Source organism: Armigeres subalbatus, chromosome 2 (assembly GCF_024139115.2).
Source record: "Armigeres subalbatus isolate Guangzhou_Male chromosome 2, GZ_Asu_2, whole genome shotgun sequence".
NCBI classification, from domain to species: Eukaryota; Metazoa; Arthropoda; class Insecta; order Diptera; family Culicidae; genus Armigeres; species Armigeres subalbatus.
In genome coordinates this window covers 321,107,935-321,180,023 of record NC_085140.1, presented here as the reverse complement: position 1 = coordinate 321,180,023, position 72,089 = coordinate 321,107,935, and the positions used below count along the sequence as shown (strand labels likewise).

At 43.3% G+C, this 72,089-nt stretch overlaps 3 protein-coding genes across 3 annotated transcripts; 2 read left to right on the top strand and 1 right to left on the bottom strand.

The window, feature by feature from the left end:
• Positions 1 to 15,709: 15,709 nt before the first annotated feature.
• LOC134216817 (general odorant-binding protein 45-like) lies at positions 15,710 to 16,804 on the bottom strand. The gene has a single exon (XM_062695614.1). The coding sequence runs from the start codon at positions 16,600 to 16,602 to the stop codon at positions 15,760 to 15,762; it is 843 nt and encodes a 280-aa protein (XP_062551598.1). The 5' UTR covers positions 16,603 to 16,804; the 3' UTR covers positions 15,710 to 15,759.
• Positions 16,805 to 27,719: 10,915 nt separating this feature from the next.
• LOC134209903 (general odorant-binding protein 69-like) lies at positions 27,720 to 28,418 on the top strand. Its single transcript, XM_062685923.1, has one exon. It carries the CDS (start codon positions 27,720 to 27,722, stop codon positions 28,416 to 28,418), a length of 699 nt encoding a protein of 232 aa, XP_062541907.1.
• A 16,779-nt stretch (positions 28,419 to 45,197) lies between these two features.
• LOC134209901 (general odorant-binding protein 69-like) lies at positions 45,198 to 66,835 on the top strand. The gene is made up of 2 exons (XM_062685922.1): positions 45,198 to 45,359; positions 65,960 to 66,835. Exons 1-2 carry the CDS (start codon positions 45,198 to 45,200, stop codon positions 66,833 to 66,835), a joined length of 1,038 nt encoding a protein of 345 aa, XP_062541906.1.
• Positions 66,836 to 72,089: the final 5,254 nt, after the last annotated feature.

The following is a 72,089-nucleotide window of genomic DNA, read 5'->3' as shown; positions in this document are numbered from 1 at the left end:
TAGAAGATACAAGAAGGGAGAAAAAAGAAGGGGTAAGATGAAGAAAGAACTTCTCATTTTCACTTTTTGCTAATTCGGCTTTATGGCCATTCGGCCAAATGACCTTCGGCCAAATGGCCTTCGGCCTAATGGCCTGACACCTGCTTATCTGTGGGTCACCAGTTCTTACACATTGAAAATGATGTTAGTCCCAAGCTTCATCTGTTGGGTCTCTGTGTAATTGCAGCTGACCTGGCAATAACGGAGTAGCAACTGTGGGCGGTCAATCATGCTCATGCAGAATGGCTATTTTTTTTAAAGGGAACGCTAAACGCGATATTATTGCGTTTGAATAATCTTTTTTGTGGGCTTATTTGCTTTTTCTTTCAACGTACACAGGACATGGAATTGTTTGATTCTTTTCAATACTCGACGCATATTGATTTCACAATCGGTGATCATATTTTGCAAGCAGATAATGAAGATCAACAATTACTTTTTACTATGATCTGGAAATGCTAATATCATCTTCCAAACTTAGACGTACATGTTCATGATAGAATTAGAAGCGAAAGTATAGAATTGATAGTTCCGTTAGGATACGGCAGGCATGAAGAATATTTTTGTAGAAGTCGATTTGAAAGCGAGCGGAGGGCAAAAATTTGTGATGGCACATATCACACGACCTTCCTTCTGCCAATCTCCCGTATGAAGGGGGAGGGAAGAGTATCAGTGTAAAAGCTGATATATCTCCACTGGCAAAAGGAAGGTGCGGAAGGATTTTCTGAGATAATTGAGTGCGGAAGGATTTTCTATCGAAGAGTACTGTCTCCAAATTTCTAATATGACATCAGCATTTAGTCGAATAGGATTTTTATTGCACAGTTCTGTTTTCCCATTGCGTCCGTCTCGTCGCCACCAACTTAGCTGCCTCGGAGGGAACAAAGCAGAGAAAGGCACTGCTGCTGTACCGTCGACCAATAACAGCTGAATTGATGGATGCCCCCACCAAGGATAGTACACTAATTAATGATTTGAGTGTGTTACTTCTACGTGAAGTTAAACGATTTACAATGATATGGAAATGCTAATATCATTTTCCAAACTTAGACGTACATGTTCATGATAGAATTAGAGGCGAAAGTATAGAATTGATAGTTCCGTTAGGATACGGCAGGCATGAAGAAATCGACTTCTACAAAAACATTCTTCATGCCTCAACTCAAACAATTAATTAGTACTTTTTACTGTTTTATTCTTGATAAGAGTTGTTCACACAGATATGTACTTCTGAAGAGAGTAAATATCTTACAAGAGATGTGAAGACGCAGCTACATGTGTCTTGTTTTTTACATTAAGTTCTTTCATCGATTACGAGCAGGTAGAATCAGAAGAAGGTGGATCTTAAACGTAACGTAATTTTTAAATCTCCTGTTAGAACTTTCTAGAATTTTCTATAGAGCACACGATATTGCCAACAGCCGATATTCATTCCCTAACAAGTTCTCATTAACAACAAAACTGGCCCGTGTTGGATTATTCGACTCCGTGCTAGCACAGATTTAATTTTTAATCAGTAATAACATAAAGTATTTATTAAAAAGGAGCTTCTTGAGCCAGATAGAAAAACTTTCGGGCCGGTTATAGAGTATATTTTGTTACACGCCGCGGGACACAAACAAATGGATCCAAGAACCGCATCCGGCCCGCGGGACGTACATTGGGCAGCCCTGGCCTAGGTCGTCCGAAACAAATATTCAAATTGTAAAAAACCCCAAATTAGTACGTTGAATCGACGTAAAAAAAGTCGCCCTGAAAGGGTAAGCTCGCTCCACATAATTCACCGCCCTAAGATTAAGTACCATTCCTTGACCATTTTGATAGAAAAAAGGATCTTAGTAGTCAGAGACATTGGACGGCTTTATTTAAGTGCGATGATGTCACTTTCCAATATATTTTTTTTTTTTTGAATTAATAAAATGAAAAGTTACAAAAAAAGGATCAAGGTGGTGAGCCCGGTGCTGGTCGTCATCACTGCCGCCATTTAACAGAAGCATTGAAGACATTTATCGATGGAAGGAAGTTCTTGGTCAAGATTATGCTTCAGCTTCCAAGTCCCCACACTGCTGATCGACACAAGATCGTTGGTATTCGATTCGAAGTCGTAACATGAAAGCGATGGGAGGAATTGGAGCATTCCGGTGGAGCATTCCGACGAGCAGAACATTGCACGCGATGATGGCAAGGGTCGTTGCGCCAGCGGCAGAGAGATGCACTTCTTTTCGGTATCCGGACGGAATGATTGGATAAGGAATGGTAATTGTTGTAAGTCCATTCTCGATTTGGTGAGTACTTTTTTTTTCTATCACCGTCCTTTCTTTCACCATATTTTGTTAAGAAAATTATTTTTGAGCTTTTTAGTGGAATGCCTTCACTTGTCATAAGACGAGTTTATACCATCCCATTGAATTCCACCACTTAATTGTATCTTGACAGATACGTATTTCGACCTCAACAGTAAGGCCGTCTTCAGTGTCTCGTACTTGACTCGACTTTTTGTGTTATACAGTCCTAATATTCATTACGTTAGATCTACCATAGTTCGGTGTTCAGTATTACAGCACGGACGCGCTCAATTCATGTTTCATGTTTTTGTTTGTTTTTGGCTTTTATATTTGTTTCTTTACGGGAAATTGAGAAAAATCATAATGTAGGTGCTTGGAGGTCTGTGGGAGATGTGTTAGAACGAGAAATTGATAAGATCTAGCCGCGTAGAGGGCGAGCCTGATAAATTCGAGGATTTATGTATACAAACGTTCCAAAATCTTCAAATTTTAATATTAGCATGACTACTATTTTCCGTGCTTTGCCATCAAAATGTCAGAAGCCAAAATACTTTAGTTGTTCCACACTGTGCCACCAAAGTACTATTTGATGGGTAAAATAGAACCATCATTTCATTTCATTTATTTAGTTAACATCTAAACAGATAACACTGAATCAACAATTTGACGCCACAATGTACGGTTCGAGGCCGCATCTCTCCATCCTCGGATACTCCCCACGCTCGCCAAGTCGTTCTGCACCTGGTCTGCCCATCTCGCTCGCTGCGCTCCACGCAGAACCTATTATGAACTTAAATAGTTCAACTCATTAAAGAGTAAACACCGTTTACTCATTAATGGGCAAACCGCTCGTACGTCAAATTACCGAGTGATTTTTACACATTATTTCAAAAACGTTTTTCAAGAAAATGTGTAAAAATCACTCTTTATTATTTATTTGTTGACAAAAATTATGATTTTTATCTTTGTCGAAGTTTCTTCTGTAACCAATAAGAAAAGTGACTATTGACATGTATTGGGAGGTAGGTGGGGCAATTATTTTCTTTTCTTTCTCGTTTCATACAGCGAGTTTTGGCGCTTAAACCTAGGCTAATTAGCCAGGGCAAGTCTAATACCTTGTCCCACCCCAAGCAGAAGCAACACTATGGAGAACGGAGTGACGTAAATTTCTTAGCATTGTCACTCCCAACGTCTGTACAAACTAATATCATTTGCTTATGATGATATCCCTAAACTATATTCCCTACCAACCATCCTTGACATCTATGAGGGCGTCGGTGAGCCGCTGGCATCTCGTTAATTAGATGTCATATCATAATTTCCTTCCCTTTCCCAGTAACGGAAACGATGGGCGTAGCCGGCTATGGTAGCTTTCATGCTTTATCATGTTGGACCTCCAATTGGGTTGCGATTATATCCAAAATTGTAATCCATAAGCAGTTGGGGTAGAAAAGTTAAAGAATATACATGACAGCTATCAGTATGCAATCTACGAAATACTCCGTTACCACGCAACGCAACGCAACGCAACGCATTCCTTGACCATTTTGATAATCAATATCTGTGCTCCACTCATTCACTAGTTGGTAATCATTTTCATGAATACGATTATTTATCAGCTATGAAACCAAAACATTTCGCACTTTTGCAAAATAAGGAGCGTCCTAATGTGTATGCTTTTGATTGATGATTGGTATTCACTAAATATACGAGCTATCACCGGAGCCCTCCTTTGCGGTGCGGTTAAATGCGCAGCTACAAAGCAAGATCATGCTGAAGGTGGCTGATGGTGGATTCCCGCGTGGTCAAGGAAATTTTCAGGTTGGTTTTTTTCTCAATGGGGGACTGACTGTTTACTTCGATGACATTTACTTCCAGGGTGCAGCGGCCGTAAAAAGTGTAGACAACAACCTTCCGTGCACCATGTTTACGGTACTCGTCACTGAGTGGCGATACCGGCGTTTCTATCTGTGATGTTAAGCCTGCTACTCTATGTTCTGAGATTTTCACATTTTCCACCATGAGCTCATGGAAGAATGGTAGTTGGAAATCGATAAAATGTATGGGAAAATCAAGTATTTTGCAAATTTATGGAAAATGGTGGTGTTTTTGAATAAAGTAGTGATAAGGAATGAAGTATGGGGTAAAAAGATTGTCTCCTTAGTTTGCACTAATTAGTAGTCTAATAGTGATGAAATTTCGATTTTACTACCATTGAAAAAACGCCATCTCTTGCATTAATCGTTTTGACTGGTACCACTCTGTGCTGGTACCTTATTGTCGGTTTTGATTTTTTTAAAGTTTGTTTACTTGGTAGGCTCAGGCGTGTATAACACTTTACAGAGCCACGGTCCATGGTGATATATACGATCGATATCATCTTGTTATTAAGATAGTAAGAGAAGGACATAAGCTATTTGTCAAATAGTGACGGCTTTCCGAAGTGATTAAAGTTATTACATTTCTTAACGTGATGCGAAGAACAAAATTAGGACAACTTAAAGTTAGATCTAAACTACAAATGACAAAAAACAGTTATCTATGATCCCTAGAAGGCAAAACACATTGCGCCTAAAAATAGAAAATCTCTGTTTCCCTCTAATGTAATGACTGCATGCCAAACCAAATCCCGCAATAACACCGAACAGTCGATAAATTGAACTATATGTTTATAATTTTCAGTAGAAGAAATCACCCATATCAAAGTGCTGCTCGCTTATCTGGATCTACTTAAATGTCAGTTTTCTAAATAATAAAAACTGGCTCAAGACAAAATTGAGTTTTCTATTTTACTAGTTTGTCATTATTTATACTTGTACAAAGGTCGTGGGTTCAATCCCAGGTCCGTTCTATTCTTCTACTTTGAAGTTCAGTAGGCTTGTAGGATCTAAGCTTTCCGAGAACCCTAATGGTGGCATCTCAGAGTTGCCCATATAATAAAGTATCAATCCCGTGCTCCCCTCGTCTCAATATTTTGTATAGGCTACATTGAATAAAATTAATATATTATTGAACCGTACAGTAAGTCAATCACGTTGAAATGAATCCCATTACATCGGAAATCCATTTCAATATATTCCCGAAAGCAATAATTCTCGCCATTATCCCAAGCCCCATCCACTATCCCCGGTTTGAACACCTCATCTGGTATTGAGGAAATCTATGCACAACAGATAAAAGTATCAACAAATCGCACCACGAATCAAGGCCAAAGAAATACATTTCAAACAATAACGGCGCCTTAAATCACCCGCCGTTACAGTGACCATGAAAATCCGGCCATATTTTCCATTCTCTTCTTTTGCCCTACTTGGTGGACGGTACGGTTCCTTCTCAGTAAATCCAAAACGGACATATATCGGTCTCCCATTCCGCGGGCCATTCATCTCGGCAACCATCCTATTTTCCCCGTGGGTTGTCTGCCGCTTGGCACATGAGCTGTTGACTGTCCTCCGAGGAACACTTATCTGATTCCTCGTAAATAAATTAGCGCAAATTGAGTTACTAGACCAAGCGCCGACACCGATAAATCTCTGTCGGCTTCTCTGCCACCTATAGGGTAGCGCGTGCAAACTAGGAAATCAGTGGCTACAAACATATGTAATGGGACTGGAACTATTGGAGGAGCAAACCACAGTGGATTTTTGAAGCTGCCTCTCTTATGTGCCCTTTCCGATGTCTATAGTGGCACTGCTAGAGGCTAGCATGAAAACGGAAATCAAATTCTCTTCACGCCCTGTTCCAGGAATCACGAAGACGGGGATTTCTAGGCATCGACAATGGTATCCTACCAATGAATGGAAAACCGTGGCGCCGAGCATGCTCCCGTTCCTCATTTTCTTCGTATTACTTTCTTAAGAAATTTTATTTCATTACTTGTGCAATCAAGGGTTGTAATCTTGTATACTCAGGCTAAAAATGCTCGATACAGGGTGAATTACCAAATTGTTACCACAGGTGTGTAAGTACTCGAGTTGTTAAAAGTATCGATTTTGCTATAAGGTACACTGGGGGAAGTGGAAAAGGAAAAATCGATAGTGCATGTTTGAATTAGTGTAAAACCAGTTTAAATGATCTAAATGGGTTCAATCAAAATGGGCTATCAAAAACAGTCAATTTTGCACCAACTATGAGGTAATTCATACCATTTTGGTCGCTTGAAATTTGTGGAAAGAGATTTAAAAATAAGGAGTTGTTTTTCCACTTAACCCAGTGGGATGGTGTAAGTGGAAAACCCATTTTACCTTGATCTTCAATTGTGATGAGTAGTTACATATAACTAAAATCAATACAATAATTGCTCTGAATATCTTTTGTGACATGATTTCATTACCTTAACGGAATAGATACTCAAGGAATTCTCGTAATAGCTAGGGAGGGCTGGTTTTGCCTTCTCGAACACTAAGTGAACGTAAAATCTATATGTTCGCCCCAAAGATGAACTTTTTATAGGAAAAATGGGACTTACAGGGTTATAAACTAATCAACTTAGTTTAACGAATTGAGATGATGTCTGTATGTGCGTATTTGTATGTTTGTGTGCGCAAAGCACGTTCAAAATTACAAGCTACTCTTAAGCATTCAACGGCGATACTTGTTATGAATAAAAATTAATGTGAATTATAGAATATATTTACCTATCAGTGCTATTTTTAACTTTTTTATACATTTTTTTTTTCATATGTAAAACATGTGAAAGGCATCAATACCGATAGGTGGATTAATCAGGCATTTTCTCATTTATATTAGTCCAATCACCACTGGAATCACAATGATAACAAAGAAGGAACATATTAAGATTCATAGCTATCGAAATAAACCCTGGAGGGAAGAAAAAATTTGCGTTATTAGAGCATTATCCACTTCCCCCACAGTGTGTGATACCAGGGGAAAGTGTAAAATCTTTGAATTATTTGCTTTCATGGTACAAACCACTACAAATTGAATGGGATTAGTTTAATTGTATTGTAATAGTAACCTGTGATATAAATTCACTTGAAAAAGGGACAATTGGTGCAAATAAGAATGGATTTTATGAATGCAAAAATCAACTTTTCGCGAAACCTTAAATTACAGTTCAAGCGTTAATCGTGTTAGTGTATTCATTCATTTCATTTTCATTTATTTAGTTAACATCTAAACAGATAACACTGAATCAACAATTTGACGCCACAATGCACGGTTCGAGGCCGCATCTCTCCATCCTCGGATACGCCCCACGCTCGCCAAGTCGTTCTGCACCTGGTCTGCCCATCTCGCTCGCTGCGCTCCACGCCGTCTCGTACCTGCCGGATCGGAAGCGAACACCATCTTTGCAGGGTTGCTGTCCGGCATTCTTGCAACATATCCTGCCCATCGTACCCTTCCGGCTTTAGCTACCTTCTGGATACTGGGTTCGCCGTAGAGTTGGGCGAGCTCATGGTTCATTCTTCGCCGCCACACACCGTCTTCTTGCACACCGCCAAAGATGGTCCTAAGCACCCGTCTCTCGAATACTCCGAGTGCTTGCAAGTCCTCCTCGAGCATTGTCCATGTTTCATGTCCGTAGAGGACAACCGGTCTTATTAGCGTCTTGTACATGACACATTTGATGCGGTGGCGAATCTTTTTCGACCGCAGTTTCTTCTGGAGCCCGTAGTAGGCCCGACTTCCACAGATGATGCGCCTTCGTATTTCACGACTAACGTTGTTGTCAGCCGTTAGCAAGGATCCGAGGTAGACGAATTCCTCGACCACCTCGAAGGTATCCCCGTCTATCGTAACACTGCTTCCCAGGCGGGCCCTGTCGCGCTCGGTTCCGCCCACAAGCATGTACTTTGTCTTTGACGCATTCACCACCAGTCCAACTTTTGTTGCTTCACGTTTCAGGCGGGTGTACAGTTCTGCCACCTTTGCAAATGGTCGGCCGACAATGTCCATGTCATCCGCGAAGCAAATAAATTGACTGGATCTGTTGAAAATCGTACCCCGGCTGTTACATCCGGCTCTCCGCATGACACCTTCTAGCACAATGTTGAACAACAGGCACGAAAGTCCATCACCTTGTCTTAGTCCCCGGCGCGATTCGAACGAACTGGAGTGTTCGCCCGAAATCTTCACACAGTTTTGCACACCATCCACCGTTGCTTTGATCAGTCTGGTAATCTTCCCAGGGAAGCTGTTCTCGTCCATAATTCTCCATAGCTCTACGCGGTCTATACTGTCGTATGCCGCCTTGAAATCAACGAACAGATGGTGCGTTGGGACCTGGTATTCACGGCATTTTTGAAGGATTTGCCGTACAGTAAAGATCTGGTCCGTTGTCGAGCGGCCGTCAACGAAGCCGGCTTGATAACTTCCCACGAACTCGTTCACTAATGGTGACAGACGACGGAAGATGATCTGGGATATCACTTTGTAGGCGGCATTAAGGATGGTGATCGCTCGAAAGTTCTCACACTCCAGTTTGTCGCCTTTCTTGTAGATGGGGCATATAACCCTTCCTTCCACTCCTCCAGTAGCTGTTCGGTTTCCCAGATTCTGACTATCAGTTTGTGCAGGCAAGTGGCCAGCTTTTCCGGGCCCATCTTGATGAGCTCAGCTCCGATACCATCCTTACCAGCTGCTTTATTGGTCTTTAGCTGTAGAATGGCATCCTTAACTTCCCTCAAGGTGGGGCTGGTTGGCTTCCATCGTCCGCTGAACTGACGTAGTCATCTCCTCCGCTGCCTTGACTTTCACTGCCTGTACTCTCAGCGCCATTCAGATGTTCCTCGTAGTGCTGCTTCCACCTTTCGATCACCACACGTTCGTCCGTCAAGATGCTCCCATCCTTATCCCGGCACATTTCGGCTCGCGGCACGAAGCCTTTGCGGGATGCGTTGAGCTTCTGATAGAACTTGCGTGTATCTTGAGAACGGCACAGCTGTTCCATCGCCTCGCACTCCGCTTCTTCCAGGCGGCGTTTCTTCTCCTGAAAAAGGCGGGTCTGCTGCCTCCGCTTCCGTCTATAACGTTCCACGTTCTGCCGGGTACCTTGCTGCAGCGCGACCGCCCGCGCTGCGTCCTTCTCCTCCAGAATCTGTCTGCACTCTTCGTCGAACCAATCGTTCCGTCGACTTCGACCCATATACCCGACGTTGTTCTCCGCTGCGTCGTTAATGGCTGCTTTAACTGTACTCCAACAATCCTCAAGAGGGGCCCCATCGAGCTCACCTCTTCCGGCAACGCTGCCTCGAGATGCTGCGCGTATGCAGTGGCGACATCAGGTTGCTTCAGTCGCTCTAGGTCGTACCGCGGTGGTCGTCGGTACCGAACATTGTTGATGACGGATAGTTTTGGGCGCAGTTTAACCATCACCAGATAGTGGTCAGAGTCGATGTTAGCGCCACGATATGTCCTGACGTCGATAATGTCGGAGAAGTGCCGTCCATCAATCAGAACGTGGTCGATTTGTGATTCTGTCTGCAGTGGTGATCTCCAGGTGTACCGATACGGGAGGCTGTGTTGGAAGTAGGTGCTACGAATGGCCATATTCTTGGAGGCGGCGAAATCAATTAGTCGTAGGCCGTTTTCGTTCGTCAGCCGGTGAGCGCTGAACTTTCCAATAGTCGGTCTAAACTCCTCCTCTTGGCCAACCTGAGCGTTCAAATCTCCTATGATTATTTTGACGTCGTGGCTTGGGCAGCTCCTTATCATCATCAGTGCTTCCGGAGTGTGGGCTATGGACGTTGATTATGCTGAAGTTGAAGAACCGGCCTTTGATCCTCAACCTGCACATTCTTTCATTGATCGGCCACCACCCGATCACGCGCCTTTGCATATCGCCCATCACATCACGTGTTAGTGTATGTATTATACAAATTTCAACAGAGTATTAGTGTGAGTATCAAAGTATATTCTTGCATAATGTTATGATGTGGTAAAAACTGTAAAGTATGTACAATTCCAATTTTTCGAGTCGATTTTTACACTTACCCCCTTTTTCCACTTCCCCCAGTGTACCTTACCACGCTCATTCAATTGCAACTAATATTTGGAGTATCCTCCGAAAATTTGAGCTGATTTGTACAAAAATTGGCTGAGCACAAACATGGGAATTAGTATTTGAAAATTAAAACTTCCAAAATAGAATGATGGCAAGTCCACAAAGCTTTACCCAGCAAACATTGGGAGCTCATAGAGCGCTTATTCAACCAAAAATAGTCTTCTTTAACTAAAAAACTAGCTTATTAAGCGTAAATTGTTTGTTGGGTATCTATTAGAAAAACCCTGATCAATCCACCCGGTGGTGTTGATAACATTCTCGTGCCAAAAAATACTAAAAAGAGTAAGCGCTATTTTTTTCAAGTTCGTTTATTTGGTAGGCTCAAGCGTGTACAACACTTTACGCAGCTACTGTTCATTGTGATATGTACAATCGACATCATCTTATTATTAAGTTGGTAAGATAGGGACATAAGCCAACGTACTCGTGATCAGAGCATAAAATATTCACTTTCATGAAGCACATTCACTCCGACTTTTGACATTCGTGTTTTGATTATTCAGAACATAGAATGACTTACTCAGTTTACTTCTTCATAAATTCATTTAATTGATTACCACTGAGTACGGTAACTGCGCGCGAAAAAAAACAAAATTAGCCTTGATTATATTGACATTTGACGCTAAAAATGCCCCTTAATTGAAAGTCGGGATTAGATCCATGCGTGTATTTATTTAAATTATCAAAAATGTGTTCAGTTTTACGATTATTTAAGGACATAGTTGGAAGAGTACCAAGATGGCAGTCAATATGGCACCGGACCTTCCACGGGTCAACCCCACACCTCCCGCACTCCTCTCCCACCAACATTCGAATGCATCGAACAGCATCGAACAAAAGTTTAATATTCAGATTACTAACCTGATCACAGTATATTTATGTACTTCCCGTGATAATTAACATGTTTCTTCAAAAAGTCCTATGCATTTCGGCTCGAAATATAGCCTAAACCAGCAGTTTCGTGCCAATTTAACTGCCGTCCGCGATTTTTTTGGTTTATCACTGCACTTCACTTCTTCTCAAAGGGCATTGAAAAAATCATTTTTCACACACTTCTCCGCACATGAGCACCCCTGAAATGTTGATGGAATGCAAATGAAACATCACTTTATGAAATCAGTCACTTGTTTGACGCGAAAACTTAATATAAACTGCTATTTTTGTTCGAAAAAAACGACTAAAAACTGATCGCGGAGCGAATGTCAACAACGGCACCGGCAGCAGCAAACTAATAAACAGGGTGGCTCAAAACTGATTTTGCTCCGCCGCGCTAAGTCGATTATGTTTCATATTTTGGGTGTCGTTCGCTGGTTTCGGTTGGTTTGAATAGGGGCTTACCGTGCTCGAGTCGTTTCAGGTTTGTATGGCAGTTGATATGGCGAGGTTGAATTTTACATTATTCTGATTGTGGCACTCCGTGATTGGGCGCTGGTGAGGGGAAGACCATATGACTGGATGAAATTCAAGAGCTTTAACTCCTTAGACAATGCATATTAAATGGACGTTCCAATAGTTGGGAGTCGATTTTTTTCGAGGTTGCAAATCTTTAGCATGATAATAAAGCCCCAAATACAATGTCGGCGGAACAGAAACGGAAACGGCAAATTTGACAGTTAGCCCATATATTTTCCGTCAAATTTGCCGTTTCCGTTCCATGACATTGTGTTTGTGTAATTCAACAAAATAGCAAGATTTTTCTGTGATACATATCTATCTCACCAGGAGCAGATACTTCATACAAAAAGTGTGACATGGGGGTGAGCGGAGTATAAAATGCTATTTCAACGGATTTTTTCCAAGGTGCGTTCAGTGAAGTTTCTGGAATGTTGCTTTCAGCTATGTGGGTTCTCTTTTCGTCAGCGTTTGGAGGGGAGAAGCTGTAGCCAGTGTAAATTATGGTTTAGTTTCCCATAATAGTTTTCATACAGACTTAAATCGTTCAAACTTGTTCTCAATCAGTTTTTGTTCAAATCGGCTTTTGGAGGACACTCGGAGCATGGGACAGAATCAAGTGAGCGTGGTGGAGCTGGGTCGTTTTTTGAACCACCCTACTAATATTCTTTGTTTTTTCATAAATACGACACCAATACTACTACAGTATATGACAGTTTGTATTGTACCAATACTTTCAAAGCTTTGTTTTGGTACTCAACCCACCTTCACCTTAATAATTTGTGATATTCAAGTAAATACTCACAGATCCATATTCATTCTGAAAATTGACGGTGCAGAGCCGAATATGAATATGTTTAGAAGTGAAGTGACAAAGAAGGCCGATGGGCTTCATAAAAAATAATCGAATATTTACAGCTCTGCTCGTGATGACTCACTCAGATTTACAATATATAAGGAAGAACGGATCTTAGGATTCGGAATCAGAAAACAGCGGCTGCTCATCCGGGCATTAAGCGTCAAGGACGAAATGGCGGGTCGTCGTGCTCGAGGAATGGTTCAACTTGGAGCATCTTCTGGATAGTGGGCGTTGTTTAGCGAATTTTACGTATACGAAATAATATTTTGGCCAGAACTTCTGATCCCATAGTTCGATCTGACCAATTTTCAATAGCATACAATAGGCCAGGATTCCTCGTCGAAACTGTGCGAGTAATGCGGCAAATGCCAAGTTCCAAAAAGAGGCTTTTTGCTGTGTAACTAACGCTCATCTGGAATCTGTGCCAAAAGGTCGAAGGTCAAAAGGTCAAAGGACAAAAGGTCGAAAGAACAAAAAGACAAGAAATGAAATGGGAGTTGTTAGTAGTGAAAAGTGAGAAGCAAGATGGAAGTAGTGATCATAGATAAATGAGAAGTGAAAAGTAAAAATGAGAAGTGAAAAGTGGAGAGGAAGAAATAAGAAGTAAAAAGTGACAAGTGAGGATTGTGATGTGAGAAGTGAGGAACGGAGAAGTAAGAAGTGAGATGTAAATAAGAAGTGAAAAGGAAGAAACAAGAAAGGAGGAAACATATATAGTAAGAAAAAATAAGAACAGAAGAGGAAAAAAGAACAGAGAAAAAATAAGAAGGAAGATGGAAGAAGGAAAATAGAAGGAAGAAGGAAAAAAGAAAGAAGAAAAACAGAAGGAAGAAAAAAAGAAAGAAGAAAAAGGAGAGAAGACACAATGAAGCAAAACAAAGGAATGAAGGAGGATACAAGTAACAGGAAGAAAGATGGAAGAAATGAGGTACAAAGAAAAAAAAGAAATAAGGAAGTAAGAAGAAATAGAGAAGAAAGATGGAAAAAAGGTGGACTAAATAAGGAAATAAGAAAAAAAGGAAGATAGACGAAAGAAAGACGAAAGAAAGAAGCATGAAAGAAGGAAGTAATGAAGAAAGAAAGAAGATAGAAGGATGAAAGAAGGAAGAAAGAAAAAAAGAAAAAAAAAAAAAGTAGGAAGAAAAACAGGAAACAAGAAAGAAGAAGAAAGAAAGAAGGGAGAAAGGAGGAAGAGAGAAGAAAGAAGGAAAAAAGAAGGAAAAAAAAGAAAGAAAGTAGGAAAAAAGGAGGAAAAAAGAAAGTGGAAAAAAGGAATAAAGACGGAAGAAAGTAAGAAGAAAAACGGAAGAAAGGAAGAACGAAGAAAGAAAGAAGGAAGGAAGAAAGATAAAAGAAAGATAAAAAAATGATGAAAGAAGGAAGAAAAAAGAAAAAAAAGGAAGAGTGAAGCAAAAAAGAAATAGTAAAGAAAGTAAAAAGGAAGAAAGTAAAAAGAAATAAGAAAGAAAAACAGGAAACAAAAAGGAAGAAAATAAGGGAGAGAGAAAGAAGAAAGAGAGAAGAAATAAGGAAGAAAGGGGAAAAAAAGAAGAAAAAAAAGAAGAAAGAAAGAAGAAAACAAGTAGGAATAAAGAAGGGAAGAAAGGAAGAAATAAGGAAGAAAAAAGTGTAAAGATGAAGGAAAAAAAAAACAAGTAGGAAAAAAGACGGAAGAAATAAGGAAGAAAAAGGTGGAAAGAAGGATGAAAGATGAAGGAAAGAAGAAAGGAGGAAAAAAATTGAAGGAAGGGAACATACAGGGTCCGGCAATTGAACTGCCACATAAGTGAGTAAAAGCAAAATAATACAAAATACGTATTGGGAATTAGTTCAAAAAAACATAGTCAAACCGTGGACACGTCATTATTTTGATACCAGGGGTTGGTTCTAACGACAGGATTAGACGCCGGCTCAAAAAGTGAAAAAATCCCAACTAAGGGGTTTTCATGGGTTATTTCGAGCTATGAGCGGCCAGCGAATTCGCCGGACACAAACCGGAAATGAATTTTACTGTCAGGAGTATGTTGGAGGCCGCGGCTGCTCTAAAACATCATGTTTTTTTGTGAAAGTACTGAAGTGACACCTGGTGGCCTCTGGTAAAATAACACAAGAGCACCCGCGGGACTTGTACGATGCGTTCCTCAGTCGTCTGCGACGAATGGTTCAGCTCAAGAACGAAAAAGATGAACTTTACCCATGAACTTTCAAAAAGTGACATGTTTCTAATGAAATCTAATGAAATTGAAATGAAATATTTTTGTATTGATCAATTTATCTGTTTATTCCTATGAAGCACTTCAATAGCTAGATCCTGTATGAAGTAAGAAGGAAAAGGGAAGATAGAAGAGAATAGAAGGAAAAAGAAAGAAGAAATAAGGAAGAAAAAGAAAGGCCTTTCGTCCTTTCGACCTTTTGTCCTTCGACCTTTCGACCTTCGACCTTTTGTCCTACAACCCTCATCTGTGTGTTGTTCTAGAAGAGGCCCGTTTTGTGTGAATGGAACATAAAATTGTGTAAATTATTTTAGGCGCGCGCTTTCTTTCCTCCACACTCCCTCTCTCTCCTGCACACACTCCCGCTCAATATCTCTCACTCTCACACTTTGTCGCATTCACACACTCTCTCTCAGTCTCACACACACTCATACTCTCTTTCCTCCCTCTGTCTCCTTCCTCTTCAATAGCTTCAACTCGAGTGGGAGTAAAAATTGCAGGCTAATGCTGATGAATTTCCCATGAAGATTCGGGTAAAATTAGAATGAAATTTGAAAAGATGTTATTCAGTGGATTGTTCCGCGGATATTCCGTAGAATTCCCCTTTGAAAAAATCTAAAAAATATCCAATGGAAATATTTATGAGGAGTTGATTATAAGATGATTATTTGTAGTTACAGAAGGTTGGCACCAAATGTGAATAAATTTTCGAACCGGGAATATTGACTTTTCAATACCAATGTGTTTCCGGAAATGTGAATAATTATTTGGGTATTGTTTTATGATAGAAAAAAATACGTATAGATTTTTTTATTACATATGTATGTATTTTAACATTACCAAGACTTTTTCTTGGTTAGATGCTCTGTATTAGTCTACACTGGCACTTTACATATGCTAACATCTATAAATTTAATCAACATCACATCACATCACATATTCGGTTTATAGTGTGAATCCTACTTGAACACAAGGTGAATCACTCAACATTGCCTGGAACGCTGTTTGGAGAGACGAATCTAAAAGCGTGTGCAAACACTGTTTGTAGACTTGATAAACCAGCTCTTGCTTATCGACAGTGCAGTATCGAGCGGATACGTCCGCAACGCACTTCTTCGTACACGGCGAGATCAGCTTTGAAACGCCAAATTGTTGATAGAAAACATCGAGCAATAATCCATTTTCCCAGCTGAATCCTCCAAATCGCAGAGACACGATGAAAAGTACGGGTTTGAACAACGGATCGTCCAGAAAATCTCCTCGAGCAAATTGAGCTAGCTTTTCAGGGCAAATATCCAGAGCCAGCTTTATAAAACTGAACAACTGAATGAACTCCAAAGACTCCAGAGGAACGAAAACTTCATCTTTGATCAGGCGGCCATACTGACGGTAGTAACAGCTGAATGTTTCGAACGCTCGATTATTCTGATCGCACGATTCAGCCACGCAAATCTTATCCAAACAGCACTGCGTTCGTTCAACATATTCGGAATCCATCGCGTTCGGTTTGAAGTAGTAGCTGATCACGTTCTGCCGCACGCCAATATTATCGTTCCAAGCGCCAACGTTCACCATCGCACAGTGGACTAGACGTTTCATTTCCGGAACGCTGGGATAGCCGTAGTAGATGTACTGATCCAGAGTGACGTTGTCGGTCTCGAGGTATTCGCCACATTCGTACAAGGCTGTGATAAAGCTTTTAGCCTTGGCATAATGCGGAAGGTCACATCGTACCACTGCCGTGAGACTTAGAATGATGAAAACGATCGACGAAGTTGTTAAGCCCATTGTGAATTATGCGTTCAAGCAAAAGTTGGTTGCGACACTGAGCGGTGTGGATGGTGGTGAAATATTTATATGGATTCATTAATCTTCCCAAGATGTCCGCGAACGTGTCTTCCATATGTACGGTCTTTCCTGATGCATTGAGCTGTGTTGGGATCAAATAAACGCAAACAGATAGAAAGGACGTTCAATTTAGTCATATGTACAGCCGCCGTCGATTTTATGCGCCGCTTTTGCTGCTAAATACCATCAATCAATACCATCTAAAATGAGAATAATCGACTTCGTTGAAATTAAACTTACAAAAATAAATCAATTTATACACATTAAATAACTCATTAATCTCCCTAGTGGTTAGGGTTTCCGTGCTTTAACAAATGTTTTAAGAAAACTACATATAATAGGTCAGGAATATAGATCTTATCTTTTCCATAAATTCCCATTTGTTTGCATTCATTGCCATACATTTACCCTCTTAATATTTTTTTCCTAGCGGAAAAAAACCTATTCTTGGTAGTATAAGACATTCGCCAAATTGAAAGATAAAAATAATGAATAATTACATTAAAACATAGGTACAGCTCAACTGGTATGCATTTGTATGCTCTTTCTTTGATGATTGGTGTTCACTAAATATAACAGCTTTAACCACAAACTCAGTAAATTTAATATTAAAGTAATAGGTCAAGCTTCCGACATAGCAATTTCTATCATCAGCAATGAGTTTGTTCCATTTAGCAGCTAGATATGGAAGTACGAAGCGGGTAGTGTAGTGGTGCCAAATGCTGGTTGTTAATATCCTCCAGTAGAAAAATTCATTCATATTATTCGGCCGCACGTTCATCTCGCTTCACTCAAATTTCAAACGAATTTTAATAATTATCAAAACTGGCTTAAAACAAAACATGAATGTTTAGCATTGACATCAATTTTAGGTCATGTAGATAGATAGGCAAAAGCATTTTAGGCAAAAGAAACCTTTACTCAGCCAACAAAAATCAGACGTGAATTGTAGATAGGGTAACCGTGTACCCAGATATTGACATTTTCATAACTTTTACAATTTTCAACCTCTTTGAATAATTTTGGACATTTTGGAGAAGGGCACTTACATACTTTCTGTTCGCTGCCGAGATTTACAGCTTTTGTCTATGGTTATTCAAGAAATCCTTAAGGTATGTAAATAATCCCTTAGAGTCTACACGCGTAACCAAAAGTCGTTCAAATATACAACTTGCTCTTTGCGGTCCTTAGAATTGAAAATGCTTACATGATATGTTTGTTTCATAAAAAAAAACAAAGAATTGTGTACAGGACACGACCGCTCGATGTAAACTACGTAGAACCAAATCTATACACATAAGAATGATTTTTTGTCTGTCTGCCCTTATAGACTCGAAAACTATTGAACCGATCGACATGAACATTAAATGTATTAAATTTTGTATGTAGAGGTTTTTGGAAGCGCTGAAGGTTCTTATGATTGTTTTAGGCCCCTCCTTCTTCTGGAAGGGGGACTCCCATACAAATGAAGTATAAATTTCTGCTTTAATCGAGAATTAATTTAGAAAATATAATCCAAATTTTCAAATTTCGAATACTTAACCTTAACTTAATCTTAAAAATTTGATTTTTTTTGTCTTGATTTTTTTTAAATTGGAGACCTTTGAGAAAAACAGTAATTTGGTCATAGCTCCGAAACGCAATGACCGATTCCCAGTTTCCTAATAATTTTCGCCTACTTTCAAAGATCACATCCCCTATTGCCTTAATCCAGGAAAATGCTTACTTTTCAAGAAGGGATTACTTCCACCATTGGCCTAATTTGGGCAAACGCTTACGAAAATCCTGTCATCCGCGGTACAATAGCCTCTAGCCAACATCGGTTTTGGTAATTCTATTTTGGTATCCAGTGTCTGGATGATATACCCTAATTCAGTTGCTCATTTTGGGTGATCGGCTCATACCTATAGTTAGTGCTAATTATCGGCAATTAACTTTTCCTGACGAAAACTTGCAATTAGTTGAGGTTTATCGAGGCTTTGTGTTTATAAACCTCCAAAGCTTTATTATCATGAATTTAAATGAAATTAAAACAAAACATAGTAAGCCATATTAAATTATTGATGGGAAGGCGAATTGGCCATCTCTTCAGTCTTCTGTATAAAAAGATCACATCCACCAATTCCTTAATTCGGGCAAGCGCATATAAGAGATCACATTCACCATCGTTTATTCCAGGCAAACACCTATTTTCAATCCCATCCATCACTGTCATAATCCGAACAAACGTCTACCTATAAAGAAGGAATCACATCCACGCTGCCTTATTTCCGATGGATGCGTTATTTTTTTAAGTAAACCCATTAATTATTGTTTTTCCCTGAGCCCAATGGAGGGATAACAATTATCATTGCCGGCTAATGCATGCTTTCTACAAAGGGACTACGATTTTTTAAAATTAGTATCCACTGGTGTTATATTTACCATTCCTTTTTTTCAGTTCCAATCTCACGCTTCCACGGGTCTTCCGATGACAATCGACCGCCAGCTAAGGGTTTTGTACTTAGCTGGTAGTGCAGCCTGGGCACTGTTGTCCTTCTAACATCAGCTAGAGTGAGGGGTGCGACCAAGGGGACCATCGTCCCTAACCCCTAATCCCAAGGCGTTAAGCGACCCGTGCCGAGGGGATGCATGGCCAGGGGGTGAAATAATGAGCTAGGCCTTTAACGGAGCCTGTGAGATACCGGGGCACCCTCCACAGTAATTGTCCATTACCGCGTCATGCTGGGCTCTGGCGTGGTAGACCTCTTTTTCCGAGCAACTCGTGGGATCAAAATGGAAAACCAAGCCAATTCTTCAATTAGTGGTAGTAGTGAGGTGACAACCCCTTCGCAAGAGGTGGGTTGTCCAGGTCTCCGCCTAGGAGGCCAGAGGCAATAGTCGGCAGCTTGGTGCGCAGCGCTTGCGTGGCTTAGTTAACCTTCTCCCCGGCTACGCCGGTAGAGGTTATAGACGACCCATGGCTTGTGAGGGCGATGAACCGCAAACGCGATGGGCTTTCGGCCTTCGAGGTGGCGACGGAACAGCTGCGTCATCGAAGCATAATATCAGTAAGGTCCTCAAGGGGAGCTTGCTGCACGAAAGTCGATGTTGGACGCCAAGCTGGAGAGGGAGGTCATGACGGCCAATTGAAAACCCGTGAAATCCTTGGAGTCGACTGAGGCTCAAGTATTCGCGGGCACGTCGGGGGTGACTGCTCCAACGGAGCAGACACAAAAAACGGGGGAGACAGTCTCCAGGGGATGAGCTCCCAGGGGGCCGCTCCAAAACGCGGAGGGTTACTACCCCGAACAAGCTGAACCCCGGCCAGGTACCTCCAAAACCGGGGGATGAAGGACTTGCAAAGGTCCGTCCACCCAGGAAAGACGGTGGTAAGGGGTTACGGCAGGCTGAGAGCTCTCAGCCGCACCACACCAGGGAAATAGAGAGGGATGACGCCACCTGGACCCTGGTCAAGAACAAGAGGAAACCGAAGACGTCAAGGACCGAAAAGAAGGCCCAGGCGAATGAAGATAGCAAGAAGTCTAGGGTAGGCGCCAATCGCTCCAGAGGCGATGCCCTAGTCATCACGACGGACGAGGCTAAGTATTCGGACGTCTTGAAGGCGATGAGGAGTGACGTCAAGCTCGGTGAACTCGGCACCGGCGTACGTCGAATAAGACGTACCCGAAGTCGAAGAGCTCGTTACGGCACTGCGGCGACAGTGTAAAGTGGAGACGCCCACCGCACCCGTTCGGCTACAGAAAGGTCGTCCGGCAGGGACGCAGGTAGCATTGGTACGGCTATCTGCAGCGGACGCCTCCAAGGTAATCAAGTTAGGAAGCGTCAGGGTGGGATGGTCGTTGTGCCCTGTGAGCATATACGAGCAACCCGAAGTTTGCTTCAAGTGCCTGGAACCGGGGCACAAGCAATGGGACTGCAAAGGCCCAGGCAGAAGCAAGCTCTGCTGACGCTACGGATTGGAGGGACGTAAGGCACAATGCTGCACAAACCCTCCCAATTGTTTGATTTGTCCCAGCAAAGCTGTGAACAGCAAGCACCCCATGGGGGGTTCGAAGTGCCCGGCGTTTAAGCGTGCTGCAAATTTACAGTGCAGGTAACGCAGCTGGCTTGCTCGGCTTCGTCCGTGTGTTTGGTGTGCGCAGGTTTAGAGGAAACGGCGGAACACTTGTTGTTCGTGTGCCCACGTTTTCGCGCAATGCGTGACCACATGCTTGCCACATGTGGTCTGGAAACTACCCCGGACAACCTAGTCCGGAGGATGTGTAAAGATAAAGTTGGCTGGAACGCCGTTTTATCGGCTATCGTCCAAATTGTCTCGGAGCTACGCAAAAGGTAGTGCGTGGACTAGAGAAATGGCTAGTTCAGGCGCAAATAAGAGGTGGTTGGCGAATAGGCCCTATCGCAGAGAGGTCAATTTGCACGTGGCATCATCATTCTTAATACCAGCCGTGCAGAGGGAAGCACGCGCGAAGTCGACCCTTCCCACCTTCCGAGGACATAAGGCGTGGTAAGGCCACCTGGAAAGCCGGCAACGCGCTGGCACGCATTCCCAAGGAGCACAAGTCAAACGAAACTGCTTGCAGCAACCTTATTGTGACTGAATCTGGTAACACATAAGTTAATGTTAGCTATGTGTAACACGTGTGCTGCTCGGGTGGTATCGTCTGTTGAAGTCTGTTGAGCAGATTCCCCTCCATTGCTTAGTAAAAAACACACACACAGACATCACCTCAATTCGTCGAACTGAGTAGATTGGTATATAACACTATGGGTCTCCGGGCCGCCTATAAAAAGTTCATTTTTGGAGCGAACATATAGCATTTAGGTATACTTAGTATACGCGAAAGGCAAAAAAGATATCAAACAATAACATCTAATTTAGTAAAAACAAAAAAAGCCGAATGTACGTTAGGCCAAATGATCCTAACATTTGATACTGTTGACAAATGGCCTCAACCCGTAAAAGGCCGGAATGGCACTCACCTCACCGAACGATTTTCACGACCTCAGGCTTTTCTCAAAGGGGATTAGTAGGACATGCTTTAAGCCTTTGACCGCACCGCAAATGTCTATGTTTTTTCGTCACAAAAACAAAGTAGATACATGAAATATATTGCGCGGCAGCAGGGACTATGTCCAAGGGCTTGACGATCCCTCCCCAGGCCATCTGCGAGTTGTGGCGCCTGCCTAGGATGTGGTGGGGTTTGACAGTGGGCCCTGTTAAACCTCTATAAAAAAGCTGCATGTATCCGCAAGTAGGCTCCGCCAAAGCGACCGTGTGCCGCTCAAAGCGCACAAGCCCAAGTCCTGGTGTTAGGTGGGACGCTAAACAGCCCTGACACGTAGCCCTCCGACGTGATACAGGAGGTTTGCGCAGGCCCAATAAGCCGCCTTTAAAAACAACTGTACGAACGACATAGAAGATAATATTGACTCGATACAATCGGCAACGACCCTAGGGCGACGAATAAAGGATCACGATTAGAAGCTTGGAACATGGAACTGCAAGTCGCTAGGCTTTCGCAGGTTGCGATAGGATAATCTACGATGAATTACATATCCCCGCAACTTCGATGTCGTAGCGCTGCAGGAAATCTGCTGGACATGACAGAAAGTGTGGAAAAGCGGGCATCGAGCGGCTACATTCTACCAAAGCTGTGGCACCACCAACGAGCTGGGGAACCGGCTTCATATTGCTGGGAAAGATGCGCCAACGCGTGATTGGGTGGCAGCCAATCAACGCAAGGATAATGTGCAAGCTGAGGATAAAAGGCCGTTTCTTCAACTATAGCATCATCAACGTGCACTGCCCACACGAAGGGAGATCCGACGACGAGAAAGAAGCGTTCTATGCGCAGCTGGAGCAGACATACGATGGATGCCCACTGCGGGACATCAAAATCGTCATCGGTGACATGAACGCTCAGGTAGGAAGGGAGGAAATGTATAGACCGGTCATCGGACCGGATAGTCTGCACACCGTATCGAATGACAACGGCCAACGATGCATAAACTTCGCAGCCTCCCGCGGAATGGTAGTCCGAAGCACCTTCTTTCCCGCAAAAAATATCCACAAGGCCACATGGAGATCACCTAACCAAGAAACGGAAAACCAAATCGACCACGTTCTAATCGACGGTAAATTCTTCTCCGACATCACGAACGTCCGCACTTACCGCAGTGCGAATATTGAATCCGACCACTACCTCGTTGCAGTATGTCTGCGCTCAAAACTCTCGACGGTGATCAACACGCGTCGGAGTCGTCCGCCGCGGCTTAACATTGGGCGGCTACAAGACGGTAGACTAGCCCAAGACTACGCGCAGCAGCTGGAAGTGGCACTCCCAACGGAAGAGCTAGGCGCAGCATCTCTTGAAGATGGCTGGAGAGATATTCGATCCGCCATTGGAAGCACCGCAACCGCTGCACTAGGCACGGTGGCTCCGGATCAGAGAAACGACTGGTATGACGGCGAATGCGTGAGCAGTTAGTTGAGGAGAAGAATGCAGCATGGGCGAGATTGCTGCAACACCGCACGAGGGCGAACGATGCACGATACAAACGGGCGCGGAACAGACAAAACTCGATTTTCCGGAGGAAAAAGCGCCAGCAGGAAGATCGAGACCGCGAAGAGACGGAGGAACTGTACCCGCGCTAATAACGCACGAAAAGTTCTATGAGAAGTTGAACCGTTCACGTAAAGGGCCGTGCCACAGCCCGATATGTGTAACGACATAAACGGGAACCTTCTTACAGAACGAGCGTGAGGTGATCCAAAAGGTGGCGGCAGCACTACGAAGAAGCACCTGAATGGCGATATGGCAGACAACGGTGGCGGTATGGTAATGAACCTAGGAGCACGCGCGCGCAGGACATGCGACTTCCGGCTCCGAATCTCCAGGAAATCCAGGAGGAGATCAGCCGGCTGAAAAACAACACGGCCCCTGGAGTTGACCAACTACCAGGTGGAGAGCTGTTTAAACACGGTGGTGAAGCACTGGCTAGAGCGCTGCACTGGGTGATTACCAAGGTTTGGGAGGATGAGGTTCTGCCGCAGGAGTGGATGGAAGGTGTCGTGTGTCCCATCTACAAAAAGGGCGATAAGCTGGATTGTAGCAACTACCGCGCAATCACATTGCTGAACGCCGCCTACAAGGTACTTCTCCCAAATTTTGCGCCGTCGACTAACACCAATTGCAAGAGAGTTCGTGGGGCAGTACCAGGCGGGATTTATGGGTGAACGCTCTACCACAGACCAGGTGTTCGCCATACGTCAGGTATTGCAGAAATGCCGCGAATACAACGTGCCCACATCATCTATTTATCGACTTCAAAGCCGCATATGATACAATCGATCAGGACCAGCTATGGCAGCTAATGCACGAAAACGGATTTCCGAATAAACTGATACAGTTGATCAAGGCGACGATGGATCGGGTGGTGTGCGTAGTTCGAGTTTGTGGGCATTCTCGAGTCCCTTCGAAACACGTAGAGGGTTATGGCAAGGTAATGGTCTTTCGTGTCTGCTATACAACATCGCTTTGGAGGGAGTAATACGAAGGGCAGGGATTGACACGAGTGGTACGATGATTTTCACGAAGTCCGTCCAGTTATTTGGTTTCGCCGACGACATTGATATACATGGCACGTAACTTTGAGAGGATGGAGGAAGCCTACATCAGACTGAAAAGCGAAGCTAAACGGATTGGACTAGTCATCAACACGTCGAAGACAGAAGTACATGATAGGAAGAGGCTCAAGAGAGGTCAATGTGAGCCACCCACCACGAGTTTCTATCGGTGGTGACGAAATCGAGGTGGTTGAAGAATTGTGTACTTGGGCTCACTGGTGACCGCCGATAACGATACCAACAGAGAAATTCGGAGACGCATAGTGGCTGGAAATCGTACGTACTTTGTACTTCGCAAAACGCTTCAATTGAATAGAGTTCGCCGCCGTACCAAACTGACTCTCTACAAAACGCTTTTTAGACCGGTAGTTCTCAACGGACACGAGACCTGGACGATGCTCGTGGAGGACCAAAGCGCATTAGGAGTTATCGAAAGGAAAGTGCTGCGTACCATCTATGGTGGGGTGCAGATGGCGGACGGTACGTGGAGAGGCAGGAATGACCCACGAGTTGCATCAGCTGTTGGGAGAACCATCCATCGTTCACACCGCGAAAATCGGAAGACTGCGTTGGGCCGGGCACGTAACCAGAATATCGGACAGTAATCCGGTGAAATGGTTCTCGACAACGATCCGACGCGAACAAGAAGGCGAGGTGCACAGCGGGCAAAGGTGGATCGATCAGGTGGAGGACGACTTGCGGACCCTCCGCAGACTGCGTGGTTGGCGAAGTGCAGCCACATGAACCGAGCTGAATGGAGAAGTCTTTTATGTGCAGCACAGGCCACTCCGGCCTTAGTCTGATGATAAATAAATACATGAAATATATCAAGTGGAAGAAAATTTGAATTTTTCCTATTTATCTTATTACCGTAGTTACCGATGTTGAAACCATATATTCCTTATTTATTATTGACCATACCTCTGGTCATATTTCTTGAAATCTTGTCACGTAATATACCAAATCGTGTCAGACAGGAGAGTAAAACATCACAAACAAATGTGGAGATGGAATTTATTTGCAGAGAATACTATTGGGGACATTCTAATTCATCCAAAACATTCATGAGTTCAGGTCTTGAAATCTACCATACAAGAGAAAGCTAATACGCACATCAAAATACGCTCAGTACACCTTACGCCCCTAGATATGTTAGATTTATTATCCTACATTTCAATGCATGCAAGGTCATCCAAAACGTTCTTGAGTTCAGGTCGTCAGATCTACAATCATGTAGAAGCGTGATGCGTGTTTCAAACCAAACTCAAGTCAAGATATCAAGTGATCAGATCAAAGATATCAGGCGATTTATATGGAAAAATTTGGCTTGTCCCCAAGTAATATTCTAGAATTCGCGAATCGTTCTGAAATGTAGGTCGTAAGGCCTATGCGGTAAAATCCTTCAAAAAGTTTATGGCATCCATCAAAACTCTTCCCAATTAATCCTTGTATTCCCACACACCGAAGGCCATCCAATACGTTTTTGAGATCATGTCGTCAAATCTACAACCATATAGAAGCGTATGCTGTGTGTCAAACCAAGCTCTGTTCATTCTGTTGAATTCAAAGATTCTAGCATTCTAGAATTCACAAAACATTCTAAAGTTTAGGTTTTAAGGTCTAAGCAGTCATGGCATCCAAAATGTCTTCTGCTTCAATCAAAATTTTCCTATACAGACCCTTAAACCCCTGTCAAGATATGCAAGATCTGTTTTCCTACAATACAGCACCTGCAAGACCATCCATAACTTTTTCGATTTCAGGTCGTCAGATCTACCATTATAAAGAAACGTAATGCGTGTTCCAAACCAAATTCAGGTTTTCTGCTCAGTTCAATGATTTCTGTGGATCTGCACATTATGGTTTTACTCATAGTGACGTTCTGGAACATGACTTAGCCCGGACGAGAGTCCACTTTTAAAGAAGTGATCGCATCCACCATTGTTTTATTCAGCAAACAACACATATTTTCAAAGAAGGGTCCATCCATCATTGCCATAACCCGAACAAACGCCTACCTAGAGAAGGAATCACATCCACGCTGCCTTATTTCCGATGGATATGTTTTTCTAACACATTAATTATTGATTTTCACTTTTCAACCATGAGCAATGGAGGGATAACAATTAAGATTGCCGGCTAATGCATGCTTTCTACAGAGGGATTATGTCTTTTTAAAATTAGTATCAACTGGTGTTATATTTACCATTCCGTTTTTCCACCACCACTAAGGCCGTTCCAACACCTAATTCAATTTATGTTCTACTGGTAACCGAAAGGTCAAGGGAGGTGGGGATAATAAAAATTAACATTAAAATGAAAAATAAAACTTCCCGGATTTGTTGAAGAATGCTTTGAAAATCCTCAAAATTATCCGATTTTTTTGTTACCCACTCAAAATATTATTTTTGTGCAAAAAATCCGAAGGAGGGGGGACATAACTGTTTTTAAATATTTGAATATCTGCCTTAAAAAGAAAAAAAATAATGAAAAATAAAACTTAAATTGCGTAAATTTACTCTGTTCTACGCTGGAATGGTCCTCTGGCTTACAACTTGCATGAAATATTGACGATTCACCAAGAATATTCTATACATTTAGTCTATATCCCGCGCGGAGTTACGCTAATATTGGCGTACCATTTATGTGCATGATTTTTAGCGTAAATTTCGGCGATTTTTTCTATCTGCGTCAATGTCTATCAATATCAAACATCTCAAACATCAATTTAGTATAAACAAAAAAAGCCGAATGTACGTTATGTCAAATGATCCTAACTTTTGACACTGTTGACAAATGCTCTTGAAGGCCTTATGTCAAATGGTCCGCTCCCATCCTGCATAATCAATTTTATCAGAACATTCAACATAAGAATTTCTAAAAAAAAGTCGTTGGAATTCAAAATACTTTCATAGACGAACCGACTAGAATGATCGGGAATACCAAAATATTGTCCAACATCTAATAAGTACTATGAATACACTATGCCCAGAAATGCTTCCCACCCGAGAATATCCTAGTTAGGACCGAGAAACGAACTCGTCATCTCCGGGAATTTTACACTTTTGTTTGCCAGACAACTTGTTGTAGAATAAGGGGAAAAAATAAACAGCAGAAAACTCTCAATTCGACCATCGAGACTACATATGTGGAACGTGCGTAAGTAGCAACATGCCGGCTATTGCGGAGTCAGTTTCTGATACTGTTCTCACGTTGTCCTTCAGATGAGGATCTACCTACCCTACATGCACTTTTTGTTTAGAAAAACAATCAGAATAACATCAAATCAATACTAATAAGCATGAGAACTATTTAATTTGAAAAATGCTCTACGATCACGTATTTCCTATTCAACAACTACATTTAAATATCAGTCATTGATGCATTCCCAGCTCAGTTTGAACATTCCATTCACCCGCCAAGCATGGGCCGTCGCATACCGTTTCTCCTGATAGTTTTTCAGGCTGTGGCAACTGTGTTGACCGACGATTTGCTACATTATATAACTGATAAAAGCTTCGACACTGCGCTTCGTGAATGTGCCCAATACTTCCTGATTTCGAACGAGACCCTTGCAAGATACTACCAACAACGTTTCCCGTGTGTAGACGAAGTCAAACAGCTGGTGCGATGTACAATGATTAATTTGAACGCCTATGACGATAATACTGGACCCCTGGAAAACGTCCTTGGGAATTTCTTCAAACCTCATGTATGGGATACTAAACATACCGAAAGGACCAAAAATTGTGTAGCAAGAGCCTTGAATCGCACGAGCCCTAGCGATGTTTTTCAACGAGCTTACGATACCTTCATATGTTACTACCATCAACTAGGCACCTTAGTTTCTGATGACCAACTCGTCCCATGTACGCCATTGGAATTTAAACAGGTGATGACGTTTGTTGAAAGCGCTCTAAATATGCCTGCTGAAGTACTGCTGCAGTACAGTCAAGGCAACGTGTTGAACGAGCCGAGCTACCCCAATGCGTTGTATATTTTTGCCGTGCGAGCTGGCTACTACTCGGTCAGTGATGGAATTCAACTCGGTAATCTGTACACTCAGTTTGGTGTGCCGGAAATTTCAATGACTTTGCGTCATCGAAGATGCGCAAATTCATAAGGTCCCAAGGGAGCTTGCTGCACGAAAGTCGATGTTGACGCCTGGCTGAGAGGGAGGTCATGACGGCCAATTGAAACCCGTGAAATCCTTGAGTCGACTGAGGCTCAAGTATTCGCGGGCACGTCGAGTGACTGCTCCAGCGAGGAACAAAACGGGGGAGAGAAGTTCCAGGGGGTGAGGCTCAGGGGCCGCTCCAAAACGCGGAGGGTTACACCCGAAAAGCTGAACCCCGGCCAGGTACCTCCAAAACCGGGGATGAAGGATCTGGAAAGGTCCGTCCACCCAGGAAAGACGGTGGGGTTACGGCAGGCTGAGAGCTCTCAGCGCACCACACCAGGAAATAGGGGATGACGCCACCTGGACCCTGGTCAAGAACAAGAGGAAACCGAAGACGTCAAGGGCCGAAAAGAAAGCCCAGGAATGAAGATAGCAAGAAGTCTAGGGTAGGCGCCAATCGCTCCAGAGGCGATACCTAGTCATCACGACGGACGAGGCTAAGACTCGGACGTCTAAGGCGAAAGGAGTGACGCGTGGCTCGGTGAATCCGGCCGACGTACGTCGAATAAGACGCACCGAAGTCGAAGAGCTCGTCACGGCACTGCGGCGACAGGTGAAGTGGAGCCCATCGCAGCCGTTCGGCTACAGAAAGGTCCGGCAGGGACGCAGGTAGATTCTGGCTATCTGCAGCGGACGCCTCCAAGGTAATCAAGTTAGGAGCGTCAGGGTGGGATGGTCGTTGTGTCGTGAGCATATAGAGCAACCGAAGTTTGTCAAGTGCCTGGAACCGGGGCACAAGCAATGGGACTGCAAAGGCCCAGGCAGAAGCAAGCTCTGCTGAGCCATTACATGAGGGACGAAGGCAAATGCTGCACAAACCCTCCCACTATTGATTTGTCCAGCAAGCAACAGCAAGCACCCCAGGTTCGAAGTGCCCACGTTTGCTGCGCGCAAATTACAGTGCAGGTAACGCAGCTGGCTTGCTCGGCTTCGTCCGTGTTTGGTGTGCGCAGGTTTGAGAAACGGCGGAACACTTGTTGTTCGTGCCCATTTTCGCGGCGTGACCACATGCTTGCACATGTGGTCTGAAACCCCGACAACCTAGCCGGAGGATTGTAAAGATAAGTTGGCGGAACGCTCTTTATCGGCTATCGTCCAAATTGTCTCGGAGCTACGCAAGGTAGTGCGTGGACCAGAGAAATGGCCAGTTCAGGCGCAAATAAGAGGTGGTTGAATAGGCCCATCGCAGAGAGGTCAATGCACGTGGCATCATCATTCTTAATACCAGCCGTGCAGAGGAAGACGCGCGAAGTCGACCTTCCTCCGGGACATAAGGCGTGGTAAGGCCACTGAAAGCCGGCAACGCGCTGGCACGCATTCCCGGAGCACAAGTCAACGAAACTGCTTGCAGCAACCTTGTGACTGAATCTGGTAACATCAGTTAATGTTAGCGTAACACGTGTGCCTGGGTGGTATCGTCTGTTGAAGTCTGTTGAGCAGATTCCCTCCATTGCTTAGGAAAAACACACACACAGACATCACCTCAATTCAGTCTGAACTTGAGATTGGACACTATGGGTCTCGGGCCGCCTATAAAAAGTCTTCATTTTGAGCGAACATATAGCATTTAGGTATACTGTATACGCGAAAGCAAAAAGATATCAAACAATAACATCTAATTTAGTAAAAACAAAAAGCTGAAATGTAGGTAGGCCAAAGATCCAACATTTGAAACTGTGACAAATGGCCTCAACCTGCAAAAGGCCGAATGGCACTCACCTCACCGAACGATTTTCACGACCTCAGACTTTTCTCAAAGGATTAGTAGGACATGCTTTAAGCCTTGAGCGCACTGCAAATGTCTATGTTTTTCCGCCAAAAAACAGTAGATAATGAAATATATGGCAGCAGGGACTATGTCCAAGGGCTTGACGATCCTCCCCAGGCCATCTGCGAGTTGTGGCGCCGCCTAGGATGTGGTGGGGTTTGACAGTGGCCCTGTTAAACCTCTATAAAAAGCCGCCGTATCGCAAGTAGTCGCCAAAGCGACCGGCCGCCCAAGCGCACGCCAAGTCCTGGTGTTAGGTGGGACGCTTGCCCTGACACGACGCCCGAGACAGGAGGTTTGCGCAGGCCAATAAGCCGCCTTTAAAAACAACTATTAGAACGACATAGAAGATAATACGACTCGATACAATCGGCAACGACCTAGGGCGAGAATAAAGGATCACGATTAGAAGCTGGAACATGGAACCTAAGTCGCTAGGCTTCGCAGGTTGCGATAGGATAACTCACGATGAATTACATCCCCGCAACTTCGATGTCGTAGCGCCGCAGGAAATCTGCTGGACATGGCAGAAAGTGTGGAAAAGCGGGCATCGAGCGAGCATTCTACCAAAGCTGTGGCACCACCAACGAGCGGGGAACCGGCTCCAATTGCTGGGAAGATAGCCAACGCGTGATTGGTGGCAGCCAATCAACGCGAGATGCGGTGAGGATAAAAGGCCGTTTCTTCAACTAGCATCATCAACGTGTACCGCCCACCGAAGGGAGATCCGACGACGAGAAAGAAGCGTTCTGCGCAGCTGGAGCAGACATACGATGGATGCCCACTGCGGGACATCAAAATCGTCATCGGTGACATGAACGCCAGGAGGGAAGGGAGAATGTAGACCGGTCATCGGACCGGATAGTCTGCACACCGTATCGAATGACAACGGCCAACGATGAAAACTCGCAGCCCGCGAATGGTAGTCCGAAGCACCCTTTCCCCGCAAAATATCCACAAGGTCACATGGAGATCACCAAGAAACGGAAAACCAAATCGACCACGTTCAATCGACGGTAAATTCTTCTCCGACATCACGAACGTCCGCACTTACGCAGTGCGAATATAATCGACCACTACCTCGTCGCAGTATGTCTGCGCTCAAAACTCTCGACGGTGATCAACACGCGTCGGAGTCGTCCGTCGGCTTAACATTGGCGGCTACAAAACGGTAGACTAGACCAAGACTACGCGCAGCAGCTGAAGTGGCACTCCCAACGGAAGAGCAGCTAGGCGCAGCTTCTCTTGAAGATGGCTGGAGAGATATTCGATCCGCCATTGAAGCTACTCGCAACCGCTGCACTAGGCACGGTGGTCTGGATCAGAGAAACCACTGGTATGACGGCGAATGAGCAGTTAGGAGAAGAATGAGGACGGCGAGATTGCTGCAACACCGCACGAGGCGAACGAGGACGATACAAACGGGCGCGGAACAGACAAAACTGATTTTCCGGAGGGAGCGCCAGCAGGAAGATCGAGACCGCGAAGAGAGAGGAACTGTACCGCGCTAATAACGCACGAAAGTTCTAGAAGTGAACGTTCACGTAAGGGCATCGTGCCACAGCCCGGTATGTGTAACGACATAAACGGGAACCTTCAGAACGAGCGGAGGTGATCCAAAGGTGGCGGCAGCACTACGAAGAGCACCTGAATGGTGATAGGCAGACAACGGTGGCGGTATGGTAATGAACCCAGGAGCACGCGCGCAGGACATGCGACTTCCGGCTCCGAATCTCCAGGAAATCCAGGAGGAGATCGCGGCTGAAAAAACACGGCCTGGAGTTGACCAACTACCAGGGAGAGCTGTTTAAACACGTGGTGAAGCACTGCTAGAGCGCTGCACTGGGTGATTACCAGTTTGGGAGGATGAGGTTCTGCGAGTGGATGGAAGGTGTCTGTGTCCCATCTACAAAAAGGGCGATAAGCGGATTGTAGCAACTACCGCGCAATCAACTGCTGAACGCCCCGCCTACAAGGTACTCTCCCAAATTTTATGCCGTCGACTAACACCAATTGCAAGAGAGTTCGGGCAGTACCAGGCGGGATTTGGGTGAACGCTCTACCACAGACCAGGTGTTCCATACGTCAGGATTGCAGAAATGCCGAAACAACGTGCCCCACATCATCTATTTATCGACTTCAAAGCCGCATATGTACAATCGATCGGGACCAGCTATGAGCTAATGCACGAAAACGGATTTCCGAATAAACTGATACGGTTGATCAAGGCGACGATGGATCGGGTGATGCGTAGTCTGAGTTTCAGGGCATTCTCGAGTCCCTTCGAAACCCGTAGAGGGTTCGCGCAAGGTAATGGTCTCGCGTTCGCTATTCAACATCGCTTTGAGGGAGATACGAAGGGCAGGATTGACACGAGGGCGATTTTCACGAAGTCCGTCCAGTTATCGGTTTCGCTCGACGACATTGATATCATGGCACGTAACTTTGAGAGGATGGAGGAAGCCTACATCAGACTGAAAAGCGAAGCTAAACGGATTGGACTAGTCAACACGTCGAAGACGAAGTACAGATAGGAAGAGGCTCAAGAGAGGTATCAATGGAGCCACCCACCACGAGTTTCTATCGGTGGTGACGAAATCGAGGTGGTTGAAGAATTGTCTTGGGCTCACTTGGCTCGCCGATAACGATACCAACAGAGAAATTCGGAGACGCAAGTGGCTGGAAATCGTACGTACTTGAACTCCGCAGACGCCTGATCGAATAGAGTTCGCGTCGCCACCAAACTGACTATCTACAAAACGCTTATAAGACCGGTGTTCTCTACGGACACGAGACCTGGACGATGCTCGTGGAGGACCAAAGCGACTGAGTTTTCGAAAGGAAAGTGTTGCGTACCATCTATGGTGGGCTGCAGATGGCGGACGGTACGTGGAGGAGGCGAATGAACCACGAGTGCATCAGCTGTTGGAGAACCATCCATCGTTCACACCGCGAAAATCGGAAGACTGCGTTGCGGGCAGCCAGAATGTCGGACAGTAATCCGGTGATGGTTCTCGACAACGATCCACGCGCGAACAAGAAGGCGAGTGCAGCGGGCAGGTGGATCGATCAGGTGGAGGACGACTTGCGGACCCTCCGCAGACTGCGTGGTTGCGAAGTGCAGCCATGAACCGAGCTGAATGAGTTTTATGTGCGCACAGGCCACTCGCCTTAGTCTGATGATAAAAATACATGAAATATATCAATGGAAGAAAATTTGATTTTCCTATTTATCTTATTACCGTAGTTACCGATGTTGAAACCATATACCTTATTTATTATTGACTCCTCGTCATATTTGCAAATCTATGTCACGTAACATACCAAATCGTGTCAGACAGGAGGGTAAAACATCCAAACAAATGTGAAGATGGAATTTATTTGCAGAGAATACTATTGGGGACATTACAATTCATCTCAAACATTCATGAGTTCAGATCTTGAATTCTACCATACAAGATAAAGCTAATACGCACATTAAAATACGCTCAGACGCTCCCTACGCCCCAAGATATGTTAGATTATTATCCTACATTTCAATGCATGCAAGGTCATCCAAAACGTTCTTGAGTTCAGATCGTCAGATCTACAATCATGTAGAAGCGTGATGCGTTTCAAACCAAATCAAGTCAAGATATCATGGATCAGATCAAAGATATCAGGCGATTTATATGGAAAATTTGGCTTGTCCCCAAGTAATATTCTAGAATTCGCGAATCTTCTGAAATGTAGGTCAAGGCCATGCGGTAAAATCCTTCAAAAAGTTTATGGCATCCATCAAAACTCTTCCCAATTATCCTTGTATTCCCACACACCGAAGGCCATCCAATACGTTTTTGAGATCATGTCGTCAAATCTACAACATATAGAAGCGTATGTGTGTGTCAAACAAGCTCTGTTCATTCTGTTGAATTCAAAAGATTCCAGCATCGATGATTGGTGTTCACTAAATATAACAGCTTTAACCACAAACTCAGGTAAATTTAATATTAAAGTAATAGGTCAAGCTTCCGAACATAGCAATTTCTATCATCAGCAATGAGTTTGTTCCATTTAGCAACTAGATATGGATTACGAAGCGGGTAGTGTAGTGGTGCCAAATGCTGGTTGTTAATATCCTCCAGTAGAAAAATTCATTCATATTATTCGGCCGCACGTTCATCTCAAGGCTTCACTTAAATTTCAAACGAATTTTTGAATAATTATCAAATCATGGCTTAAAACAAAACATGAATGTTTTAGCATTGACATCAATTTTAGGTCATGTAGATAGATAGGCAAAAGCATTTTAGGCAAAAAAGAAACTACTCAGCCAACAAAATCAGACGTGAATTGTAGATACGGTAACCGTGTACCCAGATATTGACATTTTCATAACTTTACAATTTTCAACCTCTTTGAATAATTTTGGACATTTTGGAGAAGGGCACTTACATACTTTTCTGTTCGCTGCCGAGATTTACAGCTTTTGTCTATGGTTATTCAAGAAATCCTTAAGGTATGTAAATAATCCCTTAGAGTCTACACGCGTAACCAAAAGTCGTTCAAATATACAACTTGCTCTTTGCGGTCCTTAGAATTGAAAATGCTTACATGATATGTTTGTTTCATAAAAAAAAACAAAGAATTGTGTACAGGACACGACCGCTCGATGTAAACTACGTAGAACTAAATCTATACACATAAGAATGATTTTTTGTCTGTCTGCCCTTATAGACTCGAAAACTATTGAACCGATCGACATGAACATTAAATGTATTAAATTTTGTATGTAGAGTTTTTGGTTTTTGGAAGCGCTGAAAGTTCTTATGATTGTTTTAGGCCCTCCTTCTTCTGGAAGGGGGACTCCCATACAAATGAAGTATAAATTTCTGCTTTAATCGAGAATTAATTTAGAAAATATAATCCAAATTTTCAAATTTCGAATACTTAACCTTAACCGTAAAACTTAATCTTAAAAATTTGATTTTTTTTTGTCTGGATTTTTTTTTAAATTGGAGACCTTTGAGAAAAAACAGTAATTTGGTCATAGCTCCGAAACGCAATGACCGATTCCCAGTTTCCTAATAATTTTCGCCAACTTTGAAAGATCACATCCCCTATTGCCTTAATCCAGGAAAATGCTTACTTTCAAGAAGGGATTACTTCCACCATTGGCATAATTTGGGCAAACGCTTACGAAAATCCTGTCATCCGCGGTACAATAGCCTATAGCCAACATCGGTTTTGGTAATTCTATTTTGGTATCCAGTGTCTGGATGATATACCCTAATTCAGCTGCTCATTTTGGGTGATCGGCTCATACGTAGTTAGTGCTAATTATCGGCAATTAACTTTTCCTGACGAAAACTTGCAATTAGTTGAGGTTTATCGAGGCTTTGTGTTTATAAACCTCCAAAGCTTTATTATCATGAATTTAAATGAAATTAAAACAAAACATAGTAAGCCATATTAAATTATTGATGGGAAGGCGAATTGGCCATCTCTTCAGTCTTCTGTATAAAAAGATCACATCCACCAGTTCCTTAATTCGGGCAAGCGCATATAAGAGATCACATTCACCATCGTTTATTCCAGGCAAACACCTATTTTTAATCCCATCCATCACTGTCATAATCCGAACGAACGTCTACCTATAAAGAAGGAATCACATCCACGCTGCCTTATTTCCGATGGATGCGTTATTTTTTTAAGTAAACCAATTAATTATTGTTTTTCCCTGAGCCCAATGGAGGATAACAATTATCATTGCCGGCTAATGCATGCTTTCTACAAAGGGACTACGATTTTTTAAAATTAGTATCCACTGGTGTTATATTTACCATTCCTTTTTTTTCAGTTTCAATCTCACGCTTCCACGGGTCTTCCGATGACAATCGACCGCCAGCTAAGGGTTTTGTACTTAGCTGGTAGTGCAGCCTGGGCACTGTTGTCCTTCTAACATCAGCTAGAGTGAGCAGGTGCGACCAAAGGGACCATCGTCCCTAACCCTAATCCCAAGGCGTTAAGCGACCCGTGCCGAGGGGATGCATGGCCAGGGGGTGAAATAATGAGCTAGGCCTTTAACGGAGCCTGTGAGATACCGGGGCACCCTCCACAGTAATTGTCCCTTACCGCGTCATGCTGGGCTCTGGCGTGGTAGACCTCTTTTTCCGAGCAACTCGTTGGGATCAAATGGAAAACCAAGCCAATTCTTCAATTAGTGGTAGTAGTGAGGTGACAACCCCTTCGCAAGAGGTGGGTTGTCCAGGTCTCCGCCTAGGAGGCCAGAGGCAATAGTCGCCAGCTTGGTGCGCAGCGCTTGCGTGGCTTAGATTAACCTTCTCCCGGCTACGCCGGTAAAGGTTATAGACGACCCATGGCTTGTGAGGGCGATGAACCGCAAACGCGATGGGCTTTTCGGCCTCGAGGTGGCGACGGAACAGCTGGACATTATCATCGACTTTGCGTCATCGAAGCATAATATCAGTAAGGTCCTCAAGGAGCTTGCTGCACGAAAGTCGATGTTGGACGCCAAGCTGGAGAGGGAGGTCATGACGGCCAATTGAAAACCCGTGAAATCCTTGGAGTCGACTGAGGCTCAAGTATTCGCGGGCACGTCGAGGGTGACTGCTCCAACGAACAGACACACAAAAACGGGAGAGACAGTCTCCAGGGGATGAGCTCCCTGGGGGCCGCTCCAAAACGCGGAGGGTTACTACCCCGAACAAGCTGAACCCCGGCCAGGTACCTCCAAAACCGGGGGATGAAGGACTTGGAAAGGTCCGTCCACCCAGGAAAGACGGTGGTAAGGGGTTACGGCAGGCTGAGAGCTCTCAGCCGCACCACACCAGGGAAATAGAGGGGGATGACGCCACCTGGACCCTGGTCAAGAACAAGAGGAAACCGAAGACGTCAAGGGCCGAAAAGAAGGCCCAGGCGAATGAAGATAGCAAGAAGTCTAGGGTAGGCGCCAATCGCTCCAGAGGCGATGCCCTAGTCATCACGACGGACGAGGCTAAGTACTCGGACGTCTTGAAGGCGATAAGGAGTGACGTCAAGCTCGGTGAACTCGGCGCCGACGTACGTCGAATAAGACGTACCCGAAGTCGAAGAGCTCGTCACGGCACTGCGGCGACAGTGTGAAGTGGAGACGCCCACCGCAGCCGTTCGGCTACAGAAAGGTCCGGCAGGGACGCAGGTAGCATTGGTTCGGCTATCTGCAGCGGACGCCTCCAAGGTAATCAAGTTAGGGAGCGTCAGGGTGGGATGGTCGTTGTGCCCTGTGAGCATATACGAGCAACCCGAAGTTTGCTTCAAGTGCCTGGAACCGGGGCACAAGCAATGGGACTGCAAAGGCCCAGGCAGAAGCAAGCTCTGCTGACGCTACGGATTGGAGGGACGTAAGGCACAATGCTGCACAAACCCTCCCAATTGTTTGATTTGTCCCAGCAAAGCTGTGAACAGCAAGCACCCCATGGGGGGTTCGAAGTGCCCGGCGTTTAAGCGTGCTGCAAATTTACAGTGCAGGTAACGCAGCTGGCTTGCTCGGCTTCGTCCGTGTGTTTGGTGTGCGCAGGTTTAGAGGAAACGGCGGAACACTTGTTGTTCGTGTGCCCCGTTTTCGCGCAATGCGTGACCACATGCTTGCCACATGTGGTCTGGACACTACCCCGGACAACCTAGTCCGGAAGATGTGTAAAGATAAAGTTGGCTGGAACGCCGTTTTATCGGCTATCGTCCAAATCGTCTCGGAGCTACACAGAAGGTGGTGCGTGGACTAGAGAAATGGCTAGTTCAGGCGCAAATAAGAGGTGGTTGGCGAATAGGCCCTATCGCAGAGAGGTCAATTTGGGGTGCACGCGGCATCATCATTCTTAATACCAGCCGTGCAGACGGAAGCAGGCGCAAAGTCGACCCTTCCCACCTTCCGAGGACATAGGGCGTCGTAAGGCCACCTGGAAAGCCGGCAATGCGCTGGCACACATGCCCAAGGAGCACAAGTCAAACAAAACTGGTTGCAGCAACCTTATTGTGACTGAATCTGGTCACACATAAGTTAGTGTTACCTATGTGTAACATGTGTGCTGCTCGGGTGGTATCGTCTGTTGAAGTCTGTTGAGCAGATTCCCCTCCATTGCTTAGGAAAAAACACACACACAGACATCACCTCAATTCGTCGAACTGAGTAGATTGGTATATAACACTATGGGTCTCCGGGCCGCCTATAAAAAGTTCATTTTTGGAGCGAACATATAGCATTTAGGTATACTTAGTATACGCGAAAGGCAAAAAAGATATCAAACAATAACATCTAATTTAGTAAAAACAAAAAAGCCGAATGTACGGTAGGCCAAATGATCCTAACATTTGAAACTGTTGACAAATGGCCTCAACCCGTAAAAGGCCGGAATGGCACTCACCTCACCGAACGATTTTCACGACCTCAGACTTTTCTCAAAGGGGATTAGTAGGACATGCTTTAAGCCTTTGAGCGCACCGCAAATGTCTATGTTTTTTCGTCACAAAAACAAAGTAGATACATGAAATATATTGCGGGCAGCAGGGACTATGTCCAAGGGCTTGACGATCCCTCCCCAGGCCATCTGCGAGTTGTGGCGCCTGCCTAGGATGTGGTGGGGTTTGACAGTGGGCCCTGTTAAACCTCTATATAAAAAGCTGCATGTATCCGCAAGTAGGCTCCGCCAAAGCGACCGTGTGCCGCTCAAAGCGCACAAGCCCAAGTCCTGGTGTTAGGTGGGACGCTAAACAGCCCTGACACGACGGCCCTCCGACGAGACAGGAGGTTTGCGCAGGCCCAATAAGCCGCCTTTAAAAACAACTATTACGAACGACATAGAAGATAATACGACTCGATACAATCGGCAACGACCTAGGCGACGAATAAAGGATCACGATTAGAAGCTTGGAACATGGAACTGCAAGTCGCTAGGCTTCGCAGGTTGCGATAGGATAATCTACGATGAATTACATCCCCGCAACTTCGATGTCGTAGCGCTGCAGGAAATCTGCTGGACATGACAGAAAGTGTGGAAAAGCGGGCATCGAGCGGCTACATTCTACCAAAGCTGTGGCACCACCAACGAGCTGGGAACCGGCTTCATATTGCTGGGAAAGATGCGCCAACGCGTGATTGGGTGGCAGCCAATCAACGCAAGGATGTGCAAGCTGAGGATAAAAGGCCGTTTCTTCAACTATAGCATCATCAACGTGCACTGCCCACACGAAGGGAGATCCGACGACGAGAAAGAAGCGTTCTATGCGCAGCTGGAGCAGACATACGATGGATGCCCACTGCGGGACATCAAAATCGTCATCGGTGACATAAATGCTCAGGTAGAAAGGGAAGGGAGGAAATGTATAGACCGGTCATCGGACCGGATAGTCTGCACACCGTATCGAATGACAACGGCCAACGATGCATAAACTTCGCAGCCTCCCGCGGAATGGTAGTCCGAAGCACCTTCTTTCCCCGCAAAAATATCCACAAGGCCACATGGAGATCACCTAACCAAGAAACGGAAAACCAAATCGACCACGTTCTAATCGACGGTAAATTCTTCTCCGACATCACGAACGTCCGCACTTACCGCAGTGCGAATATTGAATCCGACCACTACCTCGTCGCAGTATGTCTGCGCTCAAAACTCTCGACGGTGATCAACACGCGTCGGAGTCGTCCGCCGCGGCTTAACATTGGGCGGCTACAAGACGGTAGACTAGCCCAAGACTACGCGCAGCAGCTGGAAGTGGCACTCCCAACGGAAGAGCAGCTAGGCGCAGCATCTCTTGAAGATGGCTGGAGAGATATTCGATCCGCCATTGGAAGCACCGCAACCGCTGCACTAGGCACGGTGGCTCCGGATCAGAGAAACCACTGGTATGACGGCGAATGTGAGCAGTTAGTTGAGGAGAAGAATGCAGCATGGGCGAGATTGCTGCAACACCGCACGAGGGCGAACGAGGCACGATACAAACGGGCGCGGAACAGACAAAACTCGATTTTCCGGAGGAAAAAGCGCCAGCAGGAAGATCGAGACCGCGAAGAGACGGAGGAACTGTACCGCGCTAATAACGCACGAAAGTTCTATGAGAAGTTGAACCGTTCACGTAAGGGCCACGTGCCACAGCCCGATATGTGTAACGACATAAACGGGAACCTTCTTACGAACGAGCGTGAGGTGATCCAAAGGTGGCGGCAGCACTACGAAGAGCACCTGAATGGCGATATGGCAGACAACGGTGGCGGTATGGTAATGAACCTAGGAGCACGCGCGCAGGACATGCGACTTCCGGCTCCGAATCTCCAGGAAATCAGGAGGAGATCGGCCGGCTGAAAACAACACGGCCCCTGGAGTTGACCAACTACCAGGAGAGCTGTTTAAACACGGTGGTGAAGCACTGGCTAGAGCGCTGCACTGGGTGATTACCAAGGTTTGGGAGGATGAGGTTCTGCCGCAGGAGTGGATGGAAGGTGTCGTGTGTCCCATCTACAAAAGGGCGATAAGCTGGATTGTAGCAACTACCGCGCAATCACATTGCTGAACGCCGCCTACAAGGTACTCTCCCAAATTTTATGCCGTCGACTAACACCAATTGCAAGAGAGTTCGTGGGGCAGTACCAGGCGGGATTTATGGGTGAACGCTCTACCACAGACCAGGTGTTCGCCATACGTCAGGTATTGCAGAAATGCCGCGAATACAACGTGCCCACACATCATCTATTTATCGACTTCAAAGCCGCATATGATACAATCGATCGGGACCAGCTATGGCAGCTAATGCACGAAAACGGATTTCCGAATAAACTGATACGGTTGATCAAGGCGACGATGGATCGGGTGATGTGCGTAGTTCGAGTTTCAGGGGCATTCTCGAGTCCCTTCGAAACCCGTAGAGGGTTACGGCAAGGTAATGGTCTTTCGTGTCTGCTATTCAACATCGCTTTGGAGGGAGTAATACGAAGGGCAGGGATTGACACGAGTGGTACGATTTTCACGAAGTCCGTCCAGTTATTTGGTTTCGCCGACGACATTGATATCATGGCACGTAACTTTGAGAAGATGGAAGGAAGCCTACATCAGACTGAAAAGCGAAGCTAAACGGATTGGACTAGTCATCAACACGTCGAAGACGAAGTACATGATAGGAAGAGGCTCAAGAGAGGTCAATGTGAGCCACCCACCACGAGTTTCTATCGGTGGTGACGAAATCGAGGTGGTTGAAGAATTCGTGTACTTGGGCTCACTGGTGACCGCCGATAACGATACCAACAGAGAAATTCGGAGACGCATAGTGGCTGGAAATCGTACGTACTTTGGACTCCGCAAGACGCTCCGATCGAATAGAGTTCGCCGCCGTACCAAACTGACTATCTACAAAACGCTTATAAGACCGGTAGTTCTCTACGGACACGAGACCTGGACGATGCTCGTGGAGGACCAAAGCGCACTGGGAGTTTTCGAAAGGAAAGTGTTGCGTACCATCTATGGTGGGTTGCAGATGGCGGACGGTACGTGGAGGAGGCGAATGAACCACGAGTTGCATCAGCTGTTGGGAGAACCATCCATCGTTCACACCGCGAAAATCGGAAGACTGCGTTGGGCCGGGCACGTAGCCAGAATGTCGGACAGTAATCCGGTGAAAATGGTTCTCGACAACGATCCGACGCGAACAAGAAGGCGAGGTGCACAGCGGGCAAGGTGGATCGATCAGGTGGAGGACGACTTGCGGACCCTCCGCAGACTGCGTGGTTGGCGAAGTGCAGCCATGAACCGAGCTGAATGGAGAAGTCTTTTATGTGCAGCACAGGCCACTCCGGCCTTAGTCTGATGATAAATAAATACATGAAATATATCAAGTGGAAGAAAATTTGAATTTTTCCTATTTATCTTATTACCGTAGTTACCGATGTTGAAACCATATATTCCTTATTTATTATTGACCTTACCTCTGGTCATATTTCTTGAAATCTTGTCACGTAATATACCAAATCGTGTCAGACAGGAGAGTAAAACATCACAAACAAATGTGGAGATGGAATTTATTTGTTGAGAATACTATTGGGGACATTCTAATTCATCCAAAACATTCATGAGTTCAGGTCTTGAAATCTACCATACAAGATAAAGCTAATACGCACATTAAAATACGCTCAGTACGCCCTACGCCCTAAGATATGTTAGATTTATTATCCTACATTTCAATGCATGCAAGGTCATCCAAAACGTTCTTGAGTTCAGGTCGTCAGATCTACAATCATGTAGAAGCGTGATGCGTGTTTCAAACCAAGCTCAAGTCAAGATATCAAGTGATCAGATCAAAGATATCAGGCGATTTATATGGAAAAATTTGGCTTGTCCCCAAGTAATATTCTAGAATTCGCGAATCGTTCTGAAATGTAGGTCGTAAGGCCTATGCGGTAAAATCCTTCAAAAAGTTTATGGCATCCATCAAAACTCTTCCCAATTAATCCTTGTATTCCCACACACCGAAGGCCATCCAATACGTTTTTGAGATCATGTCGTCAAATCTACAACCATATAGAAGCGTATGCTGTGTGTCAAACCAAGCTCTGTTCATTCTGTTGAATTCAAAGATTCTAGCATTCTAGAATTCACAAAACATTCTAAAGTTTAGGTTTTAAGGTCTAAGCAGTCATGGCATCCAAAATGTCTTCTGCTTCAATCAAAATTTTCCTATACAGACCCTTAAACGCCTGTCAAGATATGCAATATCTGTTTTCCTACAATACAGCACCTGCAAGACCATCCATAACTTTTTCGATTTCAGGTCGTCAGATCTACCATTATGAAGAAACGTAATGCGTGTTCCAAACCAAATTCAGGTTTTCTGCTCAGTTCAATGATTTCTGTGGATCTGCACATTATGGTTTTACTCATAGTGACGTTCTGGAACATGACTTAGCCCGGACGAGAGTCCACTTTTAAAGAAGTGATCGCATCCACCATTGTTTTATTCCGAGCAAACACATATTTTCAAAGAAGGGTCCCATCCATCATTGCCATAACCCGAACAAACGCCTACCTATAAAGAAGGAATCACATCCACGCTGCCTTATTTCCGATGGATATGTTTTTCTAACACATTAATCATTGCTTTTCACTAGTCAAACCATGAGCTCAATGGAAAGATAACAATAAGAATTGCCGGCTAATGCATGCTTTTTACAGAGGGATGTCTTTTAAAATTAGTATCAACTGGTGTTCCATTCCATTCCGTTTTTTCAGCACCGCTAAGGCCGTTCCAACATTTAATTCAATTTATGCTCTACTGGTAACCGAAAGGTCAAGGGAGGTGGGGGATAATAAAAAATTAACATTAAAATGAAAAAAATAAAAACTTCCCGGATTTGTTGAAGAATGCTTTGAAAATCCTCAAAATTATCCGATTTTTTTGTTACCCCCTCAAAATATTATTTTTGTGCAAAAAATCCGAAGGAGGGGGGACATAACTGTTTTTAAATATTTGAATATCTGCCTTAAAAAGAAAAAAAATAATGAAAAATAAACAGCGCGTAAAACTTAAATTGCGTAAATTTACTCTGTTCTACGCTGGAATGGTCCTCTGGCTTACAACTTGCATGAAATATTGACGATTCACCTAGAATATTCTATACATTTAGTCCATATCCCGCGTGGAGTTATGCTAATATTGGCGTTCCATTTATGTGCATGATTTTTAGCGTAAATTTCAGCGATTTTTTCTATCTGCGTCAATGTCTATCAATATCAAACATCTAATTTAGTATAAACCAAAAAAAAAGCCGAATGTACGTTATGCCAAATGATCCTAACTTTTGACACTGTTGACAAATGGCCTTATGCCAAATGGCCCGCTCCCATCCTGAATAATTAGTTTTATCAGAACATTAAACGTAAGAATTTCTAAAAAAATCGTTGAAATTCAAAATACTTTCATCGACGAACCGACTAAAATGATCGGGAATACCAAAATATTGTCGAACATCTAGTAAGTACTATCAATACACTATGCCCAGAAATGCTTCCCACCCGAAAATATCCTAGCTAGTACCGAGGAACGAACTCGCCATCCCCGGGAATTTTACACTTTTGTTTGCCAGATAACTTGTTGTAGAATAAGGGGAAAAAAATAAACAGCAGAAAACACTTAATTCGACCATCGAGACTACATATGTGGAACGTGCGTATGTAGCAACATGCCGGCTATTGCGGAGTCAGTTTCTGATACTGTTCTCACGTTGTCCTTCAGATGAGGATCTACCTACCCTACATGCACTTTTTGTTTAGAAAAACAATCAGAATAACATCAAATCAATACTAATAAGCATGAGAACTATTTAATTTGAAAAATGCTCTACGATCACGTATTTCCTATTCAACAACTACATTTAAATATCAGTCATTGATGCATTCCCAGCTCAGTTTGAACATTCCATTCACCTGCCAACAAGCATGGGCCGTCACATACCGTTTCTCCTGATAGTTCTGCAGGCTGTGGCAACTGTGTTGACCGACGATTTGCTACATTATATAACTGATAAAAGCTTCGACACTGCGCTTCGTGAATGTGCCCAATACTTCCTGATTTCGAACGAGACCCTTGCAAGATACTACCAACAACGTTTCCCGTGTGTAGACGAAGTCAAACAGCTGGTGCGATGTACAATGATTAATTTGAACGCCTACGACGATAATACTGGACCCCTGGAAAACGTCCTTGGGAATTTCTTCAAACCTCATGTGTGGGATACTAAGCACACCGAAAGGACCAAAAGTTGTGTGGCAAGAGCCTTGGATCGCACCAGCCCTAGCGATGTTTTTCAACGAGCTTACGATACCTTCATATGTTACTACCATCAACTAGGCACCTTAGTTTCTGATGACCAACTCGTCCCATGTACACCATTGGAATTTAAACAGGTGATGACGTTTGTTGAAAGCGCTCTAAATATGCCTGCTGAAGTACTGCTGCAGTACAGTCAAGGCAACGTGTTGAACGAGCCGAGCTACCCCAATGCGTTGTATATTTTTGCCGTGCGAGCTGGCTACTACTCGGTCAGTGATGGAATTCAACTCGGTAATCTCTACACTCAGTTTGGTGTGCCGGAAATTGTAAGCCCAGGGACTCGTCAATGTGCGGCTGACGTAGCCAAAACTTACTCTAATTCCAACAACGTTACTATTATGTACCAAACGTTTGTCAACTGTCTGAATTCATTTCTTCCGCTAGAGAATTTAGTTCAAAGTTACGCAGTGCAAAAACTCGCGTGTAATGAATTACTTTCTGCAACAGCGATTTGAGCAGCGAATTCAGATTTTTTTCCATTTTAAACAGAATGCCAAGTGCGTAATGTCTTAGCTGATCGATTGTATATTAAAAAATGAAATTGATTTATAAAATATCTAGCCAAAAATAAAAAGTAAAACAACGGAAGAAATATAAATTGGTAATTGGTAAAGAAAAGAAAAACTATCAAAACGTCCTGATGGAAAAATTTAAAATCTCTTGAACAATAATTGAAAAAAGCAATATCATAAATATTCAAAAGAAACAATGAACAAGTGCTAAAATATATTATTTTATTTTATTTCTTGTGGAAATGGCTAGAGAAATTAGTGAATATTTGCGCTAAAATATTTGTTCAAATTTCAAGGAGTTTTCATGGAATATCATTATTTATTTATACATCATATGGGGCCCTCCTTAGCCGTGTGGTAAAACGCGCGGCTACAAAGCAAGACCATGCTGAGGGTGGCTGAGTGCGATTCCCGGTGCCGGTCTAGACAATTTTCGGATTGGAAATTGTCTCGACTTCTCTGGGCATAAAAGTATCATCGTGTTAGCCTCATGATATACGAATGCAAAAATGGTAACCTGGCTTAGAAACCTCGCAGTTAATAACTGTGGAAGTGCTTAATGAACACTAAGCTGCGAGGCGGTTCTGTCCCAGTGTGGGGATGTAATGCCAATAAGAAGAAGAAGAAGAAGAAGAGGGATCAACCAACTCAGATCATTTTTAATGGTTTTTAATCCACCTCGCCCCGCCTCCTCCCCGGTCGGGAAGGTTTTTGAGAAGATAAACCAATCTCGAGTCACGGGGTCTCAAGTAAGTCTTGCGAGCAAAGGCGTAGGATTGCCAATCCAAAGATGTCGAGTTCGATCCTCTGATGCTTTCAGGTGGGAAATATTCGCGACAGGGCATAGTGTATTCATTGTATTTGACACACAAAATACATACTCATGCAATGGCGAGCATCGAAAAGCTTTCAATTAAAAACTGAGGAAATGCTAATACACAATACTGAGTTGAAAAGCAGGCCAACTTCCAGTGGGAATCCAGAGCCATAGAAAAATAAGAAACCACTCACGAAGGGACTACGTGTTGAACATGTACACTGTGAAGAATCAGGTGGCCAAAAATCAAAAATTAACCTCCTTCATAATTAATCTTTCATACATTGACATACCGCCGTTGGGGGTGACAATGGGTCTAGGGGGTGAAAATGGGTCATCGCTCCCACCGACAGTATGGAATCTGAATCCTTCAGATAGGTCTCTTATAATTCTGTTTTTTTGCCCCCAAATTCATTCAATCAATTCTACAAGCGTTCTAACAGTTCTCGAAACAGTGACCCATTCTCAACTCCATTTGACTCATTGTCTCCCCGACAATGGTTCTAAATTTAATGCTTTGAAACATTAAACCCCAGAATATCAGTACTATTGACTGTAATCCCTATGGTTATCTAGATAAAGGCTTCAAAACCAGACAGTTGTCAGTTTTTGATGAACCAACGCGTTATTCAACTGATAATATCTTCAGCGTCAAATTATTGTTATTTTTCAACTCCTAAAAAAGGTTCTCATAGCTTGTTTCATTACTATCTTCCGAATGGTGAGTAACATATTGGAAAAAAGATAGCAAATCTTCTCAATAACGGGAGATGAAAAACTTTTTTTCATACAATATGATCCATATCATATGATAATTGAAATAGCAAATGTCATCGTTTAAGCGCAGGGGAGCGAAAAAGTCAAAAATTGAAGCACTCTACTGGTCACGCTACAACGACGCCTATTTTTTTTGGTTCTTGCTGCTGACCAGCTCCTGACCAAAGCTTCGCTTGGACTCCTACTGACCAACTAGCCAATTCTGTACGCGTACTCGTGATTCGCAGCCAATGCATGATCCCACGATGCCACGAGGCTTATGCGTCATGGATCCCGTACTGCGATTACGTTTCTTTAGAAATCTTCCTGGATCATAATCTGTTCCAGGGTTGTTAATTATCGTCGTTAATTCAACGCCAACTTCAATAACGATAACGGTTTCGTTGACGATAAAGTGAGCGTTGATTTAATGTTATCGTTATCGAGTACTCGTTGATTTATCGATAATTATCGTGTTAACTGTAATGTATACTACAGTTAAAAGTACAAATATTCTCAAGTTGGTATTACTAAACCTATTTCAAGCATTACATCACCTTCAAATATTCAGAATCGTGTTTAAATCGTGGATTTAATTGGAATTCGAAAAGGTCATCGAATTTACCAATCATAAAATCTCTTACAGAGTCTTAGTTTTCCATAGTAAAAAATCTGAGAATATTTTTAATGTCTTAACTGTAGTATCTTAGTATCTGTAGTCTTAGTATGATTAACAAAACTTCTATTTTTAAGATGCAAAACACCCAGTTAAACGATTATTTTTTTTTTCCAAGTTCGTTTATTTGGTAGGCTCAGGCGTGTATAACACTTTACGGAGCCATATTTCTTTGTGATATATACAATCAATGTCATTTTTTCAGTTAGTAAGAGAGGGATAGGAGCCAGCGTACTCGTGGTGACTCGAGGTTAGTTTACAATATTTAAGGATGGACGAGGCTTAGGATTCGGAATCAAGCAATTTCGGCTGCTCATCCGGGCATTTGGCGTAAGGGACGATGTGGCGTGTCGTCGTGCTCGAGGATTGGTTCTACTGGGAGCGTCTTCCGGATGGCCTGAGTAACGGAGATCTACGGAACATAGAGACAGAGTACAAAAAAAAAACTTTGACAGAAAAAAAAATTAGATTTTGATGTCAGAATCACAAATGAAACTATAAATGGCTTGCATATAGACCGCATCACGATCCCCCAAAACACCTCGAATTTCCCTGAAGGGTTGTTTACCTCGGGCCACTAGGGTATCCAATAGTCGCTCTCTGGAGGCGTCATTTTCCGAGCAGAACCAAACTACGTGATCGATGTCATCATAACCGGCTCCGCACCTACATAAGTTGCTATCGACAAGGTTTATTCTGTACAGATGTGCGTTTAGTGAATAGTGATTGGACATAAGTCTCGACATCACGCGAATGAAGCCTCGACTTAAGTCCTCACCACTGAACCACGCTCGCCCAGAAACTTTTGGAACTATGGAAAATAGCCACCGTCCGAGTTCATTGTGTGTCCAATTTCTTTGCCAACTTTGAAGAGTACTCTGACGGACTAATGGGAAAAACTCGTTGCTCGAGAATTGTCTATCATAAACCTCACCTTCCTGTGCGCCCACCTTTGCCAGCGAGTCTGCCTTCTCATTGCCGTAGATTGAGCAGTGAGAAGGGACCCAAACAAAGGTAATCTTGAATGATCTTTCGACCAAAACACGCATCTGCTCTCTTATGTTTGTAAGAAAGTAAGATGCGTGTAACAAATTTCATCGACCGAAGTGCCTCGATAGAACTAAGGTTATCCGAGAGGATGAAATAATGGTCTACGGGCTGATTGGAAATTATCCCCAAAGCGAAGTTAATTGCTGCAACATAAACCGAGCACGGTTCCTGAAGTTTTCGGAAGGTGGTTGAAGTTACATTGAAAACACCGAAGCCAGTGGATCCGTTGATGCGAGAACCATCAGTGAAATATCTGTTGTTGCAATTGACATGTTCATATTTTTCAGAAAAAAGTGAGGGAATATATATTTGTCGAAGATGATCTGGTATTCCTTGAATAGCATGTTTCATGGACAGATCGTATACAATTGAGGAACTGTCGTTGGTGAAGTGAACTCGAGGAGGATTATAACACGGAAGACAAAGATCTGATGATATGTAGTTGAGATAAACTCTCAGGAATCTTGAACGACAAGTTAGTTCAAGCAAATTATCGAAGTTATCTAGAACAAGTGTGTTACTTGTTCCACATTTGATGAGTTTTCTAAGTGAGAGTTCCCAGTAACGGTGTTTTAAAGGAGTGACTCCAGCAAGCACCTCCAGGCTCATGTTATGCGTTGAATGCATGCAGCCAAGGGCAATACTCAAACAACTATACTGAATTCGTTCCAATTTGATCAGGTGGCAATCAGCTGCTGAGAGGAAGCAGAAAGAGCCATACTCTAAAACAGAGAGAATAGTCGTTCTATAGAGTTTGATGAGGTCTTCCGGGTGAGCACCCCACCATGTTCCGGAGATAGAACGTAGAAAATTGATCCTTTTCCGGCATTTTTGTATCAAATACTCAATGTGGAGTTTCCAGGTACATTTGGAGTCAAACACGACCCCAAGGTATTTAGAAGATTGGTTGATGTCATCATTCAACAGCTTGAGTTTCAGTTGAGCAGGATACCGCTTCTTAGTAAACACAACCAACTGAGTTTTTTGCGGTGAAAACTCGATCCCTAAATGTCTGGCCCAAACAGTCAGATTATCCAGGGTACTTTGCAATGGTCCTTGCAAGACAGCTGCACATGGAGCTCTTAGAGAGACCACGGCATCATCTGCAAGTTGTCTGAGCGTGCATTGTCCTTCCAAACAATTGTCAATATCTTTGACATAGAAATCATAAAGCAAGGGACTTAAACATGAACCTTGGGGAAGGCCCATGTAACTAGTTCTGGAAGTTGTCAGAGTGCCGAGTGTGAAGTTCATTTGTTTTTCTGACAACAAATTGTACAAGAAATTATTCAAAATAACGGGTAATCCATTACTGTGCAGATTGTCTGACAGTACTTCTATGGAAACTGAATCAAAAGCGCCCTTAATGTCCAAGAATACTGAACCCAACTGCTCCTTGTGCGCAAAGGCTAGTTGTATATCTGAAGAAAGAAACGCTAGACAATCGTTTGTTCCTTTCCCTTTTCGAAATCCAAACTGAGTATTTGAAAGCAATGCATTCTCTTCGACCCAATGGTCGACTCTTGAAAGGATCATTTTCTCCAATAATTTTCTCATGCATGATAGCATGGCAATCGGTCGGTATGAATTGTGATTAGACGCTGGTTTCCCAGGCTTTTGAATAGCTATTACTTTGACCTGTCGCCATTCAGGTGGCACAATGTTGTACTCCATGAAACAGTTGTACAGGTCAAGTAATCGTCTTTTTGCGATATCTGGGAGGATTTTAAGAAGATTGAATTTGATGTTATCGCATCCCGGAGCAGAGTTATTCGATGAAAGAAGAGACATAGAAAGTTCCAGCATTGTGAATGGTCCACCCAAAGAACCGGGATCAGTGACTTATTCTCGAAATAGCGGTTCTGCTGGTACGGAATCTGGGCAGACCTTTTTTGCGAAGTTGAATATCCATCGATTGGAGTATTCTTCACTCTCATTGGTGGAAATGCGGTTCCGCATGTTGCGAGCCGTTTTCCAAAGTGTTGTCATTGAGGTTTCTCGTGATAGTCCCTCGACAAAACGTCGCCAGTAGCTACGTTTTTTTGCCTTGAGAAGATTTTTGAGTTTTCTTTCGAGCCTCAAATACTCTTGAAAAAGCTCTGACCTTCCGTGTTTACGGAAGGCCTTGAAGGCATCAGATTTCTCAGAATACAACTTAGTGCATTCATCATCCCATCCAGGAGTGGCTGGTCTTCTGATGACAGATGTACTTGGAACGCGTCGTTTCTGGGCTTCTAGTGCGCTTTTTGAATCAACTCAGTAAGGAATCGATATTCATCCAAAGGTGGAAGAGTATCAGTTGATTCAATACCAATTTTACCGCCGATGCAAATTTTGCCAGATCAATGTTCTTCGTGAGATCGAAAGGAACATTAACTGGCTCAGATTGATGATAGCCACTCTTAATTGTGGTGACTATCGGCATATGGTCACTACCATGGGGATCTTGAATAACCTTCCACGTGCAATCTAATGATAGTGAATTTGAACATAAAGACAGATCAATACGGCTTTGTTGACCATTTGGTCCTATTCGAGTTACTTCACCAGTGTTCAAAATATTCAAATTGAAATCGTCACACAAATCATAGAAAATAGGCGCTCTATAATCGTCATACGTTTCGCCCCATCCAATACCATGTGCGTTCATATCACCCAATATCAATACTGGAGATGATAGAAGGGAGACTGCGCTCCAAAAATGTCGACGATTAATAGAGGCATTTGGATGAATGTACACTGAAGCTATGCAAAGATCTTTATTCTTCACATTTACTTGGCATGCGACGATTTCTAAGCCGGGAACAGTCGGAATGGGAATTCTGTAGAAGGAGTAGCATTTTTTGATCCCCAAAAGAACGCCACCATAATGATCATCCCGATCTTGGCGAATAATGTTAAAATCGTGGAAGTTGATTTCATCTTCAGAAGAAAGCCATGTTTCAAAGAGTGCAAATATATCGCAATCGGAATTGCGAATCAAAAACTTGAACACGTCTAATCTATTTTTAAGACTATGACAGTTCCACTGCAGCACAGTGATTGTATCTTGTGTAATAGCCGTATTATCCATCGAAAGATACAATTCCTGCAAGAAGGGGCCATGAAACAGTCAATTGCTTCAGATAACTTTCCACTGTTGGTATAAAGAGGTCAATGATTGGCCTCAATGAATTCGGAATATTGAATAAATTCAAAAAACGGTCCACGAGGTCCTTAAAGGAGATCAATCCTCGCTTGGACGGAATATTTTTTCTGGAAGTGCGAATTGCATTTTTTCTTTCATTGATTCTCCTAACCGGATGTTTCTTGGAAACATCGGTTTTAGGCAATGGCGGGAATGTCTTGCTGCAACTAGGATCCAAAGGAGCAGTGAAGACAGATTGCTTCGGGATTTTAAATAATCCCCATTACCTTCAGATTTTGGCAAGCTTTTAAGGATGACTTTTGTTCTCTTACGGCGTGATCCAGGGAAGACGGTTGCTTCCTCTTTTCGGGCACGTGTACCTCCGAAGAATCATCCATATCAGCTACGTCGGAGTCCAATTCATCAGTGGCAATGGAATCGTAGTAATCACTTACTCGAACGGCAGCTGAAATAGCAGGTGGTTGTGGCGGATGTGTCTTGCGACTTAGCCATTTCTGCATATGACTGCTTGGAGCGCTGTACCAACGAGCGCTTCACTTTTTGGGTGCGCTTTTTGTACACCGGGCATTCTTGCAAACCATGGGGAGGATCCATGCCACAATAAGCGCACTTTGTAGCTTGTTGTTGACAGGACTCCTCCCTATGTTTTTCAAAACATTTGCCACAACGGGGCTTGTTGTCGCAAAACTCGGCAGTGTGCCCCAACTGTTTGCAGTTGGTACAATTGAACACCCTCGGCACAAAAAGACGCACCGGAAATAACATATTTTCAATATCTACATATTTTGGGAGAATCGAACCGGCGAACGTCACCCGAAGCGAACCTGACTTAGAATACACTCTTTTACCATCTACCATGGCAGCTGAATGCAACTCCTTGCAATCCAGAATATCCATGGTAGACTCCATTGCGTTCTTTAAGCGGCCTTTTCCCGCAAGTACATGCTTGCAAGTCAGGCTCGCTGCGTTGATCACACCTTCGATTTCGACCTCCCGCGAGGGGACATAAACCAAATATTCAACATTGTAGGCCTTGTCTTTAGCGATTTCGTTTGCATCCTTGTATGTAGGTGCGGTTATGCGTAGTTTGTTCCGATTTACCTGATGGAAATCAGTTTTCGGAAAACGACGCGTCAAATCTCGCTTAATGCCGAGAAAATCTAGGCTTTTCACTTTCTGCCGAAAGTAAACAACCCAAGGCCCAGGAGAAGATGCATGGTAGAATCGTGTGCGACCACCATCTTTGGGAGGCCCACTGCCCTCCGCAGTCTCCGCCTCCATTATCACCTCGCAAGGTGTTGGAAGTATAGTTATTACAAGCTAAGAAATAATAACTATTAACTAATTAGAAAAAAAACTAATAAAAAAAACTAATTCGAACTATTCTAATCAGAACCACTCTGTGGGAGAACAATATAACAATCTTTGCCACTTATCTGCGGCTGCTGCTGTAGGTAGCAGCAGTAACAATAGCCTGCTTCACTGGCGTCGCCAGAAGCAGCTACTTCCCCTCGCCGACAGTGATCGCCTTGGATCCGTAGGTAGGATACGCACCTCACAATAGCACTCGCACTACCGAACACAATCCGCGATGAGACACAGCATTCATTGAGGGTATGCAGGTAATCTTTGCTTAGAATGCAGTAATGCAGGTTGCTGCATCAAATATTGTTTCAGAGCTTGGATCCCAACATGTTGCCGAGGGATTCCGTCTCCAGCTGCTTATTCTTGCTTATCCGATAAGAAGGATTGACAAAGAAAAAGTCATCATGCGTTGGCGGTAGAAGCGTACATATATTGAAGTACATCTGTCTGGGTAGTTCTTATCAGAACACCTATGCGGCATTGTGAAATATCACTAAACAACCAACAGCACTACGAGGAACATTTGAATGGCGGCTCTTGGAAGGAGGCTTCCGAGACTCATGAAAGGAGGCTTCCGAGCCTCTTGAAAGGAGATTTTCTAGCCTTTTGGAAGGATGCATCCGAGCTTTTTGGAAAAGGTTTCTGAGCGAGTTTCTGAGCCTCTTGAATGGAGGTTTCCGGGCCTCTTGGATGGCTCTAAACCAAGCCTCCTTGGCTTCCGAGCTTCTTGAAAGAAGATTTCCGAGCCTTTTGGAAGGAGGCAGCCGAGCTTTTTGGAAAAGGTTTCTGAGCCTCTTGAATGGAGGTTTCCGAACCTCTTGTAAGGAGGCTTCCGAGCCTCTTGGAAGGAGGCTTCCGAGCCTCTTGGAAGGAGGCTTCCGAGCCTCTTGGAAGGAGGCTTCCGAGCCTCTTGGAAGGAGGCTTGAGCCTCTTGGAAGGAGGCTTTGAGCCTCTTGGAAGGAGGCTTCCGAGCCTCTTGGAAGGAGGCTTCCAGGCCTCTTGGAGGAGGCTTCCGAGCCTCTTGGAAGGAGGCTTCCAGGCCTCTTGGAGGAGGCTTCCTGAGCCTCTTGGAAGGAGGCTTCCAGAGCCTCTTGGAAGGAGGCTTCCGAGCCTCTTGGAAGGAGGCTTCCGAGCCTCTTGGAGGAGGCTTCCAGAGCCTCTTGGAAGGAGGCTTCCGAGCCTCTTGGAAGGAGGCTTCCAGGCCTCTTGGAAGGTGGCTTCCGAGCCTCTTGGAAGGAGCTTCCAGAGCCTCTTGGAGGAGGCTTCCAGGCCTCTTGGAAGGAGGCTTCCAGGCCTCTTGGAAGGAGGCTTCCAGGCCTCTTGGAAGGGAGGCTTCCGGGCCTCTTGGAAGGAGCCTTCCAAGCCTCTTGGAAGGAGGCTTCCGAGCCTCTTGGAAGGAGGCTTCCGAGCCTCTTGGAAGGAGGCTTCCGAGCCTCTTGGAAGGAGGCTTCCGAGCCTCTTGGAAGGAGGCTTCCGAGCCTCTTGGAAGGAGGCTTCGAGGCTTCTTGGGAGGGGGCTTCGAGGCCTCGTGGAAGGAGGCTTCCGAGCCTTCTTGAAGGAGGCTTCCGAGCCTCTTGGAAGGAGGCTTCCGAGCCCCTTGGAAGGAGGCTTCCGAGCCTCTTGGAAGGAGGCTTCCGAGCCTCTTGGAAGGAGGCTTCCGAGCCTCTTGGAAGGAGGCTTCCGAGCCTCTTGGAAGGAGGCTTCCGAGCCTCTTGGAAGGAGGCTTCCGAGCCTCTTGGAAGGAGGCTTCCAAGCCTGAACCTGAACTAACAGGAAACAATGGGACAGGATTCTGCGTCGAATGCAACGGTTAATGATAAGTGACAAACTTTAACTCGGTTTTTAATATAAAAAATGTATTTTGGCCATAATTTCCTATAGTCCGATCAGGCCAATTTTCAATAGTAAACAATGGGACAAGTTTCTGCGTCGAATGCGATTTGTTGCAAGCAAATTGCAGACATCACCTCAATTCATCGAACTGAGTCGATCGGTATATAACACTATGGGTCTCCAGGCCTTCTATCAAAAGTTTGTTTTTGGAGAGATCATATAGCCTTTACGTATCTTAGTATACGAGAAAGGCAAAAATCATCGGTCACTAGAAATGCTACATAGTATTATTACGGAACAATGAGTAAAACTATTCCAAAGTTTAGAGTTGGTCGGCGGCATGTGATAGTACAGATCTCGTAGAGCAATGAAAAATCATGGACGAGAACAGCTTTTCCAGGAAGGTTACAAAGTAACGACGGATGCTGTGCGACATTGTGTGGAGATTTCGAGCGAACACCCCAGTCCGTTTGAGTCCCTCCGGGGACTACAACAACTACAACGTGCCTGTTGTTCAAAATTTCGCTTAAGGTCACTCCTCACAGAATCCAAGTTTCAAAAGACTCGCGTTTTCGGGGGCACACCACTCGATACGGAAGCAACGCACAACTGGCAGCAAAGCTAAATCAACAAAAATTACATTTGTGCGCCGCCTCCGTATCGAGTGGTGTGCCCCCGAAAACGCGAGCACTTTGAAACTTTGATTCCGTGAGGAGTGACCTTAAAGGTGTCGTGCAGAGGGCTGGGTGTAGTAGCCAGGATACGATTTTCTACAGATTCAGCCAATTTATTTGCTTGGCGGTCCATAACAAAGTTGGCCAAATATTTGAAAAGGTGAGGCAACTCACCTGAAACGTGAGGCAACAAAAGTTGCACTGGAGGTGAATGCGTTGAAGACAAAGTACAGGGTCAGGTCCGGGAAGCATTGTTACGGTAGTTGATTCAAAAGTATAAGATTTCTAATGTCGTTCCTGTTCAAGTGACAAACATGTAGGTTACTTCAACCTGGCAGCCAAAGTACAGGTACTACAGATGTCAAACCGACGTTGGCGATGAAACGAAACATGTACTACAACATGATGCATAAATTATGGCCAATTGAAGCATAATTTGGTCAGGTCCGTGCTAAGCTGTAGTTTTTTAGCGTAGCCAACACCAACACAAAATAATGTACGTTATTGGAAAAGCTTAACCCTTATAAGGTATACGTCTGACGGTAGGGGTAAAAATTAACTTAAAAATTGAATATCTCTGGCGTTTCTGAGCCGATTTGTATAATTTTTTCTCAGAAGAACCGGATAGGTTTCTAGATTATGACAAGTGACTTAAAATTAGGATTGGCCACTTGGTCCCGGAGTTATTCCGGATTGTAGTGGGGTAGTTTTTTTTCCTGGTGGGTATTGCCGAATGAGACTTTAGTCTATGCTGTTAAAATGACCTAATACTGTGATTGGTTAACTCGGGAATGTATATCGGACATGTTCTGCCCGTGATGGAACTTTTTCTAACCATTCTAGGGATTATTAGCCCTTCCGGAACCGGCTATAAGGGATCTATATCCCGTGATGGCCAATGTGGAAAGGAAATTCCAAATATGACTTCCGACACATCATATGTCAAATTTTGCGATCAGGAGCTCGAAAGAGACCTCCAGGAATTGATATGGCAAAACATGGCCACATTGGCATGGTCCTAGGGCACCCGGAATCCGGTCCCGGTGGACCACTTTTACGAAAATTCCAAATATGGCTTGCGACACATCATATGTTATAATTTTGCGATCAGGAGCTCGAAAATGACCTCCAGGAATTGTTATGGCCAATCCTGGCCACATTGACATGGTCCTTGGGCACCCGGAATCCGGACCCGGTGGACCACTTTTGCAAAAATTCCAAATATGGCTTGCGACACATCATATGTCATAATTTTGCGATCAGGAGCTCGAAAATGACCTCCAGGAATTGTTATGGCCAAACCTGGCCACATTGACATGGTCCTAGGGCATCCGGAATCCGGACCCGTTGGACCACTTTTGCGAAAATTCCAAATATGGCTTGTGACACATCATATGTCATAATTTTGCGATCAGGAGCTCGAGAGTGAACTCCTGTAATTGATATGGCCTAACCTGGCCACATTGACATGGTCCTAGGGCACCCGGAATCCGGTCCCGGTGGACCACTTTTGTGAAAATTCTAAATATGGCCTGCGACACATCATATGTCGTAATTTTGCGATCAGGAGCTCGAAAATGACCTCCAGGAATTGTTATGGCCTAACCTGGCCACATTGACATGGTCCTAGGGCACCCGGAATCCGGTCCCGGTGGACCACTTTTGCGAAAATTCCAAATATGGCCTGCTAGCTACACATCATATGTCATAATTTTGCGATCAGGAGCTCGTAAATGACCTCCAGGAATTGTTATGGCCAAACCTGGCCACATTGACATGGTCCTAGGGCATCCGGAATCCGGTCCCGGTGGAACACTTTTGCGAAAATTCCAAATAAGGCTTGCGACACATCATATGTCATACTTTTGCGATCAGGAGCTCAAGAGTGAGCTCCTGTAATTGATATGTGAGGGTGACCTCCAGGAATTGATATGGCCAAACCTGGCCACATTGACATGGTCCTAGGGCATCGGAATCCGGTCCCAGTGGAACACTTTTGCGAAAATTCCAAATATGGCTTGTGACACATCATATGTCATAATTTTGCGATCAGGAGCTCGAGAGTGAACTCTTGTAATTGATATGGCCTCACCTGGCCACATTGACATGGCCCTAGGGCACCCGGAATCCGGTCCCGGTAGACCACTTTTGCGAAAATTCCAAATATGGCCTGCGACACATCATATCTCATAATTTTGCGATCAGGAGCTCGAGGGTGACCTCCTGTAATTGATATGGCCTAACCTGGCCACATTGACATGGTCCTAGGGCACCCGGAATCCGGTCCCGGTGGACCACTTTTTCGAAAATTCCAAATATGGCTTGCGACACATCATATGAAATAATTCTGCGATCAAGAACTCGAAAGTGACGTCAAAGAATTGATTTGGTCTAACCAGCCACATTGTCATGGCCCTAGGGCATCGGAATCCGGTCCCAGTGGACCAATTTTGCGAAAATTCCAAATATTGCTTGCGACACATCATATGAAATAATTTTGCGATCAGGAGCTCAAGAGTGACCTCCGGGAATTGATATGGTTTACCCTGGCCACATTGACATGGTCGTAGAGCACCCGGAATCCGGTCCCGGTGGACCACTTTAGCGAAAATTCCAAATATGGCTTGCGACACATCATATGAAATCATTTTGCGATCAGGAGCTCAACAGTGACCTCCGGGAATTGATATGGTCTAACACGGCCACATTGTTATGGTCCTAGGGCATCCGCAATTCAGTTCCGGTGGACCACTTTTGCGAAAGTTCCAAATATGGCTTGCGACACATCATATGTCATAATTTTGCAATCAGAAGCTCGAGAGTGACCTCCAAGAATTGATATGGCCAAACCTGGCCACAATGACATGGTCCCAAGGCATCCGGAATCCAGTCCCGGTGGACCAATTTTGCGGAGGTTTCCCAGAGTTCACTTTCGCGCTCCTGATCGCAAAATTATGACATCGGATGTGTCGCAAGTCAAATTTGGAACTTTCGCAAAATTGGTCCAACGGGACCGGATTCCGGATGCCCTAGGACCACGACAATATGGTCAGGTTTGGCCATATCAATTCCTGGATGTCACTCTCTTGATCGCAAAATTATGACATCGGATGTTTCGCAAGCAATATTTGAAATTCAATTATTATCAATTACAGGAGATCACTCTCGAGCTCCTGGTCGCAAAATTATGACATATGATGTGTCGCAAGCAATATTTGAAATTTTTGCAAAAGTGGTCCACCGGAACCCGATTCCGGGTGCTCTAGGAATATGTCAATGTGGCCATGTTAGCCATATCAATTCCTGGAGGTCATTTTTGAGCTCCTGATCGCAAGATTGTGACATATGATGTATCGCCATATTTGGAATTTTCGCAAAGTGTTCCACTGGGACCGGATTCCGGATGCCCTAGGACCATGTCAATGTGGCCAGGATTGGCCATATCAATTCCTGGAGGTCATTTTTGAGCTCCTGATCGCAAAATTATGACATATGATGTGTCGCAAGCCTTATTTGGAATTTTCGCAAAAGTGGTCCACCGGGACCGGATTCCGGGTGCCCTAGGAGCATGTCAATGTGGCCAGGTTTGGCCATATCAATTCCAGGAGGTCATTTTCGAGCTCCTGATCTCAAAATTATGAGATATGATGTGTCGCAAGCCATATTTGGAATTTTTGCAAAAGTGGTCCACCGGGACCGGATTCCGGGTGCCTTAGATCCATGTCAATGTGGCCAGGTTAGGCCATATCAATTACAGGAGGTCACCCTCGAGCTCCTGATCGCAAAATTATGACATATGGTGTGTCGCAAGCCATATTTGGAATTTTCGCATAAGTGGTCCACCGGGTCCGGATTCCGGGTGCCTAGGACCATGTCAATGTGGCCAGGTTTGGCCATATCAATACCCGGAGGTCACTCTCGAGCTCCTGGTCGCAAAATTATGACATATGATGTGTCGCAAGCCATATTTGGAATTTTTGCAAAAGTGGTCCACCGGAACCCGATTCCGGGTGCCCTAGGAACATGTCAATGTGGCCAGGTTAGGCCATATCAATTCCTGGAGGTAATTTTTGAGCTCATGATCGCAAGATTGTGACATATGATGTGTCGCAAGCCATATTTGGAATTTTCGCAAAAGTGTTCCACCGGGACCGGATTCCGGATGCCCTAGGACCATGTCAATGTGGCCAGGTTAGGCCATATCAATTCCTGGAGGTCATTTTCGAGCTCCTGATCGCAAAATTATGACATATGATGTGTCGCAAGCCATATTTGGAATTTTCGCAAAAGTGGTCCACCGGGACCGGATTCCGGGTGCCCTAGGACCATGACAATGTGGCCAGGTTTGGCCATAACAATTCCTGGAGGTCACTTTCGAGCTCCTGATCGCAAAATTATGACATATGATGTGTCGCAAGTCATATTTGGAATTTCCTTTCCAAATTGGCCATTACGGGATATAGATCCCTTATAGCCGGTTCCGGAAGGGCAAATAATCCCTAGAATGGTTAGAAAAAGTTCCATCACGGGCAGAACATGTCCGATATACATTCCCGAGTTAACCAATCACAGTATTAGGTCATTTTAACAGCATAGACTAAAGTTTCAGTCGTCAATACCCACCAGGAAAAAAAACTACCCCAATACAATCCGGAATAACTCTGGGACCAAGTGGCCAATCCTAATTTTAAGTCACTTGTCATAATCTAGAAACCTATCCGCTTCCTCTGAGAAAAAATTATACAAATCGGCTCAGAAACGCCAGAGATATTCAATTTTTAAGTTAATTTTTACCCCTACCATCTGACGTATACCTTATAAGGGTTAACATCGTAAAACATCCAATGTCAACCTTGATCAATGTGTAATTTAAATTATGCAAGTCCCCAATATGACTAATGAGTTCTATTGATTGAAAACTTAATTAATAAACAATCAATATTGCATCAAGATCATTAATTTGCTTCTAATTCGATCTTGAACAACATGAATAGAGTTCAAAAGTAAAATCTGAATTGACGATTGTTGACGTTTCATGCAATTGACAGCGGTCTATCTGTGCCCAGGACATCCAAACTAAGAGAGTCAGATGGGGTTGTTAGTCAAGTGAGATCAAGGTTTTTTTTGGCCCCCAATTATCTATGCAAAAGATGGGCTCGATCGGTTGCTTTTTGTATTTTTGCTCCTATCGGCTTTAATTTATCGCCAATCACGTCACTCAATACGTTTGCATATAGTCTGAAGAATGCCGAAAGACTTTGCTGAAGAAGGTACGTTGCTGGCACGTCTACCAAAAATGTTACAACGCTTCGAAGATGGATTGTTCAAACCGTGTGCAAGAAATCAAGTCGAGTCAAGTACGAGACACTGAAGACGGCCTTACTGTTGAGGTCGAAATACGTATCTGTCAAGATACAATTAAGTGGTGGAATTCAATGGGATTGTTTAAACTCGTCTTATGACAGGTGAAGAAATCAATGTTTCTGCCAGCACTACCGGGCTGGTTGTTAAAGAGCAAAACCTTCTTGTCCGGGTTTTTACATTAACCCTTATCCTCCCTTGATACTTTTTAGGCACTAAAAGATGACTTCAAAAAAGCATAACTCCGTTGATTCTCAACCGATTTTGACGATTCACCTACCTAACGAACCGGCTAGGTCTCTAGTTTTCAAACCTGAGAATTGGCATTGGCCATCTGGTTCCAAAATAATTCCGGGGTCGAGTAGGGTACCTTTTTTTTTCTCAAATCAAATGACCTTGCTAAAAGTCTTAAAACTAATTTTTTGACGTATCCTACTTTATGAAGTCACAAGACATGTTCAATAGTGCCTTTTCAAGGTTCCCTGGTGGGTTTGGACAGGTTCTGCGGAATTCCGGGGACCTGGTTCCTCCGAGAAGTGGCCACTTTTTGATTTGATCCGAAACCCATCTTGCGACGTCTGACACTTCATGATTTTGCGAAACGAGCTCAATAGAGTCTAATTGGAGGTACCTGGGTGGTTTTGGTCGGGTTCCGTGGCATTCCGGGGACCTGGTTCCCCCGGGGAAGTGGCCACTTTTTTATTCGATCCGAAACCCATCTTGCGACGACTCAAACTTCATGATTTTGCGAATCGAGCTCTATAGGGTATAATTTGAGGTACCTGAGTGGTTCTGGTCAGGTTCCGTAGCATTCCGGGGACCTTATTCCCCCGGGGAAGTGGCCACTTTTCGTTTTAATTCGAAAGCCATCTTGCGACGTCTCAAACTTCATGATACGATACAGGATGGGTTTCAAAATGCATCAAAAAGTTGCCTGGTAAACCAGATTCCCTGAACGCCACGGAACAGAACATGCACCACTTAAGTACATTGAAAAAATCTCTATTGAAATGTCTTGTGAAACCATGAAGTTTGTCCAGAGATGGGTTTACGATCACTACAAAAAATGCTAATTCCCATACAAACTTAAGACGCGATGCGGAAAGCGAGGGAGCAACCAATAGGGCTCTAATTCTGCACAGTTGTTTGGCACCCCAAATGGTTTCGAAAAACCATTGATTTGCAAAAATGGCCATGATGCCCCACCATGGATTCTCGCTGATGGCTGCAAAGGATGAACCTCGGTTGCTAAAGCTGGAAGGGTACAATGGGCTGGGCATGTTGCAAGAATACCGGACAAATACCATACCAAGATGATATTCGCTGCCGACCCGGCAGGTATTGGAAGGCGTGGACTGCAGCAGGATGTGTGGGCGAACCAAGCACCAATCGATTTGGCGTGCGTGTGGCGTAACCGAGGATGAGAGATGTGACCTCGAACTGTACATAGTAAGCATATGCGGTATTTCGAAAAATTTCGTTTCAGGTGGTTCGAAACGAAATTCCGCGGAATTTGAGCATGGCGAAATCTGACTTCTTGATTTCGTTTCGTTTCGTAAAATTACAAAAATTTCGCTAGAAAAAACTAGCTTCTAACGAAATTTAACGAAATTTCGCGGAATTTCGAAACAAATTTAAACTTGAACCATACTTTATATTATCAAAAAATTTGGCTGCGCCGCTGAACAAAATCATAAAAAACAGCTTTATGATTTTACATTTTTATGTTATACAGCTTTTTCTATTAACGCTTACTACATAATCCCATTATGAGTCGACACATACGTGATATGTTTTCTTCTATGAAACGTCTTTGGTGTTTTGTTAGAAATATCTAAAAGAAAACAAAAAGTATCTTTAACTATTCTATCTTATGTTTTACAATAGTGATCCGACTCAATATTTAAGACGTCAGGCTTAGAGTGTATATTTAATTGGATATAATAAATCAGATAAGTATAACTTTGTTAAAGCGGCAAAGTCGTGGCGTGGATTCCTAGGGCCCTTTTAAGTTTTTAGCGCCTCTTTCTTATTAAAGGCCAATTTGTTCACCTCCGCTTAGGCCTCAAACCAGGTTTAAGCGCATGAGTAAGCACCGCTTAAGAGTAAGGAAGGCCCTAAGGAAAACATAATGCAACGTTTTACGTTTAAGCAACAATTAGAATCTTACCTAAAAGTAAGTGGATTGAAGGCACTCAACACAACAGTCAATATTAGGCGAATCATCGAAATGTACATACAGCCCACAAGATTTAAACTCTGTGATATTATTTGACTATTTGCACAATATGAGTGCAGAATCGATCGTGTTGCTGCTAATCATGGGACGGCAGCTAGTCTAGGAAACGCAAACTGAAAAATATCTGCCTCGTGAGCATACATTTTTTTAATCAGAGTGCTATCGATCGTGTTGATGCTGGTCATGCTAGCTAGTGCGGGAGAATACGAGATGAAAAAAATAATGTCTGCATCGAAGAGCACAAAATTATGTAGTGCAGAATCAATCGTGTTGTAGAAGTTTACTAAACGAAGCACAATGACTATGTGTCGGATTGATTTGAAACACAGTTTTCGTCTTCGGGTTTCCAAAATAACTTCGTTTAGTCGCTTACCAAGGTGGCTTCACATGAATTACCTTTTCAACTAACCAACGATTTCTTTCCCGTGGCGCTCACGGATATGCAGAGCATTCCTCTGTCTCTTATAACAATGAGTGTCAACCCTAGCAGCTCAATTTGGACCGATTTGGTAATGCAGCTACTCAAATGTGATCAAATTCAAAAATGTGATGACTGTAAGGACGTGACCAGCATCGTTATTGGTCATGAATTGGAAACTTCGAAGCAAGAACAATGAGATTTTTTTATCCCAAGGAGATTATTTAATTGGTAAGCTCTACATATTCGCTGTTTCTCGGCCAATTATGATTAGCAACCACGATGTGTACAATTAATCATTTTTTACTATTTGCACAATATGTAAGGAACATTGCGGAGTCATGGGCTTTTTGCATGCCTCATATGCACACACATATACAAGGACAACCACACAACAATTTCTATATTATTACATACTTACTGATATAAAACTGAACAGATAAAAAAATGATCAAATTCAGGACCACTCGCTCCACGATGAATTAATTTGAAAGCGACAAAAATGCTGGGGTATCGCCTTATCGCCAATAGTATATAAACGGGAACGCGGCAATTTATCACATACTGCTTCTTCTGTAATTATAGCTCTATTGGTTGCAAAACAGATATTTAGCTTCGAAAAAGTTAAATTAGAATTGCGTATATATAATAACAACCAACTCAAAAAAAAAAATCGGCGGAAAAAAATTAAAATTTCGTTTCGTTTCGTAAAATTTCGAATTCAATGGACCTTGATTTCGTATCGTTTCGAAATCTCGGAAGTAAATCTATATTTTGTTTCGATTCGTATCGAATCAGCATAGGCATTTTCGTTTCGTTTCGTTAGGAAAAAGTGTGTTATCGCATACCCTTAGTACATAGTAGAGTCCATATTTTGATTCAGTGTTATCTGTTTAGATGTAAGCCAATAAAAAGTCAATAAAGGAATTAACGATTCCATGCTTTACGAATTTAATCAATGAGTTATCTCTTCACATTAGAATAGAATCTGAGCTATCTAATAGTTGTATCAGTTGAATCAGACAATTAGATTACAACCTTGTGAATGTATTGAACAACAAAATGGCTTAGAATAGAACTGATAGAAGATATTTTCCAATAAAACTAGCGTTCTATCATAGAACACTAGTTTTGTTGGAAAATATTCAATCGTTCGAATCATTAACAATGAATCATCCACTTCATAAGACGAGTTTAGTACAATTCCATTTAATTCCACCACCTCGTATTACTTTTACATATATATACGTATTTCGACCTCAACTGTAAGGTCGTCTTCAGTGTTTTGTACTTGAAGTCGAGCCAAGTACGAGACATTGAAAACGACCTTACAGTTGAGCTCGAAATACGTATATGTAAAGGTAATACGAGCTGGTGGAATAAAATAAAATTGTACTACACCCGTCTTATTCCACTTAAAAAGAGCTGAATAATTTTTTTGTAAAATGAATCAAAGTTTGTTCAAATTTCGAAAATCTCAAGTCTTCTTGAAATATAGCAGCCGATGATCAGATCATTAGGACAAATTCTACAAAGCGCTTTTAAAATGCCACATGTCTGCAATTACGATAGGAAATACCTAACAATAATTGGGATGATGCAGGCAAGCGCATGTGCATCGTATGTGTACTTTTTGCATCACTTACGTGCACGCGACGTAAACTTCCGCGCGTTTGCAATGGCTTTCAAGAGACAAAGTTTACAATAACTAGAAGTACTAATTGAGGAAAACGTAATTCCTAGCAAAGTGAGATATTTACAACAGGATAGGAATGATGTTTATACATATCATAACCACACGAAACGAAACGCACTCTCTGAACAACATTACCAAATGAATCAAAATTATCTCATACAGGACGTGCCGTTTGCGTTCGCTTTTGCTGAACGTACCAACGCTTCTCACTTGTTGTAACTCTTCGTTATAATTTCCAACTCTGGCTACCCATCCAAACAATCAGCACGTATTTCCTGGTAATCAATCACATTTATATATCATCCAATGATGCTCTTCAAGCTCAGTGCAAACATTCAATCCGGCTACAATCTGCAGACAACCATGAGACGTTTAGTATCGTCTATTCTAATGAGCCTTTTCGTAGTGCTAACTGTCGGTTTACCCCACAAAGAAACAAGAAAAAGCTTCGATACCGGACTGCGCGAGTGCGCTCAATATTTTCTAATATCGGACAAGACCATTTCGAGGTACTACAAGCAAGGATTCCCGTGTAAACAAGAGGTCAAACTTCTAATACGCTGCACCATGCTCAATTTAAATGCCTACAACGATGACTCGGGTCCGGTTGAACGTGTGCTGGGTAAATTCTTCAGACCTTGCCCAACAGATACGACGTACGTCGAACGGACTGATCGTTGTGTAGAAAAAGCGCTTAGCAGAAACCCAAGTGATATTTACTCGCGAGCTTACGACAGTTTCATGTGCTACTTCCACGAACGAGGAAATTTAGTTGCTGCTGATCAGTTCATCCCAAAAACAGCTCTGGAAATCACCAATCTGTTGGAATTCGACGTCAGTGCTCTGGGTCTGTCGGATGAAATTCTGCACCAGTATTGTCAAGGCAACCTTTTGAAGGAGCCAAACTACCCCAATGGGTTGTTCGTGTGGGCCGTCGGAGGGGGCTACTATTCGGTGGTTGACGGAATTCAGCTGGACAAGATTTACGCCCAGTACGGAGTGCCGGCCATCATCTGCCCAGAAACGCGTCAATGCGCAGCCGAGGTTGCCAAAACTTACTGCAGCTCCGGTCATGTTACCATCATGTTCAACACCTTCATGAACTGTATTCAGTCGTTCCTGCCGCTGGAGGATGTGGGTCAAGTGTTCGCCTCGCAACAACTAAGGTGTAAGCAATTCATTACTGATAGTAGCTAATGATTGAAGCAAATAGTTTGATATTATAGAATAAAGTTTGTTTTGAGAAATAGTTGTTAACATTCAGTCTATTTATTATTTATGTTACTTTTATTCATCTTCATTTTATTTTGTTGCTCTTCTTCTTCATGTTCTTTTGGCTATTCTTTGAACCACCGAAAAGTCATAGAATGCGTCTATAATAGAGGAATTATCCTTTGAAGCCATTTACGAAACATTGTTTCATATAGTGCTTACCTAGTTGAGTTCTACACCAAAAAATACTAGACATTGACGATGATTCAACATCAGCTCATTCATTTCGACTGCAGACGAAGAATCAATCTCGTTTGTGATCTTAGATAAATTGCAACTTTCGTTGGTTTTGAAGCCTTATATGGGAATTAACCCTGAAAAGATATATTTACCATAAACCTGCGACGAAATACCCGTTTTGTTTTGTTTCAATTTGATTCATTCCCATTGTGAAAACATTAACAGAATCCGATTATTTCTTAACTGGTATAGTTTTCCAATTTCTACTTCGTCAGCTGTCCCAAAGTTGGTGATTTCTTTCCCCACCCACACTCACCACCCATGTTCTCAAAGAAAGGCAAAGAAAGACAGTGGAACCAAAGCAAGTGAAAGCATCCTTAACAACTTTCCCAGCATACAAAAACTTCTTCCACAAACAGTTAATTTGCATAACATTTTATGCAGATTTCGAATCTGGCAAAATTGTGCCCGGTTTGACGCTGGAGCTATCTGTCTATCTGTCTGTCTTCTGCCGCATCGCTAGGAAAATTCTATTTTCACGCCTCAGTCATCAAGCTGGCTCGCCCAATTTGACACCCACGACCAGCCTTTACCGTTGGCAACCCATCGATGGTTGCACTGGTTCTGTTTACAGTGTGCGAACATTTCCCACTCATAGCGCGAAAAAGTTCTCCACCAGCCGGTACAGCTGAGGGGAAGGTGAACTGAGACGAACCATGAGGTTTGATTGATGCAAAAGCATAATACAGTGTCAGTGTCCATGTATTGTATAATTTATATGGTTAACAAATATTAAGTTGAGCTTTGGAACTCAAACTTTAAACGAATAGGAAACATCACCAAATGTCGCCTGCTGTTGTACATCCATAAAGAATATACGTGCGTTCAACAATGGGAAAAAGTGTTAATTGTTCAACATTTTTCGAATTTACCTTGTTGTATAAAAAATGTCTGCTCAGATAAAGGCACTTTTTCCGAGAAGGCGCAAATGGATTCATGTTGGGCCATTTTCCCCTATCTAGTTGGAATCTTCGCTCCATTCATCACCAACTGCGGTACAAAAGGATCAACCTCAGCTGACTCCTACAGATTCGAATCTGTTTGCTAATTCGGTAAGTAGACAACTACCAACCTCCACAAGCATCACCATCCACCCACCCACCATGACTAAAGGGCCGGTTAATGCCAGGTTCGACGAGAGTGGTTTTATTTGAAATATCCCCCCAGGGATAGAGGATAGGCGGCGGCAGGGAGTCCACTGACGACGATCGCACAGCAAGGGTAATGATATGCGAATAACTTTGACTCGCTGAAGACAATTGTCACGTGTAATAAATTACATGCACAGAAGCGGTGAACAGTGACCGAAAGCTTGGACTGAATCCCCAGCAAAACTAACTAATGTAATTTATTAACCTTTGTCTTTTTGTCCTTTTTTCGTTTTGTCGTTTTGTCCTTTTTTCTTTTTGTCGTTTTGTCCTTTTTGTCCTTTTGTCTTTTTGTCCTTTTGTTAATTGGTCCTTTTGTCCTTTCGTCCTTTTGTCCTTTTGTCCTTTTGTCCTTTTGTCCTTTTGTCCTTTTGTCCTTTTGTCCTTTTGTCCTTTTGTCCTTTTGTCCTTTTGTCCTTTTGTCCTTTTGTCCTTTTGTCCTTTTGTCCTTTTGTCCTTTTGTCCTTTTGTCCTTTTGTCCTTTTGTCCTTTTGTCCTTTTGTTCTTTTGTCCTTTTGTCCTTTTGTCCTTTTGTTCTTTTGTCCTTTTATCCTTAAATGTTTATTTATGCGACGAAGCCGATCCCCATGTTCCTTCAAGTTTTTAAATAAATCTCCGTTGCTCGTTTACTCGTCACTGTGCCACCCCGTAAAGGTGATGCGAACCGAACATTCGCCATGTGAATACACAGATTCATCTGGTGCGCACATCTCACCCCCAGCACTGTAGCGGAGTAACAGAGGACGAGAAACGATTTGAATTGCTAATGCTATTGGTGAGGTTAGATTCGCACTGTGACCGGCGTGTGTTTGTGTGAATATTTGGCTCAAGGGAATTGGAGCGCAAACAACTTTCGGTAGTATCGTTGGATGGCGACTAAATAGAAAGTTCCGCATCCGGTGATGAGTCGTTTCTCATTCCATTCATGCAGCACTGTTACAGATGGCATTTGTGGGTGGAAAAAGTTTTACCTGAATGTTAATCGCCTTCTCGATGGGGAAGATGTAAATCGATTTCCCATAGATTTAAACCGCATTTGGAACAAGCAGTCAATTAGACTTATTGGTTGGTAGGTAATGGATTCCGCGCCAAGTCCTCATCGGCAAACTTTGATTAAGCACGTTGTTCTCAGTTATATACAGCCAGTGATAAATTTACTCTTGCTAAACGATGTAATACGTTAGAAGAGTATTATCTTGAATGTAAAATTCCCAATCTACTTATCCTTGTAGCAGTTCATGTTAGGGTATGGGTTAGGGTATGTGGCTCAAAACTTGGCCTAATATGCTGCGGTTGAGCACATTTATCGTTATAAAGCTTCATATATTGAAGTTCCAACCAAAATTATTCCACCAGTCGCTAAGCCTACTTTTGGTTTTGACGCCAAACAGCAAAAAACGACGATGAATGTCCACAAAATTTTATTTAAACCAGCAAAAGTCTCGATTGAATTGGACAAAATGTTGACCCATTGTCTCCCGACACGGCTCTCAGGTGAATGTATTTTCAGCCTACTTGGGACGAGTGATTGTTGATTTCGAACATACGAAAGATAAAGATGGTTGGATTGGGTCTCCGAGGCTCATTAACAGTAAAACGTTATATTGATAACCAAACATGATATGAACTTGTTTGAAATTAAAGTAAAGATAGAGAGTGAGTGCTAGTAATGGACCCTGTACGTATAATGGACCCCCTGATCAAAACCCCAAATTAAGCGATAAAAACGACTATTTTCTGCACACTTCCGTCGGTTGGAAGTCGCTTCATTTAACATGACAGCAGTTCGTTACATTCGTTATGGACAGGGAAGCAGGAATTTAGTTATATTGACTTATTTGTAAATGTAAATATGCTGAAGGGTTCATTACTAGCACATAAGGGGGGTCCATAATAGGCACAAGGAACATGTGGGAATAGAACATGTTAATCAAATAGAGGGACCGTAATACGTATATAAACAAACTCGATGTTGCGTATTACCCAAGTAACCACCAAGCATTAATTATCTAATCCAGTGATCCCCAAAGTGCGGCCCGCGGGCCACATGCGGCCCTCCAAGACTTTTCCTGCGGCCCGCGAAAGATTTTAGAGAATACACTACATGTGGCCCACTGTTAAGCATAAAACATGACTAGAAAAGCTTTTCATTGTGCCCATTTTTTGTTGCATTCGAGGATTTTATCAAGTTTGCACCATTATTTTTGTTGAAGCATGAATTGTTTTATCATCATGATTAATGAAATTTATCACTTCAAAAATATTATGTAGGCTAACAGCAAACATACATCGATATTATTGCCCCGGGCTATAAAAATAGCAAATTATTTCTTCTCGTATTTAATCGAGCTTAATGTTGAGCTTCATGTAAGAATAATGCTGCTTTACACTGCTCCGTAATAAAAATGCTTTTATTCTTATAATAAGTAAGGGCTCGGCGAAATTCAAATGAAAAATTTCTGGATAATTAACTCCAGGAAACACGTTGACTATCATGTTAACATACTTTAAGCTACGGAAAATATTGAACGAAATCAAGATTTTTTCCATGCTCCGATATTGATGAAGAGAAGGTTTCAGAAAATTCAATTGATATTCGGAATGCAGATTTACTCAAGTTCTATGCAACACTGCTGACATGTTCACCTGACTTTAAAAACACTTTGAAACATGCTGTCGTTATTTGCGCGACAACTTATAGTGGACAACAATCCTTAAAAATAAATACATAAGGTCATATAGTCGGAGTTCTGCTAAACCGCACCAAGCGGCTTTTAGATTGTTTTGTGATACTTTGCTCGTAAAAAGAACACAAAACAATATTCGTATCTATGTTTGCACTTTTTTGATACAAATATCTTCGATTACTAATACGAGTATAGTTCAAAGTTTTGTAAACAATTACAATCGCAACACGTTGTTTTGTGCGCAAAATTGGGTGATTTTCAATTCATTTGCACTTGGTGCGGATTGGCAGAACACCGACCATATGATCATTTGGAAAAACACCTTAGAATACTTTCTGCCAACAGAACCGAAAAGATTGTGATGCAAAAGAATTATCTCCTGTCAAGTCTGAAAGAGCAGAGACAGTAGTATCGATTCATATAGTCAGCTACGGCGATAAAATCTGCAGTATTAAATGTCTTTACAAGTATGTTTTAGAAAAATATTATTTAAAGGAATAAAATATTTTGTCAAAATTTTATTTTTGATACAAAACATCATTTTGTACTAAGCTTTGAAATGAAAAACAAATATTGCAAATATACTGCGGCCCGCTTCAACAGTTCAAAATTGCAATGCGGCCCTTGATAGTAAGCATGCTGGGGACCACTGATCTAATCAATCACAAATCAGCATACTAAATGCTAATGGCATTAGATCAGTTTAACCGATGTAAAGATGCATTTATTCATCAAATGTCTGTCAACGATACACTACTTCAGCATTACGAATCCAGCGATTACTTATGCTTTATTTCAACATGACAAAGTCGAGTCAAGTACGAGACACTGATGACGACCACACAGTTGTGGTCGAAATACGTATCTGCAAAGATATCGAAAATAATTGGTGGAATTGAATGGAGAGTACTTAACTCGTCTTAGACGGTTGAATACATTCCACTAAAAGAGCTTAATATATTTTTATGAGAAAGTAATTAGGCATTATTTCGGTCGGGCAGCAAAATAAAATTTCCATAAAAAATTAGAAATTTTCCATAAGCAATTAGGAAATTGCCAATAAAGAAATCATGGTATGAGCAATAAATAAACATAAAATTTCCA

Bases quoted from the DNA above. Each gene is read 5' to 3' on its own strand.
- LOC134209903 (XM_062685923.1), top strand. From the start codon at position 27,720: ATGGGCCGTCGCATACCGTTTCTCCTGATAGTTTTTCAGGCTGTGGCA.
- LOC134209901 (XM_062685922.1), top strand. From the start codon at position 45,198: ATGCCTGCTGAAGTACTGCTGCAGTACAGTCAAGGCAACGTGTTGAAC. The intron at 45,360-65,959 runs GTAAGCCCAGGG...ATGCTCTTCAAG, and splicing joins AGTTTGGTGTGCCGGAAATT to CTCAGTGCAAACATTCAATC.
- LOC134216817 (XM_062695614.1), bottom strand. From the start codon at position 16,602: ATGGGCTTAACAACTTCGTCGATCGTTTTCATCATTCTAAGTCTCACG.